Source organism: Caloenas nicobarica, chromosome 5 (assembly GCF_036013445.1).
Source record: "Caloenas nicobarica isolate bCalNic1 chromosome 5, bCalNic1.hap1, whole genome shotgun sequence".
Taxonomy (NCBI): domain Eukaryota; kingdom Metazoa; phylum Chordata; class Aves; order Columbiformes; family Columbidae; genus Caloenas; species Caloenas nicobarica.
In genome coordinates, this window is record NC_088249.1 from 63,739,241 (window position 1) to 63,810,491 (window position 71,251).

General features: G+C 38.4%; 1 protein-coding gene across 2 annotated transcripts; it reads right to left on the bottom strand.

Moving 5' to 3' along the window:
* Positions 1 to 30,003: 30,003 nt before the first annotated feature.
* On the bottom strand, positions 30,004 to 59,695 carry SLC17A6 (solute carrier family 17 member 6). Of its 2 annotated transcripts, XM_065636048.1 has the most exons (13): positions 59,610 to 59,695; positions 59,531 to 59,533; positions 56,459 to 56,711; positions 55,231 to 55,349; positions 39,447 to 39,561; positions 37,557 to 37,644; positions 37,380 to 37,466; positions 36,325 to 36,467; positions 34,278 to 34,427; positions 33,054 to 33,186; positions 32,230 to 32,340; positions 30,694 to 30,821; positions 30,004 to 30,336 (listed from the first exon to the last, which is right to left on the bottom strand). In XM_065636048.1, exons 1-13 carry the CDS (start codon positions 59,693 to 59,695, stop codon positions 30,004 to 30,006), a joined length of 1,749 nt encoding a protein of 582 aa, XP_065492120.1. The 2 variants fall into 2 exon arrangements, with proteins under 2 accessions (XP_065492120.1, XP_065492121.1); XM_065636049.1 differs by lacking the exon at positions 59,531 to 59,533.
* Positions 59,696 to 71,251: the final 11,556 nt, after the last annotated feature.

Sequence of the window (71,251 nt, forward strand, 5' to 3'; positions counted from 1 at the left end):
TAGTCATTTTGATCTTCTGTACCCTTTCCTTGGAATGAATGGGAATGAAGATGTTTATCTCATCGACCTAAATATAGTTCCAATGTGATTTATCCTACAAAGGAGATTAAAGCATCTTAATGGTATGATGCTGCTTTTCCTTCAGTGGAGAGAAGTGGTTGATAAAATAGAAGTTTAAATCCTCATCACTCGGTATCTAATAACAGTCAGCAATTTAAATAGGAGTGTTCAAATATGTTCCAGGTAGCGCTTGTGCCCCCTGCCAAACCTCACTGCGCTTGGTTTAGGGTTTCAATATTTTCTTTAAAATCCCAGTAGCTAGATGAAATACAGGATTTAATTTTGAAGCTTACAGTATAATCCGGTGTATTTATTGAAGCTGAAATTGTTTCAGTCAATGCTCAATGGTTTTGGGTGTCTGTTGAAGTCACTGGATTTTCTGCCCTAAGTATGGACACATTCGGGCACATATGAAAATTAACTTTTTGATACCTGGAAACTGAAATCTATGCCCTTACAAGTACATATATATTTTCCCCCTTTCTACGTGGCAACACCATGATTGTTAGTGTTTTCTTATAGCAGTTGGGTCACTGAAATCATATTCCATTAAAAGTTCTATTGAAAAAAAATATATATTTAGAAGGTACCACAAAGTAACTGATTTTTCCATCATATACCACGTCTTTTTAAAGCTATAATCAACAGAGAGTTCTGCCTTTTTGGCTAGCGAGTTATATTGCTGTTGTTGTTGCTGTGTGAGAAATAATGTGTGATCTTATGCCCTGTAAAAAAACTACTAAATGATTTTTAAATTCTCTGACTCTTTAGGAGACACAAGTCATGTATCCTCACGGGTGTCTGAACAGGATCCTTACCTTTAGATGTTGATTAATTCCTGCTGCTTGCTCAGTCTTTTGGGCTGTTAGAAGTTCAGAATCTGATGGTACACATCATGCCATCCATGTTGAACTGTATGTGGAGTGAATTAAAATTATTAGCAAGTCTCCCCTCCAAAGACTATTAGCTAAGCAATAAATCAACAAAGGATCCCACAGCATGATGAGACTGTTGTAGCCCAGGGTTATTACAACACATGGGGCACCTTCAGAGGGCTCTAATCCCTCTCAGGAAAAATAATTTATTACAGCAACATCCTCTGAACTTCCCTTATTCATACAAAAATTATTGGGCTGGAACATTTGGCAAAGCAATATTAGCATTGCTGAACAGATTGCATATAGTGACTTTACCTTTATGAATTCACATCAATACTTTCAGTAATGAATACAACTATGTGATTTTAAACCAGAGATGTGGTGAAAGCAAAAGTCTTGTATTTGTTGCAATTTAACAATAAAAATATTTCCTTTTGATTTTAATGATAAAAGATCAGAAGAGTATACCTGAACTAAGTGCCTAATTATTTTTTCAGCTTTAAGTACTGCCCCAGTAATCCCACTGTGTGTTCGAAATCATGCAAAATATTCTTCTGCAGGCGGGATGCTTCCGAGCTTGGGTAGAAGATGTGAAAGGGGGATTCTGATTGTACCTTTGACACACGTATATTTCTCTGGAAACAGGTGGAAAGCATTAAGCTATTTTTAAAAGGCTTGAATGTCATCCAGTGCTGAGAATTTGCATTGTATGAAGCCACTGTCAGTGGCTGTATACTGGTTTCTTGACAGACACCAGTAGAGGCATGATGTGCCTTGACTGGGGATATGGGGAGAGATGGATCTGTCAGGCCAAAGAGTATATGGGCATAACAAAGTGTAAAAGTGGCTTGGAGTGAGATCTGCCCCGTATTATTTCCATATGTTGCCTCTCCTGAACGAAAAAGCAGAATATCTCCTAGGCATTTGGAAAAACCTAGGGAAGAAAATTGGCTCAGAAATCTTTGCCACCTTTTTCGGTATTAGATGAAAAATTTAACCACACTTCCTGAGCCTAGGCTGGGCAAAGCTCGGATGGGGTGAGGTATTTGGGTAGAACAACGTAAATGTGGGCAACTGGGAAATTACTTCTGTAATCTAAATATATAGTTATTGAATGTAGTGGGCTTTGTGGTTGTTTTTTCTGGGTTTTTTTGGGTTTTGGTTGGTTGGTTGATTTGGTTTGGTTTTGGTTTTGGTTTTCTTTTTGTGAAGCATCTTTATTCTAAAAGTTATACAGAAGATTAGATGGAAAACTTTTTATCTCCTATATAACTTATGATCACAACGGAGTGGATGTGCATGAAGACTTTTGCCTTTTTTTCCCCCAACTGTTCCAGTTCTACCCAATCTTTTGGGTAAAGGGAAATGCCTATAGCCCCTTCTGAAAATAATGCAGAGTCATATATTCTCCTTTTGTCTGTTAAGTGATCAAATGCAGACAGGCACCAGCATGCAATGCACATACACCGGGACACACAATAGCAAACCCGGCATTGTTTTCATGAATATATGTATAAAAACATTCTCATCTGATGATGCTATAAGCATCTGTTCTGCTCAAGGATGTGGCATTTCAGGACTCTGAAGGCCAGATGAGTTGTGTGATACGTTGGGCCTGAAGAGCTTCTTGGAAAGAAGGAATTGGAGACCAGGAATTGAATTACACTGGGGAGTCAGATCCAGCCCACAGCCAGAGCCTGGACATCCGTATGTTGACAAATTTACTCATAAATGTCGCACTACTCGTTTAAAGAGAGTTATTCAAAAATATGTCTGAGCAGTCATGTTATTTTTGTTCTTCATTTCTACAGTGGTCAACATCTGACAGTTTTATTTTCTTAAGTAAACATTTTAGTAACCGACATCTCCTGTAACTCCTAATTCTGTCTACAAAATCATGTATATTTTAAATTCACAAGGAATTCATTTTTGGAGCTTCTGGATTAATAGACCATTGGAATTTTTGGCCCCTACTCTGTTAAATAGGCCCAGTTGGGCAAAAGCAAAGAGGCAATCATGCATGGATACACAATCAGATTTTTAAAGCATTGGCCAGGATATGCTTAACAGAAATACCATAAACCTATAAAACAGTTACAGCTATTCCTGGTAGTGACAGTAAAACTTCAAAAGCCCTTAGTCTACCCTTGTCCTATAATTTAATCTTCTGTTTTTCCTTTGTGTGTGTTTCTCAGACAAAATTCTAACAGCAAAATCATTCCAGACATGTGTCTCCTATTTCTTGTTGAACTCAAGGAACTTATAACACCCCATTAGAATGATTTCCCCTCTCCCTAAGATGCCCTGCCACAAATCATAAAGCAGCTTTAAGCATTACTTGCTTGTACCTGAAAATACTGTAGTCCTGAAAAAAAGTCGCTTTCCCTTTCAAAAAAGTGGTTTAATTCTGCACTGTGGCCCAGAGACGTTGCAAGGTTCTGCTCCAAATTATTGTAGATGAATTTGGTAGCCTGAGGTTGTGTTAGCTGAGTTTGATTGAAACTTCAGTTGGGTTTAATCCTGCTGCTTGGGAGAAAGGAATATAAATTGCAAGCAGAATGGTAGCCCTGAGTGAGATGATCAATAAATAAGCTCTCCCAGAAATCTGAGGTATTACATTTCACATGAACTATGAACTTATTTAATAGAAACTGTGCGAAAATGACTATGATCCGTATCAGGGGGGAATGATTAATATTTTTATGACGTTTTATTAGAGTAAGTTTAAGTTCATTTTTCAAAACCATGATCACACTTGCTATTTTTATATGGCTGCTTGAAAGTATTTCCTCAAAATTAATCCCATGAATTTTCTTTTGTGTGAATGAAATGGAGCCTTCTAGTTAAAAAATGATGAACAGTAATTAGGACATAAATTATTTAAAGGTCTTGTAGTTTAAGCAGACGTAAAAACTGGCAGGCAATTAAATTCATGGGAAACTCGAGGGGATACTGGTGGAAACAGGTGGAAGAAAGGATTTTATGAGACCCAAGGACAAGCTTGAGGGCTCAGGAGATGGTGGCGTGTGGATGAAAACTGGCATTTTTCAATCTAATGCTGGCTTAACAAGATGTATAGGAAACCTCATTGCACCGGTGTGCGTGTCCCCTGTGGGGCAGAGCGAGGCTCAAGCTCCTCATTTAGAGCTCCAGATGGGAACAGTCAACCCTTCTGTGAAAGCTTCTTCGTGCTTCCATCCCTTTGTATGCATAAATATCTGTGGTGTGCACAGGCTTTGGAGACCAGTTTCGCAGCTACTGTGAACCCAAGCAGAGCAAAGCATGTTCAGACAAATGAGCAAACCTCGCCAGCATCCGGGAATTTAGAAGCGTAAGTGCTATGGGCTCTAATACATTGTACCCACCCTGCCCCCATAGAAGTAGGAAGCTTAAGATAAGTAAATATTGCCCAAACCTCTCTGCCTAATGGAAAAATTTAAAAAAAAAAAAAAAAAAAAAAAAAAAAGGTTGTTAAATATTCATTTGCCTTTTTATGCCAGCATTATTCCCATTACTAAACAACTTACCTAGAAAGGGATATGTGGTGGAAAACCCACAATTATTTACAAATTTGTAGAATATGTTTGTAAAATCATCTACATTTATTTTTTAAGAAATGTGTGGTGGTTATGTTGAACCACTAATCTCTTTTTATTAACTGTATGACTGTGCAGTGTGTACAAATCTACAAGTCTCTATTCTCCTTATGGATGTTTTACATTTGTAGTAAGTAGCATGAACTCCTAGGTGTAGTCAAACAAGCTGGTTTAATACATATATATGTAATCAGTATTTTCCCTGTACATTGAGAAAAAGATTTCCTTTCCTCACTTTATGCTCCCTGCCTTTAATTATTTGAGCAAGACACAGAACTAACTACAAGACTACCATGAAGCTATACAATTATCTTCTTCAGATTGCCCCGTCTGTCTTGTTATTTTAATATAGCTCAAGAGATTATCGGTTGGTTTGTTTTATTCATTTTGTTTGCTTTTATTCTCTGAGCTTGAGACTGCCAAACGATGAGACTGTCATCTAATATACCATAGCACAGATCAGATGGCTACCTCATGTGACAGCATTTTTGAAAGTGTTATGAAAAATCTTCTGGATGTAAACTCGTGCCATGGATGTGTTAGTGCCTTCACGTGGCACTCTGATTTTTTCATTCTCCCTGGAGAGTGGAAATTGCAGCTCGACAATACAGGTTTTTAACAACTTCTCAGCAGACCAGTCCCATGAACATGTAGACCAAAGATGATTGATCTTGTCTGAGAAGGTGGAACACTTTGAATGCCACACAGAAGACAGAAAATCCAGCCTGTGGAAAAATTAATATTTCAGTAGTTATTTCTATTCTGTTTAGGGGAAAACTGTCTAAATTTAGGAATTTCTAAAATGAAAATTCTAGGAAAAAAATTAAGACATGTTGAAACACTCTCTTTTGCTTCTACTTTGTGTGTAAGAAAAACTACAGACTTTCAGTTCAGAAGTACCAAAACAGGGTGCTTTGTTCTTGACACCTCTTTTAATTTTTCAACTAAATGATATTTCAAAGAAATCAGAGTCCTTCAGCTTTTGGCAGAGAAGTGCATTGTTATGCAAAATATTTCAGTTAAATATTTTCTAAACAACAGCTTCATTTTGAGTTAGTTTAGTTCTCCGTGCCAAAAATTCCCATCTCTTTAACGTCAGGACTCTGCTATTGGAAACAAGCTGAAAAACCTTTGGCTCTGACTCCTTAAAGGGCTCCCTGGAAGCTGCTTTCCACAGACAGCATTAATTTCTCTGTGTTGTTTCTACTGCTTATGTAAAACTGTAGTCCTGAAGCATCTGTGTATAACTCTTTGCAAACAGTGAACTTTTCCTTTGTAAAAATATTTTACCAGTCCTAGCATTTCTACAGATTAGAGTATATCAGACATCCACACTGGAGGCAGGCTTGATAATACATTGCAGGCTTTAGACTCAGGTCTGTGAAGAACTAAAGTGGATGGAGTTCAGTTCTGTTCTCAGGGTAACTAAGAAGAGGTGGAACCAATATTTCCTCCTTGGGAAACTGGAAAAGGCACCACTAGGGTAACTGTCTTTAATTGAAATGCTCAGCACTTTAGCAAAGGTGTGACCATGCTTAGCAGTTTTGCTCAAGAACTGACCTCCTAATTCAGACAGGTCAGTGAGAATCACAAATTTAATTTAAATTTTAAAAGCCAATTTCAAGTCTTCATACACGTGGAAGAAAGCTGGGCAGCATAGTGTAATGACATTGTTATGATCTGGAAAGTTAAAAGTAAAAAAACACAGCACAGGCGAACAGCTGATTAAACTACATTTTGACTCATGAAAACGATTTTTTCTTTCCCCTAAACTCTTAGGTTTTAAGGCCTGACTAATGCTTTGTGAATGTTAAAAATTAGATATTAAATTCTGGGTCCTCAGATACCGTATGCTCAAACATCGTACTAAAATATAGTGATCTTTAAAATCCCTCATTTAGTGGAACTGTCCTGGTTCACTGCCAGGTGGCCTCCGCACCTTTGGGGCCAGAGGTGGACTTGGCCCATGTGGAAACTCTGCTGTGTCGTGCAGAATAAGATTATACTATAGATGTCATTACGGTAAAGTATGTCACAGCCTAAACATTTTTACAATAGCTTTCTTCCTGCTTCGAGCAATTGAAATAAAGTTAAAATCAATGGGGGTGCATGGAAGGGCAGATTTTGGCCCTGTGTTATGGAGTGTGCACATTTTGTACAATTTTGGGATGTAAAATAATACTGTAAGCTATTAGGGCACTATTTCTTTTTTATAATCCACATCAGATTTCTTTACTGCAGAAACATACTTAAAAGCTCCAGAATACCCTAAAGAATTGATTATTTTTAGGTCATTGGAGCGTTCGTGCCCTTTAAATCCAGCCATATTTCTTGAACTAAACCTGGTTGTGTGTAACTGTTAGTAATAATAAACTATTTTGCCTACCCAAGAAAAGCTTTTAGTTGGTATTAGAGCTTTGGACAGAATGCACAGCGCATAGCTGAGCAAAAGTGGTTTTGCACTAATGAAAACAATCCTATATTTGTCAGGAATACTAAAAAGTAAAATCAGTAGGCTTACCAATATTTGCTTCTGTGCTGAAGAATAAAAATGCAGCTAAATACAGAGATCAACAATATATATTATCGCTGGGGAAAGAATTTCCTTTTTACCTTTTTAGACATTGTCATAAATCTTAAGATCCTGTTTTCAGAGTTGCACTGAGTATTTGACCATTTCCTTTTTATTTCAATGGGAAATGAACATAAAAATCCCATAGGTCTGGGTTTTCAAAGCACCTTGAGGGACTGCTGATTTTATTCAGGTTTCTATTTCACATTTAGGGAAAAAATATTTTAAGTGAGTATGCCAGCAGTGACGTACACGAATACCAGAATTCTGAAAGTATTTTTCTCTCCATGAGGGAGAAAGACATCATAAAAGTAGATAGTGGTGACTAAAAAGGCTCAGATATAAATGAAACAGGTGGTCAGTTGTGTTAGACCTGTGAAATTCTTTGCTTTAGGACATGTTGGATAACAAACTATATTGCGTCAAGAGGGGACTAATAAGTATTTGGAAGAGACACTTATTGAGGAACTTAGCAGACAAATACCAGCAGGCTTTGGGAATTTTCCAAGCTGAAAATTGTTGTTCCCTGGCAGAGTATTAAGAGGGGAAATATTGCCTGTTCCTGCCTTGTTTGTGCTCTCCCATAGGTGCTCACTTTAGTTTATTGTTGTAGTCAAAGCACTAAGCTGTGGGCTGAACAATTATGGCTATTCTGGTGTTCTTCTGTCATCCTTCCTTGCATGTGGAAATACTTCAGCAGTAGAGATGGGTTAGAGATTGTGCCCAAACCAAACCTTATTCTCTAATGACTACACAACTGTTCTGAGAGAACTGGAAACAAATGCCCTCATATGGAGGGCATACAGATTTTCCGCTTAAGGTTTGAATGACCTCACGAGATCACACAGGAAGCCTATGTCCTAACACAGGGCTCAGTTTAAATCTTGCAGATCTCAGAATAATTCTTTAGTCATCGCCTGGCAGATCTTATTGGTGAAGATTCTGTGGAATCAAGGACAAAATTTTGATACCTGATAATTTTGTAGCCTGCGAGTTACCAGCAGTAAGGGTAAAACATTCTGGCGTCCACCCACACGTTCACTGAAATACGTGTGTGTCAAATGATTCATCTTGATCTTCACAGAATTTTTGATATTATTGAAAGTTAGAAGATGCATTTGGTTATTTAGGGAGTGAAAACTTTTTTCAAGACCAGAAAATATGCGGGGAAAAAAGAGAACAGATAATGTTGTGCCTGTCAGTCTGAAACAGTAGTTATGGAAAACTGCCTGGTATTGCCATACTTGGGTCTAGACCCAAAGGCAAATAGAGACTTATATGTGAGCTTCAAAGCAGCAGCAGGGCCAGTTAACAGCATTTAAATAATCACTTGGTCAGTCATATTTGGAACAATGTTTATTCCGACTAATGATTGATTCTCAGCAATTCTGCCTCAGGAATTCACTGTAAAAGAAAACCAAAGACTATTATCTCTATAACAGAATCCTGCTTACTAAAAAAGAAAAAATAATAGCATCATGTTGTGGGTGTGATGTTGAGAGACCTGCGTTAAGAATATTTCCCATAGGTACTTTCTGATCCTTTAAAAATAATCCTCTGTGTTGCAAGGACTAGAGATAAACTGGTGAATCCTCATGTGTGTTCTGCTGCTATTCAGACAACCACGTTGCATATATACTGCCAGAAAATGACCCAGCTTCATCTTAAAGGTATTAAGTATTCTTCTCCTCAACATCCATGCAGATTTCTACAATTGTACAATATATTCATAAACATCAGTAAGTGATGGACAGAGGGTCCCATTTGCCATCATTTTTAACGGAAATATTTAATCATGTTTTCCCCACAGTCGTTAGTTCTTATTGTTCACTGTGGCTCATTTTAAAGTCTCAGTATAGTTATAATATAAAGTTATAATCTCAGATAGTTATAATCAAAGGGTCTTCAAAATCTCTGTGGAGATTCTCAGATGTATCTGTGCAAGAGTCTGTCTGATAGGTGATTTTTTCCATTCTTCTAAGAATTAATTTTACTTTAAGTGTAAACCAATTGCTGTCAACATACGGAATCAACAGGCAATTTAACAAAAACTATTTTAAAGTTTCTGACATGCCTTCTGTTATTTTTTATCACTTGCCCACTATCTCCTTGTTTAATCATAACCTTAATTTTGATTCTGCTAAATTCTGACTCTGTATCTTTCCAAAAGCTGGAACAAAGTCTGTTATACTGATTATATCTGATAAATCGGTGGCATGCCCTCTTTCTTTAGCGTTTTCAGTGTTGGCGTTCATATTAGAGGACCTCAAAACTTTCTTTTCTAGACTCTACTCAGGTTTTGGATCCATCATACATTCCAAAGTTCTCAAAATTATCCTTGAACGTCACATTACGATAATAAATATTTTATTCTTTTTTCATCAACGTCCTTATACACAATTTCTTTCACAATCTGCTTCATGGTAAAGAAAGAACAGGAGTAAACTCCCAGTGGTTCATTTTTTGGTGTGTTTCAAGAGTAAAGCTGTTTTTCCACCTTGTCAACCAGCACTGACATTACTCAGTGCTTTAGGAGGTGGTTTTTTTATGGACAATACCCTGGTGACACAAACCAGAGCAGCAATGGCAGCAGCAGAAGCAGCTGAGGTGGCAGCACAGTTTTTAGTGGATGAAACAGAAGAACTTGCCGAACCTGTGCGAATGTGACCCAGAGGAGAACTTGTTGCCAACTTTCTCTCTTTTATAACTTTTCCTCTTTCTTTTTCATTATATTTGACATTTTCCTGAGACTAAGTTTTGTTAACTGTAAGTAGCTTATGGCAATGTAGAGGAGAAATAGGGTCTGCTCTGGGATGGAAAGTAGATAAAGAAAATATGCAAAAAAAACCCCTGTCAAAAGTTGGGAAAAGCATTTATGAAGTGCTTATGACCCCTCCTTGTCTTTAGATGCTTGTAGAAGCTGAGGTTCTCCATTGCTTACACAGTTTCTTATACACAGAATCAATGTCGTTAATTTCTGTCCCTAATTAGAGCAATACATTCATGTGGAATGCACAAATGCAGTGGATAGGGTTGCAATTGTCTGTGTAAGATTTTAATAGCTTTTAAAATAATTTTAACAATTTCCCTTTTAAAATACATTCAAAATTGCTATAGAGGTTCTGCTAGACCTTGAGAGGTCTAGGATGCAGATTTCAGAGATGGATTCAAACATCAGCTGTAGAGACATGAGGTAAATTTAGTTAATTTGGCTGAGGAGCTGATGTCTTTGGGATTAAAAGGCAACCGCTGGATCATCAGGAGAAATCCACCAGATTACTTCAATTTTTAGTACTTTTAAATATGTATAAATCCTGATGGTAGAGAGTAGTGGTAATATCACTTCAGCTTTTTTGTATTGAATTGTTTCGATATGATTGGTAAGAAAGAAGAGACCAGGCTTCTGTACCAAGCCCATCTTTCTACTCTTTATTGTGTATCTGTCCCAATGCGCAGAAAGATTCTGTGAAAAATCACTGTCGCAGGTTGTAATTGATGTGAAATAACAGAAGAACCAGCCCTGTTTGCCTCTATTGTGCACAGAACAGCAAAAAGGCTGCCTAATGGGCTTTGCTGCTCTACGTGTCGCGAGCGGCACAAAAACTCTGTAGTTGCATTAGCGAAACAGGAAAAGTGATGAGAAATGTAGATCCGCTCCCTGCTCCATCGCCTCTCCTTGCTACCCCCACGTGTGTAAGCAAATATCTTTTAATGAAGCATTTGGTATTTGGTCCATCCTTTCGTGTAGCAGGCATTGCTTTGGATCAGCCTCAATGAGAACTTTTGAGAGAGGGTTTTCTGAGGAGAGATTGTTTCACAGTTAAAGATGAGCTGCTTCAAAAGCAAAAAGAAGCCTGTTCTCAGATGGAGAGGCTCAGCAAAGGGCACACTCCTAAGCCTGAAATGCTTTTTCTTTTTTTGCTTGAATAACTGGGATATTTTCTTCAGGCATTGGTATTTAGGTTGTGACCAAAGACTGAGACGCGTGCGTGATTAACGGAAGCTGTTACTTCCATATTTGGAAAAAAAACAAAACCAGAATTTCAAAATCAGATTCATTCTGCTGTTTCTGTGCGACTGCATGAGTTGGTTTAATGCATACAGAGACCTTCTTAGCCTATCTATCCAGTGCTTTCAGGACTATTTTACAAAGAAAATAATCAGTTATTTTTACTGTGATTATTTACAAAGTATGTGTAATACTGTTTGCATTGTACAAGAAAGTAATGCAACTTCTGTCCTAAGGTTTTAAAATCTAATTGATCCTTTGTGCTCACTGAGCTAGTTACAACCAAATGTGTTTTCACTGTTACAGTTGTCTAGCTTGGGAAGTCTTGACATGATCTTTTTTGTGCTAATGTTTTCGCACCTGATCTAATTTAGGATGTACTGAGCAAGAAAGTTTATCTAATATTTATTACGTTATCTATGTGCATCTATGCATGCTTCTTTAAGAAGATGCTCCGTATCTCTGCAACGGCTTATGATTATCATGTGCTGCAGGAATTTCCATGGTAACTACCTGTTTGCACAATGAGAAGGTAAGAAAAGCTGCTGAAGTTGTTGGCGACACAAGTTCCAGCTGCCCTTGGTTTGTGTAGCTCAGTCACGCACTGTGATAAAAGCATCAGCATTATCTTAGGGCAGAACGCTTCTATTTTATATGTTAAATCCAAAGGACGTGTATTTTATTGGAAAATTGGTGGGAGTTCTTGCATATTTGTGATTTATGGCACAGAGGAATATACTTGCTTACACTCAGGAGTGAGAAGGAACGAGCTTTTTTGCTCATTTATCTCAATGATAAGCTCTTAGGCATTCTGTATTCTTCCATAACATTTGTGCAGAAATGAACATAATTCTCAAAGAAAGGAACCCACAGACTGATATTCCTTGGAGAAAATATATAAGCAGTGTTTAAATCTTTTTCAGAAATATGAATGCAGAAAATTCAGTAAAATTGAATTTTCTCACATACAATTACTGTGCTTGCTCATGCCTTTTTCTTTGAAATGCTGCATTTTGAGAGCTGTAGAACCTGAGATGCAGATGTTGTTTTTTAGGAGATAGTAACTGTATTTAGAAATGTATATGCCCCTCGTAATATAATTGTAATATCTTCCTCTAGAGTTCCTATGCGTGAGTGCTGCCAAGACAGACAGCAGCGGGATGTGTTGTATAATCTCATTCACTGGCAATTGCTCTGATCCTTCAAGGAACATTTATTACTTATTCATTGCGTGTCTGCAAAGCCAAGAAGCTCAGCGGTTTATTGAAGTGCCCAGTAAAATTTTGTTTCTTGCAATTCACTGCTGAAAGGAGAAAACTAGAATTTTTATAAGTGGAAAAACAGGCCTGTGCCCTTGAAGGGAGCCTCTAAAAGGAGACAGACAAATATTTTTCACCATCAAATCATTTAGAGCTCAACATGGTGGCTTAGTTTTAAATCCTGTGAGTTGCTGAATGTCTTCAATGCCCACAGCCTGATGTTGCAGAAGTCCCCTTTACAAAAATAAGAGCGAAGAATTTTTAAATGTAATTCCCAGCAGTTCAGCCACAGTTTCCAGACTCTGATGTCAGTGCTCTGTTGGAATCAAGAATTAAATTGTGCTGAAATTAATCAAAGTCCAATTCAATTAATCCAAGTCTATCTGGATGTATCTAATTTTTATTCTTCACCGAAAAATATAGCATAGTTCAATAGTACATTACGGCTGGACATGGGGTTCTGTTCGCAGCCATGCCAGTAGCCCACTGGATAAATGTGTCCTGGTACTTTTCAGTTTGCTGTGCGCAGATTTCCCTACCTGTAGGACAGCATAATGCTTTCTTTTCTCTCTGAGGATTTATTTGAGGTCTCTTAGGTAACATAGAAACAATCAGTAGCTTCGCTCTCATCGTCATGAAACAAAATATTAGGTCAGTTGTATTGTAGCTGCATCTTTCTTTGCTCTGTGCTCTTCTTCCCACCATCGTAACCCAGATAAGCAAATTGGCCATTCTGGATGGTCACAGCAGTGAGGTCACTCCACCAGTACCTTTGCTGGTCTCTCACTCCGGCACGTTCCACATCCTATCTCCAAAAAAACCCATTCCAAATAACCAGCCATTTCACATCACAGAGCAACTCACAGAATGGAACAGATCCCCAAGGAACACTTTCCAAAAGCATTATAAAGAAATAAGGACTACTTACATCATTCTTAAATATTTATTTGAGGAAAAACATTACGATAAATGCTGCATTCACAGTGATTTGTGCTTGTATTGATATTTTGTATCAGATTTATCACAATTTCATATCTGCAACTTGAAAGAAATTATAATAATTAAATTGCCTGGGTTCCAGAGTTGCCACACCTGAACCTAGAACAATTGCCTCCATGTAAACTCCAAACTGGCAGAGGGCAGACAAAAGGAAAAAAGAAAAAAATATTAGATCTCTCCCGACTTTGAACAGAGAATTCTGACTTTAAAAATAAAATAGCTCTTGCTTCTGGTCTTTCTCCTTGTCAACATCACAGGCTGCCAGCTGCCAGATTTAAAAGCCCCACAAGGCTGCATTATTTTCCAGTACTGAGACATGGACTGACGTCACTCCTTACATAAAACCACAATTAACTGAATTTTTTCTTGAGTTAGTTGCAGTGATTAAATTAGTTACATTGACAGTGCCTGCTGTACACAGTAACTGGCTCTACTCAAGTCTCTCTAGTACTTACCAACATATATTTCTTTTTCCAAACTTGCACTGAATTTTATTTAGAGAAAAATATATTATTATTAATCTACTAATATTTATCTTCTCCTCCCACTCAAGCAGCCTTTCATGTAGCTGTTGAAAATTGCCAGATATGACACTGAATTGTCAGGGTCGTGACATTATGCAAAGTTTTTGAGCATCAAATTACACATGCTATGTGCTAATGATTTAAGGAGGAAAAGGAGGTTGGATGTGGGCGATGTTTCCTACAGTATTGATCATTCTCTGAGTGCTGCTGGGACCTCTTGGCAGGTTTGAAGTGATAAAAGAATGTTTCTCTGGATGTAAAAGCTATTACTGGATATCAGTATAAAATGCTGTAAAAACTCATGCAAAAAAAAATTAAAAATGCTGTTTCAGTAGCAAATAAGTTAGGACTTCAAATATTTGAAAAAGTAAAATTTAAAATAGCTTTAGAGCTTTTAGCAGTGTCCTTGTGTACATTGTGTGTGTGAAATGAGTGCAAAATGTGCCAACTGATGCTTGAAAAATGTTGTCGTACAGGTATGGAAAGATACACAAATTGAAATTTCAGAAGCATCTATAAGTCACGCTCTTCCCAAATGCCAAGTTCTTAATAGAAATGTTATTTTTAAGAATAATTTTGTATGTATTTAATCAGTATCAGGTATCTTTAAAAGGAAAAAGTAAAGCTAAATCGTGTAATAGTTCAGCAGACCTCTCCTTGTGTGTTTTCAATGGTATGTGAATCCTTAAACAGCACGTAGCTGCCACTAAAAGTTATATGGTAACATATACTATATATTGTCATCCTAAAAGGGGCTCAGCCTGAACAAAATGATGCTCAACTTTCTTTTTCTCTTAGTAAAGGCGCTGTATTCTGCTGGACCAGGTGGGAAATGGGCGGCTTTGTGTACGTGCTACATCAGATGATGAAACAATAGAAATATTTCTTGCTGATTTCCTGGCACATCCTATTTCCCAGTCTTGAGAGCTGCTCCCAGCAGTTTCCACAGGTTCTCTGTACAATATCTGATGCTTCTGGGACGATAGTGTGGATCTATTCCTAGACTGTCCATGAAGTAAAATTAGTTGACTGATTATTTCTGGTCATTGTCAGTATTTGATCCTGAACATCAAATGCTACAGCACAAAAATTAAGATTTGGTAACAGTGCATGCTTTGGGTAAATATGAAAATAATTTATGAATGAAAATAAAAAGCATTGTCTGAAGATTTTCCTCTTTGTGTAATTAATGCACTGCCTAAATGTAATACATAATATTCATAAGTTTTCGTTATGATTATGATTCATAATATTTTCTGAAGATTGCTAAATGCTATTTCAGGTATATCATGTGTATAATGACTATGTAATCTATATTTGTATAAATACTCTTGTTTAAAGAGCACCCAACCAAAACAAAAAAGTGATGTAAATAGAACAACATAACTATATGGTGAAGATCTGTAAGGTCCATTTTAGACACCCATGTCTCAAACTAATAATCTTTCACCTCTCCCCCTTTCATCTGCACTTTGGCCTCTTGGCTGCCTCCGCTGGGACTAGTTCAGATTCCAAACCACAGAGCAGCTGTCAGAGAGGTCCCATTATTATAATTTTATTTTTAAATGGCAACTTGCCATAAAACATGCCCAGTATTTTTGAATTCTCACATGAAGGGAGTGATGAGTAGCAGACACGGGGTTTGAAGACACTTCTTTTGTGAGGAATGCCTGGTTCTCCCTTACTGCTCCACTGACTAATCCCTTCCCCTCCAAACGTGGAATTTGTCAGCAGAACATATGACCGGGGGGATGGGGAGGAAGACACACGTGTGCACTTTTTTTTTTGGTGATGAAGATTAAAAATTAGGTTGCTATGGATTTGCAAGATCTTTTTTATGTCGGAGTCCTGCCAGTAAGATTTTTGAAATGGAGAAAAGGGAGAAAGATTTGGTTTTATAAGCTTTTAGGATACGGTGGAAAAGTGCTTGTGAGCGAATACAAGTGGAACTCAACACACGCCATATTTGATGTCAAACTGTGTTTAAAATTTTAGGTCGGGCAATTATTTCTCTTCAAACTAGTATAGTCTATCTGAAAATCTTGAAAGGAATTCAGCTTACTGAAAGGAAAAGCATAATAGTTGTCATGTCATCTGCTGTCCGTAGTGTATGTGAGCCTACATCTAATCAACTTGACACGGAGTGGGTAGACTGGCAGCTTCCAGGAATCAGAAATGAGGGATGTGAGACACTTGTCAGAAGTAGGCACAAGTAGGAGTAGCTACAAGTAGGCAACTACACTTGAAGAGGTTGATCTCTGGTACATCATGTTGCCAGCTCTTTTTTGCCGTAATCTAATACAGTAGCTACACGGCTGGTTTTTGTCTACTTAAAAAATGTAGCTAATGGCAATTTTTTCTCTTTAAAAATAGCTGTTTAGAGAAACAGATATTACTAACTAAAAGATGGGAAGGCAACTCGGAAACAGCAGAGACAGATAGATGACATAATTCATGCCTCCAGCATTTCATTCTTTATGTAAATAAAGGACATCTTCAAACTCTGTACTTCATCACTAGATTGGCAGCTTTGAGATAGAAAAGTGTTTTCATATTGTCAGTTACTATTTATTTTTTATTCAGTATTTTTCTCAGTATTTGGGTGCCAAAATGTTATTTGTCCGTTGTACAGTATGTACAATTTTCGCCCTTTGCTCAGAACTATTCATAATTCATTGTCTGGATTTGACTAACTATATTTCTCATGAATTTACAAATCAGAGAAATTTCTTATACTCTAGTGGCTCCTTGTGGAGTTGCCTTTTTAGACTGAACTCCTGCACATGATTCACTGTTTGTCAAAGGATTTTTTTTCTACATTTGCTTTACTATACATACCAGTTTTGAATCTTAAGTAAATAGCTATGAAAAATAACCCAGATATTTGAAGACAGAAGTCCTTTATAAACTAATTCAGCATTTTCATTATCTTCACTTTCAAACTGATTTGTTTCTTGGAATTTTGCCTGAGTCTTTTTTTCAATGTATGTTAACTTAAAAAAAATGCACATAATGAAATCTTCCAAAATTTAAATGGCAGATGTATGTGGAACGCTCTTACTCTTATTGAACTGGCCTGAATCATCTGAAGCCAGTAGAGCTACTCTACTAATGTTGAACAACTCTCTCTTTGCAGTCCTGTTGCTTTGTTACTATCAACATATCCCATCCACTTCTGTCCATTTCTACAGTATACATGGCAAAATGAAAACATTCTTTCACAGAGTAAGAAGCAAACCTTCCAAAATTGATAATTACTTACTTAGGCAATCAAATCAATATGTAGTACTTTAAACTTCGAAATTTTTGAAAGCGTACTTTCAAATATTTGAGCTCTAGAGCAGCGTGTACAATCGTTGTATTTGTCCACTGAAATTTAGCAAAAGATGCACCGCTTCATCATACTCAAGTGCACAAATATTTATCTGCATGCGCTGAAATAAATTCCATATGGAGTTCCAGCTCATGGAGAATCACTGTGAGAAGCATTCCATGGGTGATGTGGACCATTATGGCTGCTCTTATTAACCACATAAAAGGGTCGGTATATGGGTAGCTTAGGTACAAGAATTTTGCTGTCCAAATAGTCCTCTGGACTAAGGAATCAAATTAAATTGAGATTGTAGGTTGAGCTGGTAATTGCAATTTGCAGATTTGGGCTGATGGAGAGTGAGGCAAGAAACACAGACTGAGGATTGGGCATGACTCTTCTCATAAGATCGTTGACTAATTTATTACATAGAATACAGTTTCTATAAATGAATAAAAGCGACTTGTCACATTAGTTGAAAGAATGTGTGGTGACCAAGGCAGAGGATTTCCAGCAAATTACTAGCAAAAGAAGATGATGTTTTATTTGAGACTGTTGAATGCCCTCCCAATGAACTGATTAACTTTTTTCTCATTGCAAAACTTCTAGACTGCAACTAAACAAGTTATAAAATAAAACAAACAAAAATTCTCATGGATATTAAATAAATATTTTCCTTATTTCTGTGCAGATAGTGTGAGATAATACAGTCTGTTATGGTCAGATGATGCATCTGATTGACGGCATTAGAGCATTTGTAACTACAGCCAATATGAGAGGTTATATTATAAACTTGGGTAGTTTTATCAACAAATGTCCTGAAAAATCAGGATTGGAACCTCTCAAATTAGTGCCCTATAAATTATCTATCATTTTCTTTTTTTGATCTAATTCCTTACCTGAGCATGCAATGAAGTCCCTCTGATATTCCATAGGTGCTGCGGAAATGTCGATCAATGTCTGAAGCACCAGGACACTGTAGTGATGAGTATTACTGAGGAGTAAACAGGGCATTAATCATTCTGTCTTGAAATCATGATTTAAATGGGGTGATAACATTGAACGAGGAGGAGAAAACAACATATACAATAGCTGCTCATTGGTTTATGTTATCTGTGTGTGTACTGAGTGACACAGAGCTCTCGTGGAAAAATACATTAGTTCATCATGTATTGTTTTAGAATATAAGTGGAAAAGGAACTGATTAGGGTTGTACATGCAAATTTGAATTCTAATGTATCCTGACTTAATACTTGTCTTTACAATCTTTATACACACACATATGTATATACATATAAACATGCAGCGTAGCAACCAGAATTTTTAGCGAGTGTATGTTGCACATGCTCAGTTTGATGTCTGAGCATCATGTGGAGGTGGTAGAAGGCGGGAGAAATTACAAGAAGGGTTTATTCTTCTGTCTGTGGACTTAAACCTGCTTTTAAGCCTCGAGAGAGAGATGATTTTCTGTTCTTTAAGATATAATAAATCAAACAATACCAAGTAGTAAGGTACTTGTGAATGTTTATGCAAAAACCATAATGTGAATTTAGTTAACATTAACAATATGAAAAGGAATTAGTAAGAGAGGATCCTGCTGCAAGATGACACTTTGTAAAGTCTGTTTTGCTTAACTGGAAGTGTGGCACCGTTACGGGCTACTCAAAACCAGGGTTCAAATCCTAATGGTAAAATGTGACATGAAATTGGTGCTGGCGGCACAGGCAATCAGGCTTCTTATTTTAAACTGTCCACATCTAAATGTCTTCTTTCAAATGGTTGTTTCTTGTGCCAAAGGGAAGAAAGCAGCACAGCTGACAACAGCACAGTCTCGGAGGAACTTTCAATGGAGCTTCAGCTTTGCTGCCATATGATAGTAAATGTCATATTCCAGGCCTAGGGAGGTGAGCAAGGAGAAAGGAAAAGGAGAAAGACATTGTCAATATAAAATAATATGCTAAATTACTATTTTACTACTATAAAATGTCAGGTCTTTTCACTTTTACTTTTTTTTTTTTAGTAAAAAATTTTATCTGCTGCAAAGCAAATATTAGCACATAGCTAAATTTACCCCAAGCCCTGCCTTCTGAGTTGTTACTGACAATCTCTGTACAGATACAGAATAAGGAGAATGATGTCTGCAAACCAAAATGTTCATTTGCAAATGCCTTATTAGTAATATAATGCTGATTTGTTTTCATACGCTTGACTAATCACAAGAACAACAGAGGACAAATTAAATTTGTTTTTATTGCATACAAGATAAAGAGTGCTTTAGAGATTAACCGTAAACTCGTTCTAATTAATGCCCAAAAGCAAACCAGTAATTCATCTGTATATATCTCCTTGAACTTTGCTAGTAATCACGAATTAAATTAATGGCCATGCACAACAAATGAATTTATGGGCTCCGGCATTTTTTCTGGGGAGATCGACACCATTTCACTGCAGGTGACACAGAGTCTCACTGCATATCCAAAATGTTTTTAAAAGAAACTTTAGCTCCTAATAAAAATTACATAAACCTTTTATTTTGGAAGCAATTGAGGTTTCCCAAAAGAGTTTGAATACATGACGTCTCTATATTCTGTTATTAAGACAGTTAACCTTGAAACATCAACAATATCATTTTGCTCATTGATTTTATTGTCTTTCCTGATATTTGGGTTTGCAGCCTGTTCTGTTGGTGTCCTTTAAATCCCTCCCCTTAGTCAGCTGGAGGATTCTTTTCTGTCTCATTCTTTCTCACACTTGCCTTTTTCTGTATGACTTTTTGATTAGTTTTATGAGATTATTCAAGGATGAATCACATTATTTGTGATTTTATTGCAGAAAAAGCCAAAGTTTCTCGAAATGAAAGAAACAAGAAAGGAAACCGTAATCCCACAGGGAATGACTAAGTCATGCTACCAACATATTGCCATTAATCAACCTACAAATGATCCACTAGTTCATTTTTATAATATAATTGAAAGTGATAGATCCACAAGATGAAATGAATCAATAACAAAAGAGAAAATAAGCATTTCCAAGCAGTGCCTCCAGGTTCACTTACTAGTCAAAGAGGGTTGGGGTCTTTTTCTGATGACGTAATGTCTCTAGGTTGTGTCATTTGTTATTTGATGGGATTGTTTTTCTCATGAGATTTACCATTGTCACTACTGACAGAAGCTGAGGTGTGTGTTCAGGTGTATTACCCAATGCTGGAATCAGAACATCTGGAACATCTGCCGTTTGGGAGCCGTACCTTCCCTGGTTCTACTCCATGCCACAAAGACATCATTTCTCTTTGCTTCAAATACTCTTGCCAACTCTTGCTAAGTAAGCAGAAGAGATCAGGAGATTACAGAAGATCAATTCAGTGACAGAAGGATTTCAACATTTGCCCAGAATATGAGAAGCTTACATTTGCCAGGAGCTTTGACTTTGAGGAAAATATAGTTAGGGCTTTCTCGCTCTTTCAGTTCTCCCACTCTGTTAAATGGGAATATAGACTGAAATGTGGTGAGAAGCAGCACTGCAGATCATGTCCTACGTGGTGGTGGGTGTCCCAAACCAGAATTCCACTGCTTGCAGTGTGGTTGTTACACCGCACCATGTTCTGTCACGAGTGTGACAATGGCCATTTTGAGAAACTTGGTTTATCTCCCTTGCATTGAAGTCAATATCTTCAATGTCTTTGAAACACGTTCCCTCTACAGGGAGCAGAACTGAGTATTTCGATAGAGGACAGAGCCCAATTCTTCAAAGTTTTGTGGTCTGTGCATTAAAGTATCAGTTAGGGAATAGATCTTAAATGAGTGCCAACAGTTAAATGCTAAATAATGTGGGCATTCTAACTCCACAGCATTATTTCAGCTTGTATTCTTTCTGCTAGGTAGTTTTTGTGGCCTCTCACATCGAATTAATGCACAGGAACAAATAAACCACTGATGGCTCTAAGGATTTTATTCTAAATAAAACATGGAGTGCTTACATTTGGTATTAATAGTATAAACAGTAAATGACAGTTGCAATAAGGCTGGCACTGTGTGAACAGGTTTCCAGGCTAATAAAGATATTCTAAGACAAGAAAATAAATGAACTAGAAAATGCTGTTTAAACATATACCATTTCTTTTTACTTGAAACAGACATACACACACAATAAAAAGTCTTTTGAAATAATTGGCATAAAAAGGTAATTCTGGCTTCCTAGATTTTCATTTCTGTCTCATTCATTACTGAATGTGTTCAGTATATAAAAATGATTATTTGATTTGACAAGAAAAGTTTATTGGTTTATAGAGAAGTCAAATTTTAAGCTTCTCAGTATGACCCAGACCATATCTGAAAAAGAAAGAGAGATCCGGTTTTAATTGGGTAGGAACGATTGAGATATAAGAAAAATAAGAAAAAAAATGTTTTCTGAAACACATATTTAAAAAAAATATTTAGTGTATTTAATTCAATTTTTAATCTATTTCATTTTCAGGTTGCTTAAAATGAGCTGAAAAGCTTTCAAAGGGTGTATACATACATTTTCTATGAATTAGCTCTTCTTTTAGACTTTAGGCTGAGATTATTATTGTATTTTTATTCTGAAAGGGCATATGTCCGCCGTAATTGGAATTTGCATGTTCATGCAATGCAGAATACTAACTCACAAAGCACAGCCGCTCCATTTCTTCATAGTCCCATCCTGTTATTAGTAGATCCCATCACACTACCAGTCAAGGAATAACTGTGGACCGTTGTCTTCAGGCCTCCTAAAGCAGAGCGAGAAGGTCGGTCTTCACCTTCCAGGGCTGCCCGGTGATTTTCTGTGCAGGACTTGTACATGCCAATGGGCATCTCATCATACATCACATTTAATTTGGTGCTTCATCTGTACAGGGTAAACAGCTTGTGCTTTATCGATCCTACGATCAGACATAACCGCACAGAAAAACACAGCCAATAAAAACATAGAGCTTTGGTTGACCTTGTCTTTATTTGATTCAATTTTAATCCCATGAAGCAACATTTACAAAAAAGAAAGTAACATTGTAACTTTCCAGATTAAAACTGAAAGCATTTCTGTTAATTGTTCTGATGTTTACCTTGAAGACAATTATCATACCCTCCTCACAAACTTATTTAGTTCATGGCCATCTATGACAATTACCCAGTGTTGACACATTTAATTGATTATACAAAACAGACTCTAATTAAATGGCAATCTTCCAATTTTAACAATACTATCCTTTATTTTTGAAACGCTTTCTTATCTAGTTAATTTTCTGCTTCAAGCATCATTTTTACATCTGTTTTTGGTGTAATAGTGGCCTATTGCTTTGATTTACTGACCTTTCCAGATGCTATGGAAAGGTGGAGAGAAGTAAATAAGTGAACAGGGCTATCACACATGTATCTGGATACTTCTAAATATGACTCCTTGTATCACACAAATATTTTTTAAACGACGAGGATTTTTTCTTCACTCTGGATCCTTGGGCATCCAACCATCCACTTGCATCCTCTGATCTAAATCAGACACTGTTTGTGTGGACCTTGACACATTTTCGCAGCGCATGTGATGTTCATCTGCATGGCATGGAAATAGTGAGTCCAACATTTCCTGGAATAATTTTTACTGTGCATGTCCTACTTAATTATTCCGATTTTTTGGTGAGTGTGATGTACAGGAAGCTTGAAAACCATGTCAGGAGGAGCACAACTGTTTGAATAAGTGAAAGAAATTCCATTATTCAAGGCAAGCTCTTTTCATATTTCTTTTTCAAGAGAGAACAGACATGCTCTGAAAAAGTACGCTCTGAATTCAAGGAGATCCCTGAAATTGGGGAATATTATTAGGCTATTCATGCCTCTAGAAATATTATGAACCTTAATTATATCAAATTAAGTAAGGAAAAATAGATAATAGATAGTTCTACATTTGTGACCTGGAAAATGCAATGGTGGAAGTGTTGAGATAAGCAATACACCAAGTGTTTCCTGCCAATATCCCCATCCAGTTTTATGGACTTTTTCAGGTTCCTGTTCTGAAGTTCCCTCAAGCTGTCAGACTTTGCGATCTTCTCAGAAAGAACAAAAGCAACCAAAGTTCTTATGCGTGATTTAAATTTTTCATTGCTTGCTGCTGATGTCCATATTTATTGTAGGTTGTGATGGTTTTGAGAGGAGGTTTATGTAGGTGGTTTTGAGCTTTCTGAAAACACATTAGGATTTTGATCATATCAAAAGAGAACTAAAATATTTCTGTGTACACTAAGATTTCTCTGCTATTTCTGCTCCAAATATCTGTATATTATGTACATATACGTGTTCATATTGTATGTACATGTGTGTGTATGTATACACAAACCTCCAATAGCACTCTAATGTGGTTCGTGTTAAATTTTAAGTGAAGTTTTACAATTGAATTGATTTTAATAACCATCTTTTTTGATAACCATCTTTTTGTGAACAGCTGCTGTCTTTCTTATAAAGATAAGCTTACCATTGAAGTAAAATTCTTGTGGCTAATTAAGCGAACCAGTTTATTTAGTTTGCTAATGACGTGTAATCTCTGTATTTTCTGAAAGAAAAGCACTAGAGGAAGTAAATTTGCACATGTATAAATTATATATTGAGTGTATAAGGCGTCACAGTCAGAGGCGATGTGAATGAATTCATACTGCTCAGGATGAATCAGGATCTTGCCAAACCAAACATACCTGCACTGTTTGTCCATGTCAAATGTTCATCTCATTCACTGTTCTTTGTGCACAGAACCTGCCATTTGATCCTCAGGGTAGAAGCAACACCTTGTCATCAACCCCTTGTCAGTCATATAAGGTGGTTTTACTCTTTATAGTACCTGGATCACCACTTCTGCAAACCATCGGTTTTAACTGCTGACGCTTCTTATTGTGAAGGTAAAGAACATAATTTGCTTTCTTACTTTTGTGAGCAAACACTATGCCATCGTGCAACAGTGCCCAGCCAAAAGTAGTGTAGAGGTAGATCAGTTTTGAAAATCTGGATAAAGTGCAAGCAAATGCTGATCATCTCCAGCAGAAGGAGGATAGTAATAGCAGCTGCTTCTACACAATGAAGAAAACCTGTAGTGGGTCCAAGGATGAAAAATTGATTCAGTTCCATCAAGACACACTGAGGAATGAAATGTAGCTCCTTCTGGAAAAGGAAACTGGCACCATGAGTATATCCGTGACGGTGAAGTACACCTCTGTGAGAGACGGACTTTAAGTAGGAATCCAAAACCTACTGCCAATGGAGCATATCTTCTAGTATCTATCAGGTTAAATCTCCTGCCCAACACCTCAGTATGTTTCATTGTATTTAAAGAAAATAATGATGAGATCATTACGCACAGTTCTGCTTCTTCAGGGACTGACAAAGGTGCTTAATTTCAGGATGGTGAATTGGCTGTAGTTGAAGTTTCACAAGTCTCCTTGGACTATCACTGGTGCAACATGGAAAGTGTTCAAGAGGGAGCAGGACAAGCTCACTGGGGACATAGCACTAGCCGAGGGTGTCGCAGCTGCTGGTTTTGCCATTACTGACCAGGGTGCAGTCCCACGGGGTCTGAGCAGGGTGGGTAGAGCAGGGTGTGAGCTCCACAACGGTCCCAGAGACAACAAGGAATAAATCAGGTCCAGGGTCCACCTGGAGAGCCTTCAGGAGCCACAGGAGCTGGGCCAGAGGCAGGACTGGAGACAAGGACACAACATGGATCCAACTTCTATTCAGGAGACAGACCAGAGAGAGGGAAGCCCAGGTCTGAACTGAAATGGGGCCCTGGGTCATGGATGGAGGTGCCAGTGGGGCTCCCAGGGCAGGATGTTCAGGGCAGTTAAGGCCTATAAGTGCCCTCATGGCCCTGATGGAGAAACGTGTTAGAAACTATGTTAGGACAAGGTAGGGTGCAGCCAGAAGGTGGTAATCAGCTTTCGAGCCAACTTTTGGTCATTCTTTAGACCCAGGGTAGGGTGGATTAAATATTTAGGACTTCATATTCATTTTTTTTTCTTCTCACTACCACCATGTGCAAAAGTGAGGAAACGTGGCCGCTCTTTTATAAGCTTTTCCTTAAATTTCCTGCGATACTTTATTTCCTGTAATTTCTAACTTATCCTTATATGTTATGTTGAGATTACATCTGCTTTTCATACATAGTCTCTACTTACTTCCTAACAGATAAGAGCCTGCCAGAGTTTGGACCGCTGCTCAAAATCTTATTTTATATTGTTTTCTAGTGCCTCACCCATGGCATTTGAGAGAATGTGGCTTCGCCTAAAGTAAAAATTGCAAGGATTGTAAGTTTCTAATGTCAAAAGCCTTTCCAAGGAGGCATTTGCCAACAATCATTTTGTAACTTTAATTCTCAAACCGAAAAGATACTGCCTAAGCACATGACCTCAGTATAACTAAGTACACAGGCTTCAGTAGTTGTGCACGTGTAAATATAGAATATATTTCATTCTTTGCTGTGCTTTGGGTTACAACAGAGTGAAAAAGTGTTAAGCAAAGCTAGAATAGCAACACGTTAGCTGGATCAGAGAGGACTTACATAGATATCTAATTAAAATATCTGACTGTAGTTCTAGGTCGTTTGATTATTTACTCTTAAATCTCCCGGTGCAATGAAGATTATTCAAGAAAAAAACACAAACAAATTCAAAATCAGTTCAAAAGCAGCTGCTGTTAAACAGTTAATCTAAACTTAGACTAGCCTTCAAACTCCTTCACAGCTTATCCTGAATGGAACAAAACATTTCATCTTTCAGAGGCAGCAAGTGAGACTCTGATGTTATCTTTCCAACAGTATGGCTTTGAACTGTGACATTTATTCTGACTTCCACATTCATCCCTATTCCTGGCTTCATGCTGAAAGAGGACTTCATTCGTATTTGCAGATATTCTTTTGTCACTGTTATTCAACCTTTACCTTGAGGTTTTCTTTTCCCCCAAAGAAAAGTGTTTTTATGAAATTGGGTCCATTGAATTTCACGATCACTTCTGAAAGCAAAGAGCACTTCATGACAGCTTTATCTCCACAACAAAGAGTGTGTGTTAGCAAAAGGGATCTGACCAATGCAGATTCTAATATTTTAAAAGTTGTCACTGGTGGAGTGATACTATCTAAACGAAATCATTTGGGGACATGAAGGTGAACATTTGAGGTGGTATTTTAGCTCATCTAAACTCAAAGCTTTTCTAATTGTTTTAATAGAGCGTGGATTCTGCCCCTTCCTTTACTTATTGTTCTTCACTGAAAAGATAACTAACTGAAAAATAAAAATGTGAGTAACAATTCCTTTCCTTTTTTTTTTTTTTCAACAACATAGTAAGTGAGCATAGTACCAGCTAAGGGAACAGAGCAGAAACAGGTCAAAATGATCAATTGACTGTAAACACATTCTGATTGATAAACAGGGATGATTTGAGCTGCTAAGGGTTCCGAAGAGGAATGCTGTGCATGCAAGTGCAAGGCGTCTGCAGAGCTAGTCTTTGAATCTGAGTGCAGGAGAGAAATCTCTGGGCAGAAAGGGCACAGAAGAAGCTGAAGGGGGGTGTTTTAGCAATGCTACTTCGTTAAAATGATGTGGAGAAGGAGAAACATAAATGTATTTACTGAAAAGGAATATAGGAGTTTAGATGAAGGGTCACGTCCCCTCAACTCCCCTTTTCCCTAAACCACATCCAGCTGTAGCTGTTTGTCTTCACTGAATCATCCTTTGCAAGAACCCAATTATTTTCTCCCTTTCCCCTTCTTTCTTGGTCATGTTCCTGATGGTCATTTCCTATATTTTCCCGTGAACTGGAATCTGTAAAGAAGTAAAAATCTTAAAACCTGTCACACTCCTTTTCCACTCCAGAATGGATTTCTCTGTGCTGCTGTTTTAAGAGGAGGTGAAGGAGTCAAAGCAGAAGCTGAGATCTAGAAAGAGAATGTGGAGGACTGTGGAGTGGTGGAGTGTTTAAAGGCAATTGTTGGGTTCCCACTGAGTTGTGCACGGCTGAACAGTGCAGTGTCTAATGCCTGGATTAACGTCTCTCATTTATTCTAAGTAATTAAAAGGTGTCAAGCTAATGAGAACAAAAAAATTACCTGTACTTAATGAAAGGAAATTATAGAAACAATTCCAAAACATAGCGAACCTGTAAGATTAGACTTGAAAACTAAGAAGAATTGATTTTAATTTTGTTAATTAGTTTTCATTTTCTGAGCTGTCCACTTACCACAATAAATACAACAGTACTTTTACAGCCCCTATTTATCCCACTTCTGAATCTTTCAGGAAGTTTCCATGGCAACAACACACAGGTCCACCAAAACAATTAGCAATAACTTTGTGCATTACCTGACTTGGCATCTCATGACAACTACCCCATGGGTGAGGAACACTGGGCCCATTACTGTTCTGTCTACTGGTTTGCAACCTCTTGTTCAGTTTGGTGTTTCTACGTTCTTCTATTTGGCTCAATAAAATTATTGAAGAGTAAAACTTTTGTTGGAAAAAGACTTTTAATATAGGATTTCTTGAGTTTACTGATTCCTGGAGGGTCTTTCAAAAGATGGATGGAAAGTAACATTATATTTCAGTTAAGGAGTACTGTTGCAGAAGCAAGAAAAGAAAAAAATTCCAAGAACAGCAGGCTGTGATGCTTTTCCTTTTCTTCACAGAACGCTGAACCACACCAGCTCTTTTGCTAACACAGATCAGTCTGTTTTTCCCAGTTTCACTGCATTGGCTGGCATGCTGATCCTCCTGCTCCTTTCTCTTCTGTACGTACTCCAGCCGTCCTTACAAGAGGACAAACAACAATCTAGAGTTGGGCACCTCTCCCAACAAGGCAGGACATCAGGAATTCAGCATAGCTCCCAGCTGGGATGTAAGATATTATCTCCATATCAATAGCAGAATTTATTTTGCAGTGACTATAATTTTAGTCATCTATATTAAAATACCTCTAAAAAAATGACAGGAAACTACAATGGTCCTTTTTTATATAAAAGGATAAATAGAGCATTTTATTAACACTTTTTGCAGCAACAAAAGTGACACAGTCCACATCTTTTTCATTAAACACAGCAAAAGCTATGGTCACATTTTACATCACTTTGAGGCACAAAGCAAAATACTTTTTTTTAAGGTCAAGGTATGATTTGCATTTAAAAGAGAAAAAAAAAAGGAGAAGAAACAATCCTCAAGTTGTATATTGCGGTAGCAGGGTTTCCAATCACTAGCACAATACAATGAACAGACCAAGAATCCAGAATGGATTATTACATACAATAATAATCATTTGATTGAATTAAGAAATGAATCATTGTTGTCATTTTAGAGTATTAAGAAGTGGTCTGGTGTTGCTAACTTCAGTTGGTTCCGTTTGGTTTAATCCCAACAACCCCAAATATATACAACAAGCTAAATGAAGGTTAATATATAGTCTAGAAGATTATGCACTTCATAATGCATTGCACTTATTGCTTGGTACACTAATGTTGCAGTCACTGTTGAGTTATGCTAAAAAGACAAGCGTGGTGCTTGTTGGCTTCTTTCAACCCAACACTAGTTATTTACCACTTTGGTTTATTGTGAGCTTATAAATTACTCATATTCAGTGTCCATTATTATTAGGTTTAATTGAAAGACAAATACATTTTTTTTTATTTCAGGGATTTCTAAAATAGCGACATTTTCTATAATTACAGTATCTTTGATAAACTTATATCTATGTATACAACTGTGGCAAGATGTGTAAAAATATGAAAGCTATTAAGGGAAGAATAAGGGTTAAATTATTCTCTGTTTCTTCTGTTGGCTTCAAAATATTCTGCGAAACAAATACATCCTTTTTCATAGGGTTACTTGCTCATAGTAAATTTCTCTTTGGAATTTTGTAAAAGACTATATATTTTTCTAGGTTATATTGGTTATTTTTTCTCTCTTTAAAGACTCCAGTACAAAGTTGGAATATACTGCAAAGAATAGAATAATAAAGCTTGCTTTTTGATAAAGGGATCTGACAGTCTGCATGACAAGTCAGACTTAACATTATATATTGTCTTTATATTAGTTGCTAAATGCAGGGAAGAACATGACAACGTCTATAATTTCATAGGATTCTGTAAAGAATAGAAATAAGAATTTGTGCCCAAACATTCAGTATAAAACTCCTAAATAATTGCTTTATTCATCACAGAGTAGCCTGCAGCATGTAATCACGAAAAACATACAATACGCCCTATTTGTTCTTTAGGCTTGACATAGTCACCATTAAAGGGACTGGATCAATCCTCTGCAAATGCCTGAGACTCGACCTTTCTTCTTTAAGAAAGCTCTTGTCTTAGACTAAACACACAATTCCTACATCGTACTGAGTAAACGTGTGTATTTAACACAATCTCTTTCAATACAGTGTAACAAATATATAAGTGCATTTTTAATGATCAAGTAATTTTGGCTTTCTAAAAAGAGCATTAGATGTGCCAACTTGATTGCTTAGTTGTGCTTTAATCCTTAGTTATGAGTTTTAGCTCTTGTATACTGTAAGTATCTAATTGCCTCTATAGTTTTGACCAGTAAACCCTTAAAACTCTAATGTTTATAGAACAAATATAACCTAATGAAAGTGATGACATGTCACAACTCATACAGATTGCACTTTGATGTATTTTTTTTTACAGTAAGACCTTCCTGTTTGATATGTGTTTACATGTTTATACCACATTTTATTTCTGTGTGCAAACAATCACAATGAATTTAATCACAAACACTACAAAATATACCAAATATTTAGGTTTGTTATGAATAATCTCCTTCCTTGTAGTTGTATGAGTCTCGTACTTCCTCTTGTACAAATTCCTCTTTTTTCTCCCAACCAGTAGGCCAGCCACCATTGACCTGGGTTGTAGCACCATAAGACTTGGTGGTACCATAATTTACATAATTCTGAGTAATGTCCCCTGTCTCTTCAGCAAGTTCATCTTCGTGAATAAAGCCACATTTCTCTTCGCTTGTCTGTTCAGGGTCTGCCCAGGGTTGTTTCTCTCCTGAAGCAAATATGCCATAGAAGATAACACCTCCATAATGAACTAAAGCCGCAATGAGGAAGACGTACTGCCACTCTTCACGTGTCTGTAAAGAAGAAACTTGCTAAATCAGACTAGTGCAGAGACTTATCTAACTCTTCTAAGCTGAAATACTTAAATTAGGGATTGAGGTTGTGATAGCACAGCTAAAACATTGAAGTGTCCGGTTTGCAATTATTTATATTCATCTTTCTTTGAAAAATCACTCTTTGTTAGCCTACAAAAGCATTGATCTTGTGAGCATATAGTGAAGCATGTTTCAAATTTGCAAATTCCTGGATGCTATTCCCTGGAGGTCCCAGTCTCTAATAGGGATATCCTGGCAAATTGTACTATGGAAAGGTCTTTTTCTTGAAACCAATAGTATTAAACTGGAAGATTTTTAAACTGTATTGCTATTTACCTTGTTCTTTGTCATGGCTCCGACAATTATAGGGCAAACCATTCCAGACAAGGTCCCAACTCCATTAGAAATCCCCATTAAGATGCTGGCGTACCTTGGGGCAATGTCTAAATGGTTGACATTGAATCCTGCAATACAAAGGTCAGCAAACATTCATACCAAAAGCAGAGCATTACTTCAGTTCTGAAAAGTAATGCTGCCACTCGGCAATTTTACTATGACATTTTGGGGCTGGTTAATTGCATTTCTTTTTCTCTAAAAGGCTTATAATTCCTAGAGAGACTCTGGGATTTCATTTGCTTTTAAAAAAATATTATAAAAGGATATCAAATGTATTATCTTCACAAAATTGCAGCTAAAAAAAGAAAATCCCAGTAGTGACTGTGTGGAGTAGAGAACCCAGAAGATATTTAGGCAGGGAGAAAGTTCATATTTCACAGTCTCATTCATGGCCACTTTATGCTGTAAATAACATTTTGTTTCTTCTTCCAGCTTGTACCATTTTCCTTCCCTATTGCCTACATTTTTCTTTTTGTCACGCAGACCAGCAGAAGGGAGTTTCCTTCTGTTCTTGAGTGATAAAATAAAAGGAGTAAAAAGATAGTATCTATAAATGATTTATGAATTATTTGTGTGTATATATATATATTTGTTTGTTCTCTTGCTTTTCCTGCAACTTAATTCTGTTGAAATTCACGCACTAACTATTTAAATAATCTTAGAAAAAACACATGCTTCTCTGAAGTGACAGAACTCATTGTCCCCAAAATAAGCATTTAAGTGAAAACAGAAACCAAATCTTTGGATACAGAAAGGTAATAAAAGGAAAAGGTGGGGAGTATGATATGGAAAACTGTTAGTGTACAAAACAGGCATGATACCTTGCAGAGTATGTGGGATTAAGGACAGATTTGATTAAGGAGAGTTTAGATGTTTGGCACAAAAGACAAGAGAGCCTGTTTTAGACATAAGGAACCAGCATGGGAGAGGATGCGAAAATCACAGTGGGGAACAGGGGAAGGGCACGTGATTTGTGTTTGGGAAAGGCAAAGGCAAAGGGGTGATGTGTCAGCAGGAAAGTGAAGAGCTGAATGTTAATTCAGAAAAAAGTTGCTAGTAATTAGGCCCCAAAGTAATAATTAAAAAAATACAGCACCAACAAAGCATTAATTAATACACACTGGGGAATAAAATAGTAAAAAGCCTATGTTTAAACAAAGGTGTGTAAATTTAGGTATCATTGTATAACATCAGGCCACTTGTGTTATATGTTTCATTTCAAGAAAAATCTATGGTGTACATCAGCACCTCACTGACAAGGAAGTCTAATTTGCTGCAATGAATATGGAAAAGATTTAAGTATTTGAACAAAAAAAATCTGATATAAAAGATGTGGTACCAATTGTACTTTGTAATGATCATAAATAGTGTCATTTGGAACTCTGGGGTTTGTTTAAATTACTATCAATGAATAAAAACCAAATGAGCTGTTCTTTCTCTTAAAATAATTCACTAATAACAATAACATAAACTTACCAGATATGGCAAATCCACTAAAGCCTACAGCAAGCACTAAGAAGGAAATAGCCACTCCTTTACTGTGAGAATATCCCACCACGAGAAGAAGAGTTGCTTCCATCCCAAAACCTGGGGAAATCATAAAGAAAACCAGGCATCAGATTTAATTCCCTCTCAAATACAGCAGGCCTTAGGATATGGTAATATTTCATAGGGAGACAGAGGCAAAACATTACCTCAGAATGGAATATAATCAGGTATTTATTCCATTCCTGAAAAACACACGTTCCCACTATTTTAAATAATCCTTATTTTATTATTTGTATGCTAATTTATTGGTGCTTCCTGCCAGTTTTAAGAGGAAAATAAATACTTGTGACTGCGGTAGGTCATTCCAGCCAACCCTAATGGGAATATAGGCTGAACCCGCTTATGAATTTTGCAGCCCTTATCGCAGCCAGGACTCAGCTCGTGCGACTTTAACCTCTCCCAAGTCAGATATGTCACCTCAGGTGCTTGTCTGGGCTCTCTTGATGCAGAGGGTGTTTAGATGAGGAGCTGAGATTCAGTAAATAGCTAAGAGAAGGCAAATTTAACATTCTAAATGCTTTTTCAAATGCCAAACATCTATATTGAAACTGGGAATAGGAACAACTTTTATTTAGTAACCACATCACTAATATACAAAAAATGCACAAAGGATTGATACATAAGTACGTAAACCCATGCAGTTTGTTTGGTTACTGTACGCAGTATATATCCAGTATATATATATTCGGTATATATATGTCCATATATACTATTTGGACATTGAAGCTTTTTAATAAAATTGGAAGACTTACCTCCACAGTTCATGATCTTTCTTACAGTAGTGGTTGAAAGAATCTGCTTGCTTCTTAAAAAGTCTGCAATTTGTCCCCCAATAGGAACAATAATTGTCATCACTAAATGCGGCACAGCAGATAAGATACCCACCTAAAACAATCATTCAAATTAGCAGAGTATAAACCATAAGAAAATATTGATAATTCATTTTCTGAAGCATTCAGCAACTAATTAACTGTTTCTCTTCAAGCTATGTGCTAAACCTAAAAGTCTTGTCTTGGTTTATTAAATACAAAACTAGCGATCTTAAGTTGACATTATATTTTACAAAGGACAGCCAGAGTTTTTAAGAATCTCTGATGCCGTGACACTTTTTATTTACAGATTGTTTTTATGCATCATATTCAAGCTAACGGCTTTTTTGCTCCTGAGTTATAGCCCCTCTACCCTTTCTTTTCAGAAAACGTATGATCAAATGTGTTGAGCTGAATTGCTACATTTCTGTTGGTGATGTGTCCGGCATAGCATTGCTCAGCAAACCCAACGTGTCCAGACAGACTCCCTGTGGATCATCCTCACATACACAATGGCCGCTTGACTTTGATTTCTGACCGTCCCTCGAGCTTCAAATTCCACATGGGCCAAAGAAATGTCTGAGAAACTCTTGTACGTAGTGAAAGGTGACACACTAAATATCCATTGACAATATTCCAAATGCTATACATACAAGCAAAGACATAGTAATCTTGTGATGACTGTCCCAAATATAATAATAGATTTGAAAACCATTTCTTCAAAGCAGGACAGAGTTTCATTGAGCATGGCGTGAACTGCCACCTGCATTTAGATCATCCCTATGTCTCATATTTTGCCACCACCTCTTTTGCTTCTTAAGTGAAAAAGGGGCAGCAGTTCTCACCACATTAAAGGGGGATATATTAATAGAAAGGTGATAAAATTGTACTATCCTTCCTGAAACCAGGTGGTCCTGCTTGGCAAAATGCACCTGGAAAAACAGAACCGCTTGTCGATGATTTCTTCACAACTTTGGTGGGATCCTACATCCCCTGGGGTATCAGGGACAGAGGTGCGATGGGTTTCTCAATACCTTTAAGATTTAAGACTTGTAAACCCATGATAAAGACACACAACGCTTTTCTTTCCTTCTCATATTAAATACCACAAATGTAGCTCTGATAGGTACTTAGCTAAGATAAAAGTTTTACATTATTTTTACATACCTTGCTTATTTCAAATCCAAACACTTCCTCAAAGTAAGCAGGCTGGCTAATAAGCAGCAAGTAAAAAGTCCAGCTTCTGCAGAAGTTTGCAACAATTATTGCATAGACTGGCATAGATGTAAAAAATTTTCTCCATGGAGTTTTGTATTTCTGAAACATAAGTTATCTTCAATTATCATAAAGTACATTAATTTAAATTATCATAAAGTACATGTAGCCACATTTGGATGGACAAGCTTTAATTTAAAAACAAAAAGCAAAAATTACTGCAAAATTCACAAGTGGAGAAATTCAGTGATACTCAGCTGTATCACAACACTCATGTACAAGTGCCATTATCTCGTCATGTAAGCGTGAACACACTAAGTCTGAAATAACAGTGTGTCTGTAAAAGACAAGCTGCTGTATGTAAGGCAAGAGTCAGATTTTACACTGTAAGTGCACTATTTCATCCAGATTTATTTTAAGTGTATATTTTAGCATTTAAACCTTAATCCAGGCATTCTGAATATTTTTTTTTATCAAGCCTCAGCTGAAACTGCTTGGTCAATATATTTTTTGTTTGGTTTATTGTATTTTTAAAATCAATTGCATAATGAAAGAAAAAAAAGTGACAGATGGAGAGAACTCCAGCCCTGCTGAGTCCCAGCACCTCTCCACGAGCCCAGGGTTCTGCCCATCTGTGTTGATCCAAATGCGAGATCCAGACCCAGATGAGTGTTTAAAAATCAATTCAGCAAGGTTTCAAGATGAATTTGGTCTGCTGTGACTTGAATACTGGCTCTTCTTTCAAGAAAACAAGCCAATAGATAGATATATGTAATATCTTGTATACTTATTAAATTACACTTAAGTGAGAGCTAGGATTAAGAGCGCCTTAATTAATGAGAAGCCAGCCAGAAAAGATAACTTGATACTGTGGGAAGAAACTAATCACTTCCAAAAAATGTTTAGTTAAAAAGAAACAATAAAAAATACACAGAAAATAGCCAGCCCAAGTTAGAATTTTGTGGACATACTTTGAAATATGTCATTTCACATAAGACTTTCAAAAGCAGTTACAGGTATAAGAAAGCTTGAACGCTGTTAATGCTGTTGAATATCAACAGAGACGCTACCTCAAGAACACCTAAAAATGCCAGTTGTCAAAGGAATCGCTCTGCAATATTTCCAGTTCCCTATTTAATCCGAATCGAAGTTTTTTGCTAAGTGAAAAATGTTTTTTTTTCTTGAGTTCAGTCAAGAGCCTGAATTAGAAAACACAGTGAAGAGTGGTAGTGAGGGTCAATGGGGAAAATATATTTGCGTTCTTGAGTTAGTAAACATGGTGATAGTCCCTTTAAATCATTTCAATAGTTAGAGAAATAAGAAAATTATGATCTAGCATGATAGGATGATTAAGTGCCTAGAAAATTCTCTGAAATCAGCTGGGTTTTTTGGTCCTTGAGAACTAACCCAGTACAGAGCTAAGTCAGGTTATGAGAGGTTTCATAGCATGTTTCTAGGAAAATTATCACGATAATGAGGAATGTTCTTATGGCTCTCCTAGCATGCTCTATGGCAACCTGCAGTCTTTCTTGCAAATGAAACATAGAATAGAATTTACTTTTTTTTTCTGATGTTCTGAGGACCTCAAGAGACACTTTACCTCCAGTTTACTTTTAGAAAGAGGAAAACCTTCCAGAAGGGATTACATAGGAAGGAAATAAACCACTTGAACTCAAGGTGCTGTGAAAGTCTCAATCAAATGTGGCTGCAGGGTGGGGTTTTTTTATACTTTGGAGTACAAAAAGGAAAAGAGGCATAAATTCCATGAGTGATCTACTAGAACTGGAACCTGTATTCTCCTCTTGCACAAGCGATATTCACCCAGAAATCCATCAGCAGATTTCAGATCTCCCCACCCCCCAAAAAATGCAAATGTTTGAAACATGCTTTTCTGTCTTAAAGAAGGGTGTTTGATTTTTGTTGTTGTTGTTGGTTCTATTTGAGGTTTTTGGGTTTTACTTCTATCTCATAGGAAACAAGGTGTGAGTAATATTCTTACTTCCATTGCACCTAGGAGGTTGGCACTCTCTCCAATGCTTTCTTCTATGTATCTCCTTTCTTCATCTGTGATCGTAGGATGCTTTGCAGGACTCTCATATGAAACCAAAAGCCAAAACATGTACCAGACTATACCGAAGCTCCCTTTGGAACAGAAAGAAAGACTTTAAAAAGATGCACAGTAAAGTAGCAAACAAGGAAAAAGGCCTGTGAATAATTATAACAAATTTAAATGGCAATGATTGTTGCTGCTTCTCTATTGAGTCATTCTAACAGGGAACTGGATCTTGCAAACAGTATATGTGCAAAATACATGGAGAGCTGGACCACAGTGAAGTCATCTTTGCTTCATTTACAGAATGATTTCACTGTAAGTGAATATTCACTGGTATTTTAATATCAGTTTGTACAATGCAATGCAACAAAACAGCTTCCGTTTCATTCCACCCGACCGTAAATTAAATTCTATTCTGCCTTAAGCCACTGTTGTTTGATTGCTGCACTAACTTTTTTACCTGCAAAATACAAGATTGAGACATTGTTTTAAACATAGCAATGCACTTCCTGAGTAGTTTATTAAATTTCTAGAAGATATCCCCCTAATTGACATCAAGTTTACACCTCAGAGTGAACTCCTTTGGGCTCTCCTTTTCCATCAATGTGAGCTAAGGTAGCAAAACGAGTCTGAATAAAGTCATATAGATCTTCAGATAGAAGTCAGGACATCTTAGGTACTCTAAATTTATAGTTGTGTAAATGAAATGGCGACGTTACATGACCTGGGATTTTATAGATCTGCATAGCAGTTTGCACTACTTGTATTAGAAGTGATGAAGGTTTCACCATGAGCCGGCTTCTCTTCTTTTTTATTAATGTTGCTTTCCTACTCTCTCCTTTAAATTCTGTTCTTTCATTGTCCTTTTCTCTGGACTGTACTTTTAGCTTTATAGACCCACATCTTTTTTTTTCTCGGCCTCTTAGCAGTAGCTTTTACATTTTTAGAAAGGGTAGGGTAAGGTCGTACAACATTGGAGTGAGACGAGCAGAAACGCGTACCGTACACGTAGAACACAGAAGACCACCCAGTATATTGCACTAGAATTCCAGCTAAAGGCATTGCAATCACAGCTCCTGCATAGGAACCTGCAAAACAAGACGAAAGGTGAAAAAAATCAGTCTCAAAATACTTTTATGGTACAAATAAAAGAAAGGCAAAAATAGAAAGTGACTTACCACAAAAGGACGTGGTTGCTAACCTACTTCTTTCTAATGGGGGGGCCCACTTGCTCCAAATACCGTGACAGGCAGGGTAGGTGACCCCCTGGGGAAGGGGTGCCACAAGTTAGCTAATGCCGATCAAGCACTCAGTTCATTGTCTTTGCATTTTTTTTTTTGTTTTAATTGCTACAAACAAGAAGTTGAGAATGCTTTGCATTTCTAAAGTCTGAGCACAGCCAGAGAAAAACTTCAGCTTCTGTTAAAGTCAAAATAGGTTTTGCATATCACTCCAGATAATTAAAGATCCCTGATGAAACAGATATAATTATTTCTTTTGGTACCCCCTCCCCCTGCCAGGAAAGAATTGTGAAGAATTAAAAAGAAAGAATCTTAATGCACAAGTACCAGAATCAAAGGAAAGTTGAAACCACAGACCTTCTGGAGTCTTTCTAATGCTGGGCTCATTTCTCCAGCCCTCAGTTTTGGCGACCTTCCACCATTTTTTGATCTAACATTTAAAGTATAATTTAGGAAATACAGATTACTGTTCCACTGTTCTAAAACTAGAAAATAAGATCAATAAGAGCTTAAAAATACAATATTAAGAGAGAAGTTTTTCACTATCTTTGTCTTCCATGAACCCTCTTGAGCACTTAAAGTAAATAATTGAAAGATGTTAGTTGGTTTGATTTTAAACCAGTTACTTTTTAGGTCTATTTTCAAACCCGCCTTTTATCTTTAGTAATAAATAAACTAAAAAACTAACCAACCAAACAAACAAAAAACATAATTACATCCTGCAGTGTTGAAATCTTAGAAAATATAATATGAAATGTACAGTAATTTTCCACAAAATTCCTGCTTAAGAATGATTACGATGTATGCATAGTTATATGCTTTTCATCTGATGGTTTGTTTCCTATGCAAAAAGCAGAAAAAGTTAATAACTTTTTGCAAATATTGAGGCTGTCATAAATGTCAAGATGATTTGTCTCAATATGCAAAAGGTTGTAAAATACTTTCTTCTGTTTTGAAAGAAGATCCTGTAACCAATTTCATCTTCATTTCAGTCTCTTTGACAATTTTTTAAGAAAACATAAAGATGGAACCTTAAGATTGTCATGATTTACCGTAAAACTTCTTCAACAGTCCTGGTTGAGATGGTTTGCATTCACAATTCCTTTGGACAGCGTCACAGAAATGAGTGGGTCTAAAATAGCTGCTTTGTTTTGTTATTACCCACTTGCTTCTGTTTGCTTTGCAGCTGAGCACATCTCTGTACACCCAGATCACTTTTCAGGAACGGATCCCGTTTTCTACACATATACTTTAGGAATTTGATTGACAGTTCCCTAACTTTCAGGAACATTCTGCATCCTTTTTTAGAGTCTTTTTACAAAATAAAGTGCATGAGTTAAAATCAGCTCATGCAACAGAAGCATGTAGAATCGGTGATCACAGTCCCCAAAATCTGTCCGTCAGTAAAGAAACAAATTTAGAAGGCAGACTCAAGTTTTTCCTCTTTTAAGTTACAGTAAATCTCTCATTCATTCTAACAAGAGCATGATCAGGACGTATGCTAGAAGCTTAATTCTTTATTGTAGATTTAATCTGTGAGGCTGGACAGCAAATAACTGTTGAAAATATCAACAGTATAAACCCTACGCAGTGAAACTCCATGTTAAATACTTATTTTACTGGCTTTTTAGCAAGAGAAAACTTTGCTGTGTAATTGTATAGACGAAGGAAAATCAAACATCTGTAATTCATACATAGAAACCCATCACGCTGAAAACCACTAATAAACTGAAAGCAATTTTTATTTTCCCTCAAAAGTTGCAATTGCTAGCTAAAGGCTAACAAACATCTATCACATTTACTGCTTATTTGATATTTTTTCCGTACCTCTACAAGGCCCTGCAAGATCCTCACAAAGATGACGCACCCATAGTGCACCCTGGCTGCAGATGGGATTAACATGTTGAGGGAGGATGTCAGCAGGATGGCAGCACCAAATACTCTGCAAAGGTAGAAAAAAAATAAAAATTAAATGGAAAAAAAAAATAAAGGAAGTACCTTCAGTATTGTTCCAATTGACTTACTCCACATATGTTCACATATCAATATAGATGTATTTAAACATATGTTCTTTATGTAGGGGATATACTAACTGCTGGACTGGATTAGAATCTACTTCCATCTAGTGTAATAACCTGTCTAATGAGACCCAGACCAAACATCTCTTTAGCATAATTTCCTAAGGAAATACATCTTGTACACTCACAGGTATAGATCTTACTCTGCCTATACATCCCCACTCTTTCCTGTAGTTTATTTCCACATCTATTGCAACTGAATCTGATTGAGTTCTCTGCCCTCTACAGAAATTAGAAATTAGGTCTCCAAATGGTTTACTAAATCAGGTGGCCCAGTAAAAGAGAGATCCTCGTTAGTGCTTTAATTGTAAGAAAGTGGCACCATGGTTTCACTACTTATAAAGCAGAAGAGAATCCACTTTTGTAAATGCCAAAGCAGCAGGAAGGATTTCAAACAGAGCTGAGATTTTCTCAGATGCGAGAATTAATCAATCTGGAAATACATATCCATAGAAAACAGATCATTCTTTCTGCTGTTTTTTCAGAGGCTGCTCATTGAATGTTGCTGGTTTTGATTCCAACAGCATCCTAGGAATGGCTTCAAATAAAGCACATTACAAGGTCTGAATAAAAGTGTGAAGAGATGATTCATTTTCAAAATTCCATTGGTCTGACTGAATTTTAATTTGATTCAGTTAATATCTGCCCCTTGCAGCATCATTATATCATTTTTTAAATGTTCATTCATTCCTTTATTGTGGAAATAATCCTTTTTCCCCCCATTTTCCTTTCAGTGGAACTATGCAAAGGGATGGAGCCAGTAGCAATGACTTTCTTTATACAAAACTATGTAATACTAAGATAAATCCTGGCGATGTCTTAACATATGACATCACATTATCTGATGTGGAACTGATTTGACAGAAACCTCTAACCTCAGCATGTGTTCTTCAGAAATTGGTTCAGTGCCATAAGTTAGTGAGAAACAGACCCTGGGCTGAAGAAACAGGGAGCAGCATTGAGTTTCAAGATGAAAATTCTCCTCATAGACATCTATGTTTCACAACCTCTATTTAGAATTACAGCCTGATACGAATCTTGAAATAGCAAACTAAGTATACTCCACTTTTATTTGACAAATATTAAAGGGCAGCAGAAGAAAGCTTCTTGGCACAGTAAGGAAGCTTTATTAAACAGCTCTCGATCTGGTCTTCTCATTGTGTTCCCTGTGATCCTCACCTCATGTTAAACAAGATCTAGCTGGCTGTGCAGCACATTTATGGCTTTGTTTGGCAGCATGTTCAATACATTTACTGGGACTGATGGGTGCACGTGTTTGTGTTGCACCATGTGAACTATTTTGGACTGAATTCTGTCTTTACTATTAATTTCTTTATGTGGAAGTTTCTACTCCAAACGTACACGTGGTTCATTTCCTTATGATTTAATACCCCCATATGTTCACATAAACCACACTGGTGTCTTGCTTTTCATTTGGCTTTTCTCTTTGTTTATTAATGAGAAGAGTTTGGGACTAATAGGAGCTTTGCTTTTGATTTTTACAAAGGCTTTTTAAAAGTTAAATGTATTCAGACTTCACTGGAACAGGCTGCCCAGGGAGGTTGTGGATTCTCCTTCTCTGGAGACATTCAAAACCCACCTGGACGCCTTCCTGTGTAACCTCACCTAGGTGTTCCTGCTCTGGCAGGGGGATTGGACTAGATGATCTTTCGAGGTCCCTTCCAATTCCTAACATTCTGTGAATGCTGCTCACATTCTAATATATTTAATTGAGAAATGGAGCATTCTGATTGTTCCTAAGGCATTTTACTGACCCACACATCAAACCTCAAAACTGTGTTCTTTTTTGTGCTTACCTTTTTGTTATGTTTATTAAGCTAGTGATTTTATGACCTGTTATAGTCTTTAGTTTCATTTCTGCTTCTCAAACAGTTCTCATTCACTTGATTTTGCTGCAATGGCTACTCCAAATATGGGTTAGAAACCATGTTTTTCTTCAGGATCCTCATGTTTCCATGACAAATTGAGAGCATGTGCATTTCTGTGTATTTATTGCAGTTGAAGATGGATTATATTCATTCCTAAACAGACATGGTTCCTTGTTTAAAATAAGACTTTCCGCCTGTTTAGGAGTGTTCATTCCTACCCCACACCCCACTGCATTTTTAGACATGCATCTGTTTGTCCTCTTGATATCCTGATATCATCTTGAAGGATACCTTATGGGATATGGAGACTTAAAGCTGCTGTGCCCTGCGAGGCGTTTCTTCAGCCATCCTTCCCCCGGTGGCATGGGCTGGTGGAGAAGACTTTCTACCTCCGACTCAAACACCACTGGAATTCACGTCTCTTATGGACTGAGCCAAGCATCGCTGCAGAGTGCCCCTTGGGTTGAGTTCAGCCTAAGAATTTCAGGTAGCTATGCTGTTGATTTTGGATTCAGATTTATCCCTGAACATCCATTTCATGCTTTTCATATTTTAATGGAATGGCAGAAATGAAGAGCTTTAGCAGATTGAAGGTAAACTCCAGGAAAACTACAATATGCCACAGAGACAGCACAGGAGACACCCATGACATTGACTTCATTTTTTGACCTGACGTTAGGAGGGAATTAAAATGCCCTGACATGCCTTCAACTTGGGGAAAAATTCCCTTCTGACCCTAAATCAGCAGCTGTGTAACTATATATAAAGAAAAAATAACCATATACAGTGGAAGATAAATTAATAAATACAGTAGTAGTATCAAGGAGAGGGAAAAAAAGGTAAATCCTGGTCCACATAAGTGGCCAGAAGAAGCCCTGAAACGAAGAATTATGCTTTGGTTATCTATTTCTATTTCTAGACTTGGTAGACTCAGTCCCAAAAGTCAGAATCTAACATTGATCCTCAGAGTTTTACTGACATTGGCATTATATAAAGGTCACAAGCTGTGACTTACTCCTCCTGTAATACAAGTAGTAATAATAGCAAAATCATATTTGACTAAGAGACATTTGGAATGGGAGAAGAGGAAGGAAATGACTCTGACAATTCAGGAAAAATGCTTAGAATGGAATGACGTTGCAGGGGGAATTCATCTTCTTGGGTTTCAAGCCAATTGGCTCATTTTTTCTCTTTGGGAACAAACTAAATTTTCGTCCCTGGATTTCTAATCTCTGCATTTGTGCAGCCCCACTATTCTCATCTACCTTTTCCAAGTGATTCATATGACACAAGCATTCTGCATGAAAGGGTGTTAGAGGTATCGTCACTGGGCTGGAAGAAGCGCCAGCTCAAAAAGTGAGCTGAGCACAGCAGGTGCACAGATGCATCCCAACTGCTGAATGCCTGGGTGACATGTAGGGTCACACAGATGATATCTGAAAGGAAGGGGTCCCAGTTGGAAGCATCCCTTTACCCCAAGGACTAGGAGTGAAAATCGCTACGATGACTTCAAAAAGCTAAAATCCCTTTCATATGTGTGCGGGGAGGAGTCAATTCCTCAGCTGTCTGAATCCCGTGTATTTCTATTTATGTCGTTTTTCATATAATTTTTAAATTCCACAATTATCTATATTTCTTTACTTTCTGAATAAAAGGTCCAACTTTCTGAAAATGAAACTGTTATGGAAATCAAATAATATGTCTGTCCTAAAGCATATGAACTACCTTAACTAAAGTTTCTCCTTTAGAAAGAGATGAAACCAAAGAGTAACTACGTATGTTCAAAATAACATTTTAAAAATACTTATTTAAAATATAAAATACTGTAGGCTTAGGATGCTTAGATATATGCTGTACTAATCAATTATGAATGCCTTTTCATTAACCTCCAAAATAATTAAAGAATAATATGTGTTGGTCACTGACGACTACAAAACAAGATTGCAGATATTTTAATGGATTTACTTCTATGAAGGCACGGAAGGTTTCACATCACTCTTCATGATAACCTAAAGGAGTTTTCAGTGGCTTCAATAGAAAATTGATTCAGGAGTGTCACTGAATAGTTTTCACGTTCAAAAAGCCATCATTTCATGGAAGACTTATCTATGGAATAGGAAAGTTTGATGATTTTGTTAGTTTTTGAGGGAATTATGGAGGGGAATGTGGGATGTGAAAACATGTCACACTGCTACAATAAATAAAAACATTATAAGGTGGTTTATTCTGACTGTAAAAAAAAAAAACCAAAACTATGGAAAATGTAGCACATGTCCTTTCCTGGGACATACAACCACTGCACTTGACAATTTTACAGTAATACTGATCATATTGTAGAGGACATTCTTTTCATTTGGTAAAGTAAATGTATTGAACACATACTTTATTTGTAAACAAAGAGAAAACATTTTTCCTAGTCTTAGAGGAGATTCCTCTGTTAGGTAAGGATGGAAACTAAAGAAGAGTGAGAACATGACTTGTCCTTGCAAAGTTTTCCCACCCTAGTCTAAAGATGAGATGAAAATTCCCTCATTAAAAATAAATGAAATTTATTTGGATTCAGGTTGATGAGCTGATTACTGCCATTCTTTTTCCTTACAGAAAACACATAAAATATGTTGAACCAAGACTTATTTTACCAAACAGATATAAAAGATAAACTGGGTCATGACTATCCTTTGATGTGCTTTCTTGAACAGTGCTTGTTTGGGAGAATACTAGAGCAGCAGCAGCTCTGGGCAGCTGAACATGTCTCATGCAAAGGGACTTTTTAGACTATTCTGACAGCTCAAGATTTCTGAAATGTATTGTCTTTTACTCTGATTTTGCCTACTATCATTCATCGTTGCCACACCTCCTTCTACGAAAGGTCAACAACACCACATAGAACTGATTATGTTACTTTTTTATACAATGCAAAGAATTTCTTGTCTGAGAGGAGCTGCAAGGCTGAATGCTGGATAAATTGCTTAATTTTTTCAGTAAAACATAATGTATAGGGAAAAACAGGACAGGAGCTAGCTGGAATGCCTGTAGGCATGCAGCAGTTTTTCAGAACCATTCCTTCTGCAAACGTTGCTAGAAACGACAATTTGTGATTATCCTCTTTAATTTTTTTTTTATTTGAGTTGTGCAGTGACTGAATATATGGAAATTCCAGGGGTTTAGCTGCCAGTTAACTCTTACAAAATGCATTTCTATCCATGTCAGGTGTGATGAGGGCCTGCAAAGACTTTGGTACGGAACATGAATGTTTTGAGGACCTGAATATGCTGTGGTTTGATCCATCAGGTTTGGAGATAAATAAATCCCAAAATATTCACAATTCTTTTAGCAAAACAGACCATACTAAGACTGGATCAAGTGCCAGAGTGAAATGCCAGGCAGAGACGAAGTCAATGTCTATCAGCAACCCAAAGTCTCTTTAGCTTTCTGCTGTCTCCAAGCCCCACTGATGCCACTGATTCATACAGGTCAAACCAAGACCCTAAATAATTTTCACGCTGCACTTGCCATTGCCTGTTCATAGTCCTATTTTTGATATGTCGGTGTGTATTTTATGAAGAACTTGGGCACTGTTGGATGACAGCATCATTGCAATGGATGCTGAATGTACAAGACTCCTGGGTCATTAAATTCTGACCGTTGCTCTTACCAGCAAGTGCATTGCATCATCCTTTCATAAGCAGATCGAGTTCTGTCTCAGAAGTAATTAGCATTTACCCTACTTATTTTGGAGGCCTCTCCAGCTTGTAGGTTACTCCCTACATCCAGTAGATTTCTTGCAACCATGCTCATTTATTTTAGTGGTTTTAATCTCTGCAGTTTACCCCAATAGCAATCCTACCTTCTTTCTTTTTTCATGTCCTCTTCTTTATCCTTCATTCATTTGATCACCCTACCAACCCCCACTCTCTCCCATTAGAATTCAGCTGGGGAATCTCTCAAACCTGCGGTTTCGTTTTACAGCTCATTATATCCATGTATGTCTAGATAAAGCTCTGACTCATCCCTTCTAGCTCATTAGCTCTGGGATCACTTGCTGTTTAAATATGTAACCTGCTAGATCATGTTTCAAACCAAGACCATCTCATTCGAATTACCGTACCGAGTTCCAGGACTTAGGCTGTGATTCAACTGTCTCTGTTGATTTAGAGATATAGAATGCAGTTATAAAAGAAATCATCTGTGTTTTTAACTTTACAATATTTTATGGAGCTGACTGGGAGGATAATTGCTATCTGTTGGACTCCAAAGTTCTCTCTATTCTGCTTTGTGGGGTGTTTTCTGGCATACAGGCCACGTGTTACAACTGATTGCATCTGAACTGCTGAGAGTAAAAGTGCGTTCCTTCACTGCAAAGTGACTGGAACATCAGTGGTTTTATGCAACCAACCTAAACATCATTTTGTTGCATGAAATCCAGTGTACATATTTTATTAGGGTGAAGTGTCAAAGCAGGTAGAGAGGACTGAGGAGACCTGTTGGAAAGAGTGCCTGGAAGTAAATGTGCCAGAAGCTACATGGGTTTTATTTCAGAGGATCAGTTTTTTCCACTCTGAAAGAGACCCTGGTGATGAGGTATCACACATGCAGAAGGGATTCATAGAGGCTGATGACCTGGGAGCAAAGTTATTTGACAGTATTGACATATCTACACGATATAATCCAAATAAATAATATGGGGGGGTCTTATAAGCCTGGTCTGAAAATGTCTTGTGTAATTTTATGTAAACTGTGTGGTAATTTTTCTGCAGATACCAATTTCAGAGGATTTGGATCAATGGAGGGTGGAATGCAAAAATAAGTCCAAATTTCAGACACAGTCTTGCTCTTGTTAGTTATATCTGAATAAGCAGGGCCAATGTTTTTTTACATTTAGTCCCGAACAAACTCATCAAGAGTAAATGTAGCTCCCTGCATTCGGTATCTTAAGGATCACTGCCATTTTAGATCCAAGTAGTTCCAAAAGTCCACATGTACTAGTCAACTGAGAGTAATACAGGTGCTTCTCAGTAACACAGAAAATAATATTTTAACCAATGATGTACTTGCCTGAGTTTTGCTTGGAAGCTATAAATTTAACACCATTAATAATTGTTTACTTGCTTTCAATTTATGCAAATGTAAGCAGTGCTCTTACTGACTTCTGAAAATATTCTTTTTCCTTGGCAATATATCATGACAATTGTTTGCATTTTTTTCAGCTGTTCCCCTGTGCATCAGTGGTTACCTCCTTGACCACAAACTGTGAGTAGCCATTCATTTGGAATATTTACATTACCTATTATGTTACCCATTAGGGTTAGGTTAGGTTACCATTATGTTACCTATTATGTTACCTTTGTAACCTAAATATCTAGTTATCAGTTTGCAATCATGCTGATTACCCTTCTTGGGACAATTTGTATTACTGTTTATATATTTAAAATGGACTAAGTGAAAATGAATCCAGTGTGGGGAGACGCTCTTTAGTGATTCTGGGACATATACCATCATTCTGACTTGTCTCTAGTACGGGCTAATTTCCTGATGACTCTGTTGACCCCTTCACTGTAGACATGTGCCTGTGAATTGCCCACCCTGACAGTTTATGGCTTCATAAATGATAGACAGAATGTGGGTTTTTTTCTGAATCGGGCCTTTAATTTGCATAGAATGGCAAAAAGCTACCAAAGCGGGGATTATGCCATGAATATTAGAGTGGTTGACAAACTCAGCTGCCCAGCAAAACAGATGCAATAAGCTACCTTTGATATTAGAGAGGAACACTTATTCGCACATGCCAGTCCTAGGTTGAGATTCTTCACGAGAGAATCGCTTAAAAATGATCCTCTTTAATAGCAGTCTGTGGCCAGAAGCTGTGGTGTAGCAGCTTTATTTGGCTTTTTGAAAATGTGTTAAAACAGGTTATTTTCATTCATATGTGTACAAGGGAGGAGGGGGATGTGTCTGTGTGCCCTTCATACTAAATCCTATTATAAGCCCTTCATGAAGCATTAATATGTATAAACCGACCTCCCGCCATCTAATCTCATATAATAAGGGCTCGGATACATTATTAATTTTTGTCACACATCTGAGGCCCCCTTTTATCAACCAAAACCCCCATCCAAATCCCTTGTTGCATCATTAAATTGCGAAAACAGCTTCATCATTCGTGACAGAAAAATGGAAGGACCCTGGGCCATATGGCAGAGGGAACAGCGGTACCAGCCACCCGGAGATGTTCCCCCGGTCCCCTTCTTGTGGTGACTGGTGCTCAAGAGACCCTGCAATGCAGTAGGGTGACAAAACCACCTCGGGCTTTTTGTGCAATATTGGCTTCTTTGCCTGGAAACAGATGAACCCAACACCAGTGCCTGGGATCGGAGCCCAGTTTGATCTGCAGGATTTTGAACTGAAAGGTGGGGTTGCAAATGCAACTTTGGGGATTCTCTCTTGGAGTGCAAGGTCGGTTTATGTGTTCAGAAGTTCAGAAGTTGGCTCTTGTCTAACGAGCCACAAATCCCCTGGTCATGCTGTGAATTATAAATTGTTTGCAAATCAGGAAAACACACAGTATGTCCATCTGCTAAAGGACAGTGAAAAATTTCTCTCTATAAATCATGAAAATGTAAAGATGAAAAATTCTAGAAAACCTTTGGGACTTGTATTTCTAAACTAATGCTTTCCCTTACAGTTTTTATGCTTGTTGCCATTAAGGCTGAGTTAGGGAGAAATATTCTGATTTCACTGACATAGCAATGACACAGTTTTGGTGGAAATCTTTGGGGCTCTGAGATGAGATGCATTGACATACTGTTGTCTGAAATTCAGTTTATTCATGCAAATAATCCTATCGGATTACTTACTGAGCAGAAGGATTTAGCCCTTAATAACAAGATGAATGGCGCTTTAAAAACAAAGAAGAATTTGAAGTGAAAGGTTGATTTATATATTTTCATTCAGGTTAGAATGTGCCAATGATGGCAAGTTTAAGACAAATGAGAGATAATTGCATTGTAGAGAAATTCAGTATAGTTATGCAGTGACGATTCTTCATACGAATAGTGTCCGATTTGCTCTTTAACAGGTAATGAGAAACATGTCATTATCACAGAATTAAGGTGACTTTAATTTTTAAACAATTGTCATTTGATTCTGCCCTTTATATTCCTTTGTGTGAGAGATTTCAAATGTTTGAGTATACACAAATGAAATGGTCGCTCAGCTTTGTTTTACCAAAAAAAGTCTGTGATTATTGCAGCTCTATTTTTGAAACAGTACTTGGCATGTACAGTCAAAATCTGCATTTCTATTTTAAATAGACACCTGCAAACTTGGGAATTAATTCCCTATTTTGTATAATCTAACAATGATCCATTAATTTCTGAGAATCTTTCCTGATTTACACTAAATGTTTAAACTGTTCACTTAGGAAATCAGTGAGGAAATACTGCCACAGCATTTGGGTAATGCTGTTGATAATGCAAGGGATTTACTATAGATTTCTAGCATGATTTTTAAAGAATTTTTAAAGAGTATCAGAAGTAAAAATATAACAATATTGAAATTATCCTGTGATGAGGTGGTAAAAACCAGTGCAGTTTCACACCTTTCCAGACACTTATGACAGCACAGCAGGTCATTTATTCACGGACAGCTGCAGCTTTGCAACAGCATGGATGTGGAATAGGAAATATTAATTTAAATAAAATTATTTTATTTCTAGGTTAAAGACAAACCAGGCGCTTAGTTTTAAGGCCATCTAGTCTGATATTCACTGTGGCATTAACCTTAAGTTGCACTTTATTATCCCTTATATTTTGTTTAATTATCCCTGGACTGAAAACATTTGTAGTAGCTAAAACAGAACATCCAACATAGGAACTTAATCCCCAAAGAAGAAGAATCTAGCATATAATTTCTCTGGTTGGATCAGCGGTGACTACTCATTATTGTTAGTATTTATGGCTTTTAATTTATCTGGCTTTCATTTACTGGTTCATGTTATATCTTCCTTTGGGACTAAAACACACATTTACACCCAGCAATTTTTTCCAGTGGAGTTTCATGCATACTTGGCAATCAAATTACGTCCTAGTAATTTTTTTCATATACTGATACACTGAATGCATAATTCTTGCCATTTCTTCCACTATGTGACATTATATACTATCATCTTTTAAGTAATTAAAGATCTCTAAAAAAACCTCAAATTTTTCAACACTCATATTAATATGCAAGTTCGCAAATTACCACAACAATCCAAGTGCCATTGACCTAAATACACTCACTGCACTAAAACCAGAAAAATAAATATCCCAGGATTACATTGTGTTGGAAGCTCCTGATGGGTTTCTAGCTCAGCGTGGTGAGATCCCACTCAGCACAGCTGCTTTCCAGGGTGATTCCCCACTCCCTGGTGTTACTTTTCACTTGAGTGTCGTATAAATTGAACAGAACCCAGTTTACCAAATGATATTTAATATATCATCTGGTCGCCTGGTCCTTTTTGTACCCACAAGTTGATCAGCATTTATAGATACTCCCAAAATGGCTGATAGAATGTGAAGATTTTGTTTAAGGACTATTCAGCCGTATCATATATTTGAAAGGCTCAGAAAGACTAGAAGGTAAATCATCAGTATCCCAGTGTGATAAACATCACTAGGCCAGCTACAGGCACTCACTTGTGCAAAACACAAAATAAAAGGGTTTCATCACAGCCCGTGATGACCCACACAAATACCCCAAGTATAACCTGGGGTCCTTACACAGCAGGCAGGCAGGGATACCCATGTTCTGGGCTGGACACAACACACCTGAGCTCTAAAGTGCTTGTTAAATTACTCAATTAAACAAATCTTCCTGGAGGAGCTCAGAGTCAAGCAAAACTGCACCTGTTTCCAGTTTGCTGGTTTTAAAGCATCAAAACAGCAAAATCTGTTTATAGGATAGTTGTTAATATACTACAAAGAATGTAATTATTAAATAACATTTCTGAATTTTGCATCAGAACATTGCATTCCTTGCTTTGGTTTAGAACATTTAAACACCTTGCCCATTGCATTCCATTTAAATCCAATTTTAAATCAGAGATGGAGAACCATCAAACCACAAATCTCTTTTTCTTTCATTAATAAGATTTCAGTCCCTGAGAATGATGACTGTATTTTAATGTTTATCAAGATGAGGTGAATTCTGATTAGCCCCAGGCAAAACTCTTTTCATGGACTGAGTAGAAATTAAGACTCGGTGGGGTTGGAGGACTGTCAGCTCTTCATACCCTTTCTGTTCACATCTCATCGTAATCATATAATGACAACTCCTCTGGTGGGAGCCTCTGTAATGTTGACATTGAAACCTGTAGCTTAAAAGCATTCGAATGAGATTTATGTCCTTTTAAATAGCATTAACTGCCATTATGAGTAACAGCTCAGCTGATTAAATAGTGTGGATACATGGTATTAGGGCATCACTCTTGAATTTTCTTGGTTTCTTCTATTTTTCAAGGAAAAATACTTCTAAATAATGCAAAAACAACTCAGTTCCTTCCTCCTGAAAACCCTGCTCACACTAGTTGAAATCCACTATGATTTAGTGAAAAACTTAGCACTGAATCGCCAACAACCTCAAAAAAAAAAAAAAAAAAGAAAGAAAAAAAAGTCTCACTATTCATTTTTTTGGGAGAAAGCTTTGCTATTACTAGTCAGAAAGAGTTGTAACCAATAAACATTTGTATTATATTGGATTTCTGTCAAATCTGCTCACCTATTCTTGCCCCTACAGTCTCAAAAGCTCTGAATAATAGCTGATTTTCTCTCAATAAAGATAGTTAAGTAAACATCTCTGCAGAGACCATGAATTCTACTCTCAGGGTATTGCAGCCTGGGGAGAAGGGCACTTTTTTTAGGGTAAGGCTGCAAATATACTCAAATAGAAGAAGTAACCCAGGTTAGTTACAAACCTGGATGTCCATGTGACAAGATTCCTTCTCTAAACTACTAGAGGAGCCTGTTCAATATTCTCTGCTATCACCGTGTCATGCTTAATCGATAGCAAGGTTAATTGTTCATTGCTCATTGAGAACTGAACCCTGAGAAATGCTGTATCTGTAAAAAACTGTACCCATGGGACTCTGCATCATGCTTCCTTTGTGCCTCCACTCTCCTGTGGCCAGTTGCACAGTGGTTTCATACCAGCATCTTCCAGAGGCAGATCCTCCTCTGGGAGAAGAGGTCTCTAGCTCTGCAGCAAAAGGGAATCCTCTTCTATTTTCACACACTGCTCAAGGGATGCAAGTTTAAAGCTTCACTGATTGCAAATGAGGTGGCATCTGAGGCCAAATCACAGAATCACAAAATGATTTGCATTGGAAAGGACCTCTGGAAATCATCTAGTCCAGCCTGCTAAAGCAGGTTCACCTACAGCAGATGGCACAGGAATGTGTCCAGGTGGGTTTTGAGTGTCTCCAGAGAAGGAAACTCCACAACCTCTCTGGGCAGCCTGTTCCATTGTTCTGTCTTTCGAAAAACTCTTGCAATGTACCGAAGGTTCCCTGTTCCTACAGAAGTCAACAGGGGTTGATAGTATGCAGGACCACTAACCTTTGTTATGTACTAGCCCAACATCTATTGGCCACCTGAGAGGAAAGCGCTCGGGAGATTTGTTGTTTCTGAATGTTCCCTAGAATTTTCAAACATAGTTTTGTTTGACCTCATTGGTACTACGGCAGCATAAATGCACCCCTTTTAAATAAAGCATTTTTCTTAGTGTTGGGCTGAAAATATTCTATAACAGAAAATTCTCAATGATGCAATATGAGATAAATCGAGACCTAAGCTATCATGGGTAATTTCCTGAGAAACTCCATTTCCTACTTGTAAATCTGTAAATCACTAAATCTAATCTGTCAGAAGTAATGGGCAGCTATGCATGATAAGAGCAGGAGGTCAAGGCAGAACAGAATAACTATGCAGCAGCAGCCTTGAGTTCTACAATTAGCGAAAGATCCCAGTAAAATGCTACCCATTGACAGACTCAGTTGAAGAAAATATATTAGCAAGTTCAGAGCTCAGGGTTGCTAATTGTTGATTGGCAGTAAGCATTTTAAAACAGGGTCAGAATCAAAATAAAGGGTTTCAGCCCAGCTTGAAATTATTGCATTGCGTGTAGAAAGGTTTTCTTGATACCACAGGAGGGTCATTTCTTCGATGTGTTATACCTTAGAGAAACTTTCTAATTATGTCAACCCAATCCCAATAATTGGTTCCTAGACTGAATCTTAATGTCAAGCAAACTCGGGGCCGTACACTCAGCAACTCCCTGTCAATAGCAAATTAAGCTGGCAAAGCACACCTTCACCCTCCTCCCTGGTTCCTTCCTGAACACTCTTAGCAATGGAGAGTCAGTTTTTCATTCACGCTGTCTTTTCCATGTAATCATAATCTCCTTCCCTTCCAGGGAATGAATCTCTGGAAAATCTCCCTTTTTTTTCAGCTCAGGACTGAGTTTCTTACAGATCATCTTGAATCTGGTGATGCTATTCTAGAGTATCTTATTTTTTATATAGAGCACATTTGAACTTCATTTCTCTGTATAAATTCAGATTTGCTCTGAATGCAAAGGAAGCCATTGGCACCACAAAGACATTCAGTGAGGTTTGTAAAAAAAAAAAAAAAAAGGTTACTTGGCTGTCATCCACCACAGTGTGAAGGGACCAGTTGTGGCTGTAGCACAAGACGTAAATCAGCAGAGGCTTTTATAGTAGCTCGTATTCTACTGGTGCTGTAGACCTCTAGGCCTGTGTACTCACTTGTCTGACTTTTTCTCATGCAGTTTCTTGGAAAGAGTATGGATAGCAAGGCTTGCACCTTATTTTGGATGTCACTTAATCCTACAGTTGTCCTGTTATTTCAAGTTGAAAGCGTAGGTGTCAAAATCTCTTTGTAGCATTCAGGAACTAACTTGTATTTTCACCTCCTCAATACCCTGCTATTCCAACCACTACATCTAACCACTCAGCATTCTACTCTCTGCCATTTTTATCTACAAAATATAAATCACAGCCACTATCCATATTTTAACTATTTGCAATTACTGGCATGTATGTCATAGCTAGTTCCTTAATTAAATCTGTGATTTCCATAGTTATTTGCCTTATGTTGGAGTTGTCTCAGAGGCTTCCACAATAGTAACAACTAACCACTAATCTGTGAAAATTGCTGAGTTAAAATACACCCAGGTTAATACTGTGAAGTAGTCTTCATTTGCTATTGTAAATGAAAATGTTTGTGAAGGAGAGGAAAAGTTGATTCAGATACACCAGGTTGTGTGTTTCTACTACTGAGTTTTCCCAGTAATGTCCCTGCCATTGTCTTGCAAATCTTTGTAGTCGCACCACTTTAAATCTGGCTAGATTTAAATGACTTTACTGATGTTGCTGGGTGAATGAAGACAGATTTTTGATTCTCTGAGTCAGTTTCTGCAGTCCTTACTCAAACAAAACTCCAGTTAATCCTGGGGAATTACAGACTGTGTAAAGATGCAAAAATGCTCGAAGGAGAAAGAATTGGCAAAGAATCCTTTAATTGGCTGTTAATTGTTATTTGAAATAGCCTTCTACATTTCTAAACCACTAACAGAAAGGTGGCACTTGTAAACAATGGATACCTCAGTTTAATAAATGTTGTATTTTGTTTTATTTGCTTTAAAATGAGGTATATTAGGGTTATCTCAGTAATAGAGCATCTATCCATCAGTAAATACTCATTATTTTTAATATAGGTCTCTGGCTTAAAGGTATCTACCTTGGAGAGAGCATTTTTGCCTAATTCCCCTCTCTCCTCCCCCTCTTTCTCAAATAAACACAAATAAGCTTGTTTGCCAGGCAAAGCCTCTCTGCCTATCCAGGCCTACCTTTGATGTTGCACACTCCTGAGAAGAGTTAAAGGTATATATTGCTGATTTAATATCCATTTGCACTTCGTTTGTTATTGTTTTGAAGCGTGGCACTAGGACCTTCGCTGCTTCTGCAAACGATGAGCCTGTGGCATTAAGCATGGAAGTGAAAGCCTCATGTGTCTTGAATACTCAGTGGATCTAATTAACAGGTAGAATCGCACCCTGGGTGCTTGAAAAATTGCCAGACACCATAGAAACGAGTCCTTAAGTCCCTGCACCATCTGCACTTTCTTTTCATTGTGGAGGTCTCATTGAAACGTGGTTTTCGACCATTCTAAATTCATTTGTGCCTTAATGGAAAATTCCTGCTGATGGTTTTCCTTTTCATTAAAAATAAAATCATAAAATTCTTTCATTCAATCACGGGGGGGAAAAAAAGCTTTGATGAAATAATGAATCTTTGAATTTGCCTCTGAATGCATGTTGTTTGAATATCATTGCCACAACCTCCCTAAATGACTTATTAAAGGAAAAAGAAACCAAAACGAGATAATCCCCCGCAAAACCAGAAGGTAGTTCGAAGGTGGGTCATCAATGCATCACCACAGCCGCGTTTCCAGTTTCTATGCAAGTGGTTTTTCCTTTTTTTTTTTATGACGACAGCCCTTGGAGCAGGGCCGGCTTGCTGCAGGGCTCCCCCCGCCGCTCCCCCCCCCGGCCTGGGGCCAGCCCCTGGGGCTGTTTAGGTGTCGTTACCTGTTCGCTGCCAGCCGGGACGAGATGTACCCGCCGGGGATTTGGGTGATTATGTACCCCCAGAAAAACGAGCCGTGGATCATGCCAACTGTTTCGGGATCCCAATTAAACTTCGCTTTCTTCCAATGCAAGGGACCGGGAGAGAAGGAGAGAAAGAGAAGAGGAAGGCTGTAATCGTGCCGGATTTGAGCATTCACCCGCAGTAACTTCACACTGGCCAGGCGAAGGGGGGAATCCAGCGCCGGCGGGGCACAGGGACAAGGGACAAAACTGCTCCCTTCGCCTCAGCTCACCGCAGCAAACACCCCAGCTGCCCGCCAGATAAATAAGCGGCAAAATACATCAAATAACAGCAATAAAACCAGCACCGTGGGACACGAGAGGGGCAGGGGCGCTGACGAGTGACCAGAGCCCCGGGTACCCCGAACCGCCGGCCGGGACAGGGACCGCGGGGCCGGGCAGCGCAGAGCCGGGGACAAACGGGGACCCGCGGGGACCTCCGGCTGCGGCTGCGACACCTCGGGGCCGTGTCTGCCGGGCTTGTACAGACACCCCTGAGCGTCTGGGGGCGCGGAGGCGTCCCCTGCCCTCCCTGCTTGCACGGCCGTGGCCGTAAGCACCTACCTCTTGCTTGTGCAAGGAGTAAACTATAGGGGTTTGTCTGCGGACTTGTATATTTAACACTCATCTGTATTCAGCATTCACCTCTTTCTCGCAAGGCTTTAAAACACCCCCTTTAAAACGGGTCTTATCATTTAGCGCCTTTTATCAACGCAAATTCTTTCACCCTGGTGTTTACAGACACTCCTGCACAACCTCCCAGTCTCCGTTACAGCACGGCGAATCTGCCGGCAGTCGCTTATTCGACGCCTTCTTCCCCCATCCCCTACATTTATTTTACGAGGTATCTGCATTTTTCAAGGTTGTGTGCAAAAAAAAAAAAAAAAAAGGTGAAAATGTGCCCGCAAATTAGTACCGCAAAATAGGACTGGGAAATGAAAATTTAAAAAAGGAATAATCGGTAGAAATGGTTTCTCCTTCAAGCACAGGGTTTCCATCCTCCGAAGGGCGGCGGGGCCGGGCAGGGCGGCCCCGGGGCCGGGGAGCATCGCGGTCTGAGCCGGGGGGAAATGCCCCGAAACCTCCGAGCCCGTCTCGCCTGCGTTAAGGTGCTTGACCTGGGAGTTGCACTGGGAGGACACGGGGTTTACGAGGGAAAAGTTCCCACCTCTTTAATAATCTTTCCTCCTCGGTGTATGGTGCTGTTATTGACCATATCCACGATGGCCACTCCCAAGTTACATCGGATCCCGAAGGAAATGCAGAATCCCAGTCCACTCATGATGGCAATGATGTACCTCCGGGGCAGCCCGAAGCAGGTACAGTCGCACAGCGGCGCTTTCTTCTCGGGCATTTCCACGGGCTTTCCATCTTCCGTCAGCTCGATGGTGTCTCCGGGCTTCTGCCTCTTCTCTAGGACCCTGCCCGGCACAAGAAGGGAAAAATCAAGCCCTGAACGCACCTCGAGGAGCTGAAGGTTTAAGTTTACAGCTCTCTCCGCCCCTTTGGCTCGGTTTGGATTGATTTGAGGATATACTCCTTGTTTTCCGTTCACCTTCAGCTGTTCTTTAGCAGTGACCTGTGGGAGTCAGGATTAGTCAGCCCCGGCTCCCCCCGCCACCCCGCTGCAGGAGCCCAGGGAGGAGCTCTAGCTGAGAATTGCTCATCTATCATTAAAGACTTCTGCTTAAATATGTAGGACGCATTAAGACATCAGCTGTAACCACTGCAGAGGCGCCATGTTGGGTAGCCCAAGAGGCAAAGTATGGAAACCGAAACAATCTTTTGGAGAAGGTTTTATTCCCTCCTTGCTGTATTAGAAACACCAAGGGGGATGATCTTGGTGTGCATCTCGCTTCAGATCTGGGAACAAAAGAAATATTAACAGAAAGCGAGGGAGGGGGGCGATATTGCTACTTATTTTAGATTTGCAAAATGGCTGTCACATGCAGTGGAAGAAAATATCACCGTCTTTAGAGAACTGGTTATCTGCGGAGAAGACTTTCCTAAAGATCTCATCTGCTCAGCTACACGTTGGGGGAGTGTGATGGCTCAGCAGGTTTGACCTTCTTAGATCAGCTTTAAGCTCGATCACATTGCCCCCACTCCCTTGCTTTCACATGAGAATCCTATCTCCTAGAAAACAATGTGCAGGAATCTGAAGGGAAATGGTTATTTGCAGCTATTTCGAATCAACAGAAAAATACCGAAAGAAAAAAAAAAAACAACAAACAACCAAAAAAACCACAAACAGCCCACACCAACCCTGCAATCCACGAAAGGTGACATTTCACTTTATTTCTTCTTTGGCGAAAAAGCTTTTAAAAAGCCGTGTCGGTAGTAAGAAAGATCGGTTCTATCGAGCAAGCGTCCCATGCGGAATTTCTTAATCTTCTTTAAGATTCTCTTTTCTTAATCACTGAGATATTTAAAAGACAAACCGCCTCCATCCTGGCTCCGTAGTCTTGAGGAGAGAATACGTGACCACTTCCCGACACTCTGCCATCACCCCTGCTCTAGGAGTGTTTTCTCATGTCAGAAATTCTCCTCGGAGGAGAATCTCTTTGAGGTTAACTCATCCGGCTAATGGGGCACTAACAATTAGCACAATCAGGCTCAAAAGGTTCTCAATCGTGTTTTGGAGAAAATACAAGGATTTCCTCCAATAGTTACTCCGTTGAAATTCTTCCGATTTTTCTTTGCTGGGAGAATTATTTCCATACTTAAAGACCGCAACATTAAGAAATGTCATATAGTTGTGACTAAAATAAACAACCTTATTTTTATGTTCAAAATTCGTTCGTGCGAATAAAGGATGATGTACAAGTGTTTTCTCCCTGAATGGGTTTCTTGTCTTCGAGAAGACACTAGAAATCAATGTGCAAGGCACGGGAAAACTCTTTTAATTTTAAAAATCGGAAACAAAATACTTCAGTCCCGTGAGCTGAAAAAGATTGGTAAATCGGACATTTGTTAATCAAGAAGGGAGTTCAAACGGAATTTTGCTGTAAAATACAAACACCGTTTCTTCGTTATTCCCTGTGTGACTATATAAAAAGCAGTAGACATTATTGGTGTATTTATACATTGTAGACTCTTTTAGGGCGAAAAAGGGGTTTATTTCTTTAATTATATTTTATGAAGTTATTCTGGATTATCAATATTTATTTTTCTGATCATTGAAAATTACTTAAATATGACCCAAACCAGTAAGATATTCACTGCGTTGTTGATGGCTTTGGTTTTGCTCTTCGATTTTCAAAATTCTACCCTTCCTACTAAAATTAAAACGTTAATTTCGTCTTTCTCACTTCACTGATATGTTCCCTTCCCTGAAAATGGCAGCAGAAGTTGTGACTCACGCTGTGGAACAGCCTTGTGCCTGTGCCCAACACTGCCGCATAGGTATGGAAAAAAGACTCCTACGTGCCCTACCCATGGCAGATAAATCCGCAGTTGCCTTTAATCTGTAATTTGGAAAAAAAAAATTCTTCAGGGTAATTTCTAGCAGAGGAGACAATCGAAAATACGTTGGAATTTCGCAGACTGTTCTCACACATCCTGGAGGTCACTAAAGTCACCAAATTGGATGGAACACGATGTGTCAACTTTAGGGCATACACTTTTTAGGTATGCGAGAATTTGGGCTTGTTTATCTGTGTGCACAGGTCTGGAAGACGGTAGAAATGTTCTGTACACACAGAAACATACTGTTGAGTGGTGCTTTTGAGTTTAGCAATTGCGGTTGTGTATTACTTATAAGGCAAGTGGATGCTTCTCAAGGCAGACGGATAAATAATTAAACACATCCCTCTATATGTTTCAGCTTCAGGAAAAAAAAATCGTTCGGATATCAATTATTTATACATCTCCATGTTTATCTTCCTCTGACGACAAATTACACAAGGGAGAAGACTAATCGAAACCAGGAAAGATTATTATTATTATTTTTTAATGAGAAAGATCCTGTGACTGCGTTGCAAAATTAACAGAGAACAAAAATTCAGGGAGCTGCTCTCTCCTGATCGTGATTTCAAGATAGGATCCTGGTTTTGTGCGAAAAAGATGGGATAATCTTTTGCTACATATTTACTGACACCATCTACGAATCAGATAGAGAAGTTACGAGGGTGCCATATTGAGAAGGTTCAGCGCTAGTTTCCAGGCTCCAGATTATATCAGCAGTATCTCAGCAGCTTCCAGCACCTCCACCACTAACCCACTCCCCAAAGCATTCAACCTCCTTCAGCGACTGGTAGTAAAGGAAAGCTTCCAATTATTTCTAAGAGGTAGAGTCCTAGAAGAGATCTCAGTCTTACCTGTAGAGTTGACCAAGCGATTTTCCAGCAAAATTCTTCAATCCCTCCTTACCAGGGGTCAAAATCCTTTGTTTTACCGACTCCATTCCTGCAGGGATGCTCGCCGGATTCTGCTCTGCTCTGGATAGGGCACTGCTACGAGCAACGATGGTTCATATTGGTTTAATCTCTCAACTTTTCCCCCCTCATTAAATGGCCATCAGTGAACCTCCGGGTAAAGGGAGAGCGAGAGGAAGCGTGTGAGCTGTGTGTGTGTGAGAGATAGAGAGGCAGAGGGAGAGACGGCGTGCGGAGCCGGGGGGGGAGAGGGCGAGGGCGAGGGAGCGCGCCTGTGTGCGGCAGCGAGCGGGGAGTCTGCGAGCGCTGCAGGCAGCCCCCGGGTTTCCCGGCAGCGCGGAGTTGCCAAGCGCGGTCAGAAAGTCTTCTCGGCCTCGCGGGGCGCAGTGCTGGCGGGTGGAGGCAGTGCCATGCCCGGCTGGGAGGGGACGGAGATCCCTTTGCGGGAGCGTTTCAGAGCAATGTCGGTTTGGCGCTGGCTGTAGAGCTGGAGAGGGAGGGGGGCGATTCGCCGCCGTAGGCAGACACCCACGAAGTCCCCCGCGCCCCGGTGTCGCTGGCTAAATCCCTCGGAGGGCGAGGAGCCCTGGCGTGTCCGCGTTGTCCCCCCCCAGCTCCCACCCGCCCAGCGCGGCCGCACAGGTCGCGCCCCGAAGCGGCGGCAGGAGCGAGCGGCACCCTGAGGCGCCTCGCCCCCTTCAGCACCGCGGACAGCGCCGCGGCCCCTTCAGCACCGCGGACAGCGCCGCGCCCACTCCGCGCCCCGCGGAGCCGCGTCCCCGCCTCCCGCCCGCATCCGCGGGGAGCGGCCCCGCGCAAGTGGGGCCCCGTGGGGGGGACCCATGGCCACCCCCCTCTTCGGGTCCAGCTCGGGGCCACGGGGTTTGCCACACATCGGGGTGAGCGTCGCTGATCCACTCGCACTGTTGGTGTGGAGAAAGGACGTGGCCTTGGTGCAGCCGGTGACGCCTCTGGGGAAACAGGGAATTAACTGCAAATAATGCTGCTCTTGCTATAAATAGATAATATCTATTCTAAAGGTATATTTATCTTTATATCCATATTTACTCAAACAGATTATATCATATGAGGCATCCATTAGTGACCGCTTTCTCGTAAACATTTCATATTTTCCATCTCTTTTGTATCCTTTGCTTTCACACCTCTGAGTAGGCCAGTGTAACATTTAGACTTCATTTGTGGCATTTACAGCACCGGAATGAGCTGGGCACATTCTGAACAGAATTATTTTTCTTTCTGGGATCTAGTAGTAATTTTCTGGCTTAAATCACTTTGAAGTAGATTGAAGATGCAAAATGTAGTATTTATTTATAAGTCAGATCTGTTATATTTCTCTTAGGCTTCATGTTAATGTTAAAGTTTCTGTAGATTTGTTAATTAAAAAAAAAAAAAAGTATAACTTGTGCTCTAAACAAATTTTTCTAAAATTAAGCAACTTCCTAGTTGGCGATAGGATGTAAACAGCATACTTTAAAAGTAAGATTCCCTGATGAAAACATGTGTCATAGCTGCAGTATCCTAAAAGCAACTGCTCTTTGGATTTATATAAATATTTTTTTCTGATGTTGCCCTCTGGTGGAGGGTTAATGAAGTTTTACAGCAGCAAAGCACGTTTATGCAAGACCAATTATTTTAATATTGAAATTTCCCTAATGACTAATCCACGTAAAATTTTGATATTTCCTTTCAAATTTGTAAAAGCACTACAAAGTACTATAGTAGAAAATAAATTAAAACTATATTGAAATGTTGCTAATTAGCATCATAACACAGAGCTGATTTCTAAATCAGCGTAGGTGCTGAATGTAGTTTTCAGCACAGGTTTCAGTACAGCGTCTTCTCTACCCTTACGCTGCCAAAAGGATTTTTCCCAGTACACACCAAACTGCACAGTTATATAAGCAACTCTTCCCAGTGTTCCATGGCTCCCCTGTGTCATTGCAGATGCTCAAAGAAAACCCATGTTGATAGATTTTTCTGAGGGGCAGCAGGAACAGGAAGTTGTTTTGCAGGGATGAAATGGGGCTGGATTCTGTAACCTTTCAGAAAAGTACTGAGCACTTTTCTGAGCTGGAATCTGAGGGTTTAAAGTCTGCAGGGCAAGGGTGCTTTGTTTATTTGCACACTATATACAAGGAGCGCTGGCCCTTTTTTATACAAAGCTCAGTACTGGCATGTTTTTGATACTATGGCTACTAAGTAGCAGCAATAATTATTAGTAAAATAATAGCATTTAATAAGTAAATGCTGACTGGTTTGGGAAAGGTGAATATTTTATCATATCACACAAAAATGAATTTAGAGGCTAGATGAGACATTTCTGAGTGTAGACTCTTATTAGAGGGGAATGAGTTAGTCCTTATTTGGATAAAATATGCAAATAGCAAACAACCCTGTTATAGTAGAATGCTATAGTGAGTGACTAGGCTGCTGCTGTAGCCATCTGAAGTAGAAATTTTATGTCTATCACATGTTATATCCTGATATTACTGAGTCACATTCTGGTCAAGCTCAGCTGTTGTAGTTTCACATGAGGCACTAATAAGAGCAGCAGAAAGCTGATGTCATTAGTGTTCTAAAATATGTACAGACTTGTCAGCCTTTTTAACATTATATATTAGTTACTTAACCTTGGTAGTATAAGCCATTTCTAGAAGAAACAACACATAGCATTAATATATGTTATTAAAATCGTTATCAATAATGATTTCTATAATGAATACCTCTCACAGACAGACTCGTCTCACAAAAGACCTAATTCACACTCCAGTGGAATCACTGTGAGTTCTTTCCACTGGTGTCAGTGACAGGTGAAACAGGACACTATGCAGAAAATTCCAGTCCAGATAACACTGCTGAATGTTCATGGCTTGACTAGAAGGAAAGAGATTCAGTCAAAAGTCACCCAGGAAAAAATGCAGCCCTGCAAAAGCTCTAAGAATATCTGTGGGATGATCTGGTATGATGCAGGATGCTGCAGATACCTGCAGTTTTTCACACAGAGCAAGAAGCTTATTGTTTTATCCTGAAATCTTGCAATTAAATACAATTCTCTTTGCCTAATAAGATTTTCTTCTGCTTGTGTGAAGGCTAAAGGATTGAGTCCTTGCCTGCCCTTTTGTTTCTATAAATAGTTCCTTTTTACAAGTTTCTGGCTGAGCTATTTCAACAAGGTAGTTGACAAAGATGAATTACAGATGTGGTTCTTAGCTTGTTTTTTCTTATTGCTCTATACTTAATATCAAAATTTTCCACAATAACCCTCAGAATAGTGTCTAAATATAGTGTAATCCTTTGACTACAAAGTCAACACAGCATTATGCATTTCTGTAAGTTTTAGTTTTGCTGAAGCGAACTATACCCTAAGCTAAAATTTTCATCAGTGCTACATATCGGTGATTTAAAACCACAAATTATTTAAATTTCATTTTTTTACCTTATCTTTGCTGCTAATACACTGCAATATGGATTTACTCTTTCCCAAGTGTCACTAATGCAGATCTTATAAATGAATACGTATTTTATGATCCATTTTGAAAATGAATCACACATGTTACTTTATATTCATATGATCATACAGATAAAATCTGAGATATTTTGTTTTCTCCATCTATTCAAAGGTGACAAAAGATTTCTCTTAATGATACAGTATCATCTTCAGAAACATATTATGTGCTTAAAATCTTAGTTATGCCATTAAATACATGTCAGTAATACAGAGTCACTTGGGCCTGAGCATAGCATAAACATGCCTCAAAAATTCTGATCTGATTCTCACTCCTATTTATGGTACCTTCTTTGGGACTATGGAACTGCAAAATCCCAAAGCAATGCCGAAATAATGTTCTTGCTTGTCAGGCCACCAGGAAGAAGGTTGTCTGGAAGAAGCAACAGTTTTGTAAACACTTTTTCAGTAAACGATTTATTGAAAAGAAATATCCAACATTTCAAACAATCATTGAAATAAAATCTCTGCCCTTGACTGCAGAGGCAGAAAAGAGGGACAAAGAGTTGGTTTTGTAACAGGAGCCTCCTCATTCTCCCCAAATTTTGTGAAGGTCACACCTTAGAACAATGTAGGTGGGCTTTTGCTTTATATTCCTGTGTCATGATGATTCACAGCAACAACTGGAAAAATCACACAACTGAACAATGTGAGGATTTAGATGTAGCATCCATGTGTTGACACATTAAAGAGGTTTCTATGCTGAATCCTGCACTTCAACCTGTAAAGATTCCCAAATCCCAGCTAAAACTACATGTAGCTGGGCTGACAATACTTTATAGATGATTTTGGCTTTTGGAGATATGCCTAGCTGTGGCTAAAGATGTAGTTTATGAAATGACCTTGGGTTTTTGTGCATGTAACTGCAGACTTAGGTCGTGTTATATCCTGTTGAGAAGGTGTCGAAAGGAGTCGCTGTCATGCGCCATAATGCTGGAAGTTCACACAATTTCTTTCTGTTTCCTCCTGATCTGTGTCACATCTTGAATGATATTTTAAATTCCTCAGCTGTGGGCTAGATTGGTAATATATTTGCTGTAAAACAAATTCGGCAGAAGTTGAAGTATTGGATCAGACTTTGGCTTCTTGGAAATAGAAATCTGGGACTTTGGGCCAAAGTCACAGGGACAAATATAAAAATCTAGTGGAGGCAAAATAAACCGTGTCTGTGGATTTTGTCAAGTGAAGTTGTGTAGCTTTTCCACTACTTCACCTAAGTGTGATATATGACAGCTTAGAGCTTGTAAATTGGGCTACTCTCTTTCAGATGCCCGCATTCAGTTGCTAGAACATCACTATATTGCTTTGCCAAGAGCCTAATAAGCACAAGAAATGATACCTAATAGAGGATAGAAGTTGCACACTAAATTTTCAGGGCAATTTTTAGTTTTAAGCCAAACTGGAGGTAATTTTTCCAGAAATCTTGGCACTAACATAGATGATTAAATACTCTAATGACTTGCTACAAACCCCAGTATTTGGAAAGTTGCTATTGTTTTCCGAGAAGGTAACAATGGTCGTTAAAAAAAAAAAAATCTGAAAGCTGCACTTAAAAAAATTAAATTAAATAATAATATCTTGGTTTTAAGCTTGTAAATTCATAGTGTTAACTCTAGTGGCAATGCCTAATTTTCAGATAGTCCAGCATGTGTTTGGCTTGTGTAGCCGGGCAGGTTCATTGTGTTGAAGCTGTTGATTCAGCCCTCTAGTGGTAAAAGCCATTAGGGCACTAGAAGTGCAGTCAATTTTTATGTTCTATTAGTATCACGAATTTCACTGTGAAAAACAAAAGACAACAAAAGAAAACAAAACATAACCCACTAATTGATTTGCAGTTACCATATATGACTACTCCATGGCTGGAATTTTCCCGTTACGTTACATAAAGATTTATTTATTTCCTCTGTCCTCCCTTTCCTGTCTAAAATCTAGTTTGTTTTTAATATTAGTGACCAGATTTAAAAAGGAGAAATCCACCCAGTGGCAAAAGACTTCCAAATCATGAAAGCAAGGATATCTGTATTAAAAGTCTTAACTTTTTAGTATACCTGAGGAGACTGTATCAAATATATTTCTCTTAAAAGTAATGGGGAGCGCTTATCTTCTTCCTGGATATTACAGGAACATCTGTTACTTTGAATTCCTGTACTGCTCCGAGAGGTAAATGCAAAGGATCCCAGAGGACTCCAAGCCATCTGTCATGTCACACAGACAGAAATGCACCCACCTCTGGGGCGAGCTGAGTAACCACTCTCTCCGTACTCAAGAAAGCTCTGCAACGCTTGGTGAGTGGGATGCAATTACCCACAATGATTTTTAGCCAAGGATTGCAGCATGTTATTCTATCTTTTATTAATAGGATAGTTAATGATCTTTTATGTCATTCATCTATCATTATTTTATTGTTCCATGATGTCCATCACTGGACTGTTTAACAGCTTAGGCAAGGCTTTTACCCAAGAGTCAGTTTGGTCTTAGTGATGGTCAAGTCTCTTTTCACTGCATGGAAAACCTCGAGGGAAATGTAGAAGTTGAAGACTGCATTATGGTGCGTTTTTATTGCTAGAATTAGAAAATCAGAATTGGGTTTTCTAAGGCTGCAGTAGTCTGTCCTTTCCTGTTGACTTATCTCTTAACATTATTTTAAAATGTATTAAGAGAAGTTTGGGGAGGAATTTCTGTTGATTCAGATCACAGGTCACACTGATTTGAACAGGGCTTAAACCTAAATTCATTTGCTAGCAGAACTGTTAAAGAGATACCAAGGCTAACTTGAGATATGTCATTTGATCAGGAAACTATTCCTGGTGAGGAAAAACACACATAGTAGATACTTGGAAAATAGTCGTGCTAAGTACAATGGGGAGCTGACATCTGAGTTTGCAGGCAGAGTCTTGGACTCCAGTGCTGGGTCTGGGATTGGTATTACATCCTGAATTTGTCACTCATTTTTTCCATGCTTCGGGTTTGTTTGGTTTTGGGTTTTTTTTCTATTATGAAAGAGGGAGAATAATTGACAAATATTGAATTGTCAATCGACTAAACTAAACCAAAATTCATAAAACGCTGTGTAGGAAGAATGCATGGAGATTCCCTTACACATAAAGCTGTTTCTCTAAGGAGACACACATAAAGCTGTAATTAGTAATCTATGTCCATGAAGTATAATTTGCCAGTGATACAGACAACCAACACATTTCACCTTCACCACCAGACTCTGCCAGAGCAGGTTGCAGTGACCTAAGAACACCGGTGTATTTTCAACCACCACACCATAGCTTTTCTATGCAGAAGGATATTGAGTCAGTGTGTATAACTGTAGCAAAAATAATGTCTTTAGTTGATGTTTGGGTTTAATGGAGTCTATAGAAATTGATTCTCATGCCTTCCCAAGAAAGAGCCATGTTTTTCACTGAGAGAGGCTTCCAGTCATCCCTTATTCCCTTCTTTAGTTTTATTTCTTGACAAGCTGACCACCATACCATGAATTCAAGACTGAACGTAATCATATTTCATCTTTAAATTTCCTTTAAAACAGCCTAATAGAATTGTCTCCAATCTGGATGCAAAATAGGAATAAAAGGAATCTGAGGGGTGGTTCTTATGTCATATGTTTGCATCTGCATCAGATAACACTAGTCCAAGCTAGCAATGCCAGCAGACCCTCAATGACTAGTGTTGTAATCAAGAGACTCTCATAATTTTCTTTAGAATATAAAATCAATTATTATTTGTTCTCTGAGCATCAGACTGAAGGTGTTTGGCTCCCTGAGGCTTCCTGTCTTCAGTAACCCTGGTTTTCTACTGCTCTCTCCTCACACCAGCCCCTGGTCCGGATCTATGAGAACTCCAGTTCTCCCCTGATGTTCCATAATGCTTTCCTGTCAGCATCCGTAGTTCCCATCATCTCATCAGCATGCCTTTTCCCTCTCCCTCATCGTGTTCATTTTATTTTTCTTTAAATGTCTGCTTTTGGTAAATGATTTTTCTGAAAATTGTAGGGAACAATTAACTATGACTCTTTCCTGTTTCTGGCAAATTTGACTAAAATAGGTTCAAAAGTGATCATGAAGGGGAATAGACTCACACACAAAGTGTAAGTCTCATTTCATTAGAACACTGGACTGAAACAATCAGCGTTAGATGCTGTTGTTTTTGTTGATCTCATGTTTCATTAACAGCGGAAGTTATCTTTGATATTACTTTATTTTTTGAGAAACAATTCCTCTGCTTTCTATAAACCACAAAGGTCTCACTTCTTTTATCCAATAAATATTTAAGAAGTGCTAGATGCCTTCTTTGGAGATCATGTCCATGTTCTTTTTCTTACCACAAGATACAAAGGAAAACCAAAGACTGTAAAAGGTTTTGAGGGAATCTGAGCACAGAACTGCTGTTCCTGTTGGTTTGTTGAATACATAAGATGTTCCTTCTCCTCCAAAAACATTAGAGCAGCATGTAATTTGAGACAACAGGAAAATCTCTGCTTTGTTTTAGGGCACTGCTGATGAGCTCAAAGGTGATTACCTTGTGTTTCACAGGGCAGGGGGTATCACACAGTTAGCTTTAGGCCGAAGCACTCGACCCATCCATTTCAAAATATCTATGATCTCTAAATGTAACTAAAAATACCAAGTTCTCTGTTCCCTTTTCTAAGTGTCACAGGGAACACCCTCAAGCTTGGGCTTCACAGGCATTTCATTTTATAATCTAGTGTTTAAGTGTAAATATTTTATATCTACTTTTTCTTATTGTTTGTTATAAATAAAACATCACAGATCTGGTGAATTAACTACTTGATTCTACTAGAGGAAGCTGTGGCTCCAAATGCGTTGTGTTGGGCCATGGGGTGACATTAGCTTGGCCAACAGCACTATGATGGCACCGCTGGGGCATGATTAGGCTCCACAGGCACAAACTGAAATGGGTGGAGTGCTTCCGGACCCTTAATTACCACCTTAATTTTATATGTAGATATACCAGATTAAGGACAGGCACATCCACATATTTAAGAGCATGATGCTGACTCACTTCTAAGTCTGTCCTTCCCCTTCCCTCCCAGGTTCCTTTGGATGTAGTGAGCCATAACTTCAAGTGTTCCAAGGAATGCCTCTGGCTTGTTCTGTTCCATCTGAGTCAAAGTGAGCCCACTGATTCTTGTGTGACTCAATGTCTGTGTGACTAGTTCTGATGTCTTCAGCTATTCCGGGGTTTCTCCTACAGGGGAGGTGAATTTTAATTACATATTTAGTGGTCTGCTTCCAAGACTTGGAAGTTTAAACAGTTCAAAAGACACATGCTGAACCTTTAGCCCTTACCAGGCTCAGGGTTCTTGTCTGTCTCTGAAGTTGGCATTTGCATCGTGAAAGCAAGGACAAGCTTTTCTGTCTCTTGGTTTTCAGCCCAACAGCCCTCAGCTTAACAGCTGATGTCTACCGGGCCTTCACCATGGACTTTTACTGTATTATGTCTGATTATTACAATTCATTCTGTAGTTGAGGCACTTTCTGGCTTCCCTTTTGGCAAAGATTTTCAGGCTGTTTCACTTTTGTACCCAAAGGGTTTTATGAGTAGTTCTTACCTGGCTTTTTTTCACAGCTGGAGAAGTGATCAGTGTTACCATTAGTGCTATTTCTGTTTGCTGGGGTATAAGATCTATGAATCCCACTCTGTTTGCCAAAGTGAAATACAAAAGTGTAGATAGAAAGCTCTTGTAAGGCGATGCTACTTATTCTCTGTCTTATTGCTACAGAAACTTCTCAATGCATTACAAAAATAACAACTTACAGGAGGAACAAGACGAATGTCATAGTCTCTGCTTGGGCTGTATTCCTACCTAACTCAGCAGGAGGCAGGTCTCTGCAGAATATCAACAAAGGAATTCAGGATTTGGCCTTCTGTAGGATCTAACTTTAATGTGTGCTCTGCATTTTGCCAGTGCTCTATCTTTAGCTGAGAACCCTTCCATACACAGTTTCACATCCTCTGCGCTCTCCTTTCAGAAGTGATGCCAGCTCCTCAAAAATTGTCTTACCATTTGCTTGTTCTAAAGCCCTGTTGAGGAATAGGTATTTCTTAGATACTAAGCCTCCTTTATCCATGAAAAATTTGCATTACACTACAGTCAAGCAAAGATCAAGACTGAGATGTGTATAAATATGTAAGAAAAGGCAGGCAACGAGCACGGTTCTGTTGCTGTTTGCCAGATGTCCTGAGATCACGCCCTGGGGGCTGCAGCTAGGTAATTAATTTCTGCAACACATAACTTGTTAAATTTAGCTGTTTGTTTTCTTGTTCTCTCTCACTTAATATTTTCCTACAGTTCCAAACTGTAGGTCTTTCTTCATATGTAATTCCAATAAAATCACTGGGGCTATTTCCAGAACAAAGGATCTAAATTTTCTTACAGTGATCATGTCATTTTTTTTTTTGTGCAGATCATTTTTTCCCCTTATCATGATGGACTGACTTCTAACTCAATAAGGAAGGTACTAGTTGTACCTTTTTTGTTGTTGTTACGTTTTTAATTTTGTTTTAGACTGATGCATGTGTCCAATAATTGGTTTGAGACTTCCGATTCATTCACATCTACCATGCTGTTATATATTCCCTTTTTTCTGGATGTCCTCTGCTTTCTGAAGAGCTGAACACATCAGAAGCATTACGAAGGCCAGCTTTTGTGGCCTTTGGAACAACAGGGTTCATGCTTTTTTGACTTTCTCTTAGGAATAATTACATAATACTCAAAACTCTGAAAAAACTACATATTCCCAAACTGAATGGCTGGAAAGCAGGTAGTCCCTAAAAATCCATTCTGTCAGTCACGTATTCTTCACTTCCAAATTCTCCTTTACCGTGAGGTCCCCATGGCTTATGGAAACACCTTTCCCTGGAGGTAGCTTATCTTTAATAAAAATCTCCACTGAATCCATGAATTCAATCAGTCTCATGTTACTGAGTCGCTCTTGGTGAATTGAGTTGGTCTTCTGCTTTCCCAGACAGATTTCCTTGGCAGGCTGCCCATTTCTTTCTGTTTATGACAAGAATATTAATCACTCTCTGAATGGCGCATGCTCCATCATCAGTGCACATCATAAATCATGGAGAGGTACTTTCGCATCTGGTTAACATTACACCTAAGGGCTTCATGCAGCCTACACTTTCTTGGTCTACATGGGCATCTTTCCTTCGTTCCTGTCTTGTACCTAGACTAGTGCTCTCCAAAAGGCTTCATAAATCGATTGCTTGTCTTTCAAAAGCTGCCCTGTACCCTCCAGCACTTTTAATAGACTTCAAAATGATCCTCATTAATCCTTCTTCACTACAAGGATGGGTGACCAACCATACAGCCTGAAGGAGATGGGAAAATATGACCAGCAAGGAAAACAGAGAACAAGATTCTCTCTTAAGTCCATGTGGGGCACAGTGGAGGTCAGATAGTGTGAAAAACAGCCCAAGTTTCTCTACTTGCACTCAATCTCAAGGAATATGACCTTAAATACAATTGGATATTTTCACAAGTTCTAGCATTTTTACAGGAAATCTCACCACAGTTCACTTTCTGGAATTGCTTTCCCATACCACAGGTTATCAGCCTGAAAGCAGACCAGAAGTAGGCTTTTTGTGGGGAGTGAAGGGGGTTTCTATTCCACATATATGTTCCAAAATACTCTATGCCTCATTATCCCATGCCTCATCTACTCCATTTCCCTGTAACAAGCCAACAAGCAGTTTACAGATCCAGTGGTTCCCAGCATTTGAATGAATGTCCCTTTAGCAACAGAAGTGGGATGGCAAATGTACAGGAGAGCTGAATCACCATCCTCTCCAAGCTTTTTCTTAATTTAATCCTTGTTATTTCACAAAAAGTTAGAAGGACATAAATAGGAAAAGATCATCATGAAAACGAAAATAAATCTGAACAGTTGATCATGTTGCTAAACATTTGGGCCCAAATCTGATACCCTTAACAAATACTTGACCAAAGTGTAACTTGTTTTTTCTGCTAGTAGCAAATCCAAGAGAAATCAGGCTCAGAAGGGGAGACTGAGTAAACTGA

Coding starts and splice junctions, on each gene's coding strand:
- SLC17A6 (XM_065636048.1), bottom strand. CDS start 59,695: ATGGAGTCGGTAAAACAAAGGATTTTGACCCCTGGTAAGGAGGGATTG. Junction 55,350..56,458: donor GAGGAAAGATTATTAAAGAG/GTGGGAACTTTT, acceptor TTGCATTGGAAG/AAAGCGAAGTTTAATTGGGA. Junction 32,341..33,053: donor AAAGATCATGAACTGTGGAG/GTAAGTCTTCCA, acceptor TGATTTCCCCAG/GTTTTGGGATGGAAGCAACT.